Source organism: Nicotiana sylvestris, chromosome 8, assembly GCF_000393655.2.
Source record: "Nicotiana sylvestris chromosome 8, ASM39365v2, whole genome shotgun sequence".
NCBI classification, from domain to species: domain Eukaryota; kingdom Viridiplantae; phylum Streptophyta; class Magnoliopsida; order Solanales; family Solanaceae; genus Nicotiana; species Nicotiana sylvestris.
This window is the reverse complement of record NC_091064.1, coordinates 173201302-173273390: the sequence shown is the minus strand read 5'-3', so window position 1 is coordinate 173273390 and position 72089 is coordinate 173201302. Positions and strand designations below refer to the sequence as shown.

Here is a 72089-nt window from a genome sequence, read left to right as displayed (position 1 = left end):
AAGTTGCATCTTTTTTTTTTAATGTTGTTTCTCTTTTTTCTTCCTTTTTATGTTGTAATAATATAGTGATATATGTGTTTGTTAATTATTATTTTTCTTTCTTTCTTTTAGCATATGAGAGGATTGTTGAGATTAGTTGGATGTAAGGATCGTCTTACAAATTGGCATGCTAGAATGAAAATAAAATAAAGAAGGTTTAAGTATTCTAGGAATGCTGATATTTTTCATTTGAGACAGGTGTTTGAATTCGATATACCTTGATATGACGAAGTTCTGTTTTAAGTGGGTTCGTCAAATGGGTACACGTTTAAGTCAACTCAGTTATCTTGGAATTTGTCGTATAAGAACATATGGATCGCTTTAATTATAGTTTGGAGGTGCAATTGGATTGAGAGAAATTACCCTAATTACCATGAGAAGTTTAATTTTGAAGGACCATTTGGACAAAGTATTTTTACTTCAATTTTAAGTATTGAACACAAAACAAAGCTCTCTAAATTAGTAAGTAAATCATGTCTTCTTTTCGAAGTACAATATTTCAGTTTAATATTTTTTTTTAATTTGAAGGGGATTCTTAGAGCAACAGTAAAGTTGCCTTCGTGTGACCTATAGGTCATAGGTTCAAGTCGTGGAATTAGTCACTAATGCTTGCATCAGGGTAGGCTGCCTACATTACACTCCTCGGGCTGCGGTCCTTCTCCAAACCTTGCATAACGCATGATACCTTGTGCACCCGGTTGTCCTTAGATACCAAAAGATATATGTTACTCCTTTTGTTTGCCAAAAGATATATGTTACCCTCAGTTGAAAAGGAAATGACTGCTTATGGTAATAGGACCTATATATTCTGCTAAAGTTCTGATATTGTTCTGATGTTAACCATTAACTTTAGATGCCGAGAATTTGTATCATCATGTTTGATAAGAAGACATGACGTATTTCCTCTTTTTTAGAAAAAAAAACTAGGACGTGGTTTATTCTATTGGAAGAACCTCTATTTCTTCCTAAGTTGTGAGAATTTTCTAATTCCTTATATTTTGACTTAGCCTCAGTTGGAAATTAGAAAAAATTCAATATTATTTTTCATGTAAAATCTAATGCTAGGTTGATACATCTTGAGCTAGGCCTCATTGTGGTAATTTATTTCAGGCATTCCTTCGGTATGGAGATTTTATTAATCGATGATGTTTTCCAAACTATGTTAGATTTCTCATAAATCGCTCAAAATAGTGCAACACAAACAGGGATAAAAACTTTATCATATTTTCGTGAATTGTACATATTGTTCCAATAGCATGTAAATCACCTTCTACTTATGTAATGTTCTTTCCCTACGTCAACTACATTTTATCTCCTCTCAGAAATAGTGACTTTAAAATAAATTAGTTTCAAGAGCAGTCTATAAAATGACAAACACATTAACCGTTATGTTTGGTCATCATCTGTAAATGGTTGCTCAGAAGACAAGTGTAAGAAGATACAAAATCGAGTTGCTATTTTTTCTTCTTCTTTTGGAATATCAAGTGTTTTGGGAAGTGCAAGATATGTAGGGAGCACTGCTATTTCTAAGTGCTACATTATTCCTGGAGTGTTGACCTTTCTTTAATCTTTTCTCGTTCTTTAAATTGTATCTTTGAAATTATTGATAAACTTCGACTAATGACTATTTCTATTTATATTATATTTGTTTTATGTTTCACATATTCATTTCTTTGACAAAGTTATGACTCAGAATATTTTTTCCAACACAGTGTATGTTATTGATATACACTGTATGGGAGCATTCATACATCTCTAACTGTGGTGAGAAGCCCTTTTCCAATAGGATTAGTGCATTAAAAGAAAAATATTATCTCTTTCGGATGGCCAAATAATATCAGTATCAACTGTTTTAGTGGCTTAAATGTGTGGTCATTAATGCATTTAATATTGGTGTGCAGGTTAAATGGGATGGAGTAGGACGTGAGCTTTGTCTCTTATTAGCTCTACGAGTGTTGCACGTTTCCTCAAAGAAATCTCATATTTGTTGAAGTTTAACTCTTGAAAATAAATATTGTATCTCTCGTAAATCTTCTAGAAGTAAAGATAGATATTTGCTTGTTCGCGTTTGATGATCAACAATTTCAAGAATTTTGTGACTTGGTTTTTTGTTCACTTTAATCTGTTTTACGATGGAGAGTCCTTCTAACAATCCAATGTCACTTCTATGTGCTGTACTATATTATATCTGATGTTACATAGCTACATAATATCTTTATTAGTAATGTATCAAAATTTCAAGACTCGAATATGTTGGGCCCGTGCTTAAGCACTCATCTAGTATAAATAAGAAAAGGAGACTTTTCTGAAGATAGGCCCCTTTTCACGAATAGTCATAACTTTTTTATTAATTAAAATTTAAATTTAAATTCAAATTTTAAATAACAAAACGATGTTCCAAATAAAATACGAAAATAAAATCTTTATTTAAATATCCGACCCAATCCAGGGTCAAATCCAAGTCATTTATTTAAACACACATATCCTTTTAAATATGTCAATTGTTCATTCTAATGGACTTAATGAGCCAAACTTTATAAAGCCAACTAAATGGCATGTGGCCATCGACGTGGGACTTCCACGTACTTACAAACTACTCTAACGTACATATGAGAACAATGGTCACAAACTAGCGGCTTTCAAATTACCAGCAGAAACATGCCCATTGTATCAAAGATGCCGCGATTAGTTTGGCTTGTAAATAGTCTATTTAGATTGGGATGTCCTCACACTTTGTGGCAAACCTAGAGTTTTTATTAAGGAGGTATAAAATAAAAAATTGAAAAGACAAGAAAATATAACATACTATAAAAAAATTCAATTAACTTTACAATATAATTGTTTTTGCAAAGAGGTATCAACTAACACTCCTTAAACAAAGGTAGCTCCGCCACTCGCTCACACAAATGTTAAGTAGAAACTTGTTTGTGATATGTTCAGTTTTATTCACGAGACGAAATATGTGTTTACCTTTTGGTAACTTTCACTGTCGAGATTAGAATAAAATGGACACTGAAAAGGCAAATTAAATCTACTTATTTCGTAGCACTTCTTTGGGACATATATATGATGAAGTTTGGTGTACAATTCGATATGATTTGTGATGTAAGACAAGCACTTCTAATTCACTAGAGTCTTGTCTAGATTAGGAATCTTGCCGAATTCAGAATTTTAATTATCAGATTCTACCTATATATGGATAGTTACTTTAAGGCTTTCTTTAATTATTAATACCAGTTATTAATTGTTTCTTGACTAATATCTCTTCGTGTTTGAATTTTTCACTCTGCTCCGGCTACAGGGTAAGCTTGGAGCAGAAAGAACACATGTATAACCTCAACATGCTAAAAAGTGTGTCTGGATTAGAGTCAACGTAACTAGATTGGTTAAGTTGAGAGATGAAGCATAAATCTATAGAATATGTAGAAAGAAGATTGTTCTGGAAACGAGCTTATCAAATTTGGCAATGATGCCATAATTTCATAGAAGTGTATATACAGTCAAATCTCTATATAACAGTCTTTTTTGTTCCGAATATTTTTGGATGTTATAGTGAAGTACTTGTTGAAATTCGAATACAAACATAGAGCCAACGCAGCGGAATATTAATAGGAACATACCTTCAGTCATAGTTGTTCAAGTGGTGTAGGGAATTCCTTGGAAGAACCTTGAGAAAAAAACTAAGGAATATTCTAGCTTGTGCCTATCGTAGGATGTCAGACTGATGGAGTCACAGACATATTTATAAGTAGGTTAGGGACTCTTGGGCAAATACTTTAGCCCTAGGGACTTCTCCATAAATTATAATTACCCTAGGGACTACTAATATATGGTAATTTCTTTCCATCAAAGAAACTACCATACATGCATAACTACAAAATATTATCTAATATATTATTTCCTTTGGGAGACAAGGTAAATAATTAATTACCTTATATGTGGGCCACACTAAGAAATCTCTATAAAGAGATGGTGAATTTCTTACATTCTCCCACTTGGCCCACATATTTAAAATTAGATAATCCTTTATGAGAGATAAACATATAATATGACCATAAACTTTATCACTCAACTAAAAGTTATGCGACAATCACTTTAACTAGAATATATTATTACACGAATCATGACGGTCATGCTTTTAAACAAACACTTCCTTCCATGTATTAAAATGTACAATATATTCTAATAAAGTGTCTAACAACTTTATGAATGAACTTAATATAAGTCATTGAGAGTCCAACTTTATTGATCCAATGATCACAAATAATACATGAAAAAACAAAAGTGTGCACTGTCATGTATATCAAAATAAACATAATGTCTAGACAAACTGTTAGAAAGCAAAGCAAGACTAAATTGAGCTACTAAGCCCCATTACATGATCCTTGAAAATATTAGCTGGCAGACCTTTAGTCATAGGATCAGCAATCATTAAAGTAGTACTAATATGCTCAAAATTCACATCTTACTTCTTTACATAGTCTCTAACCATCAAGTACTTTATGTCGATGTGCTTGCTTCGGCTGTCACTTTTATTATTCTTAGAAAAGAAAATTACAGTTGAATTGTCACAAAAGATTCTCAATGGCCATGAAATGGAATTGACAATCCTAAGGCCGGAAATAAAGTTTTTCAACCACAACGCCTGTGATGTAGCTTCATAGCATGCTATAAATCCAGCTTTCATTGTGGATGTTGCAACAATGGTCTGCTTGACACTTCTTCAAGACACAACACCTCCAGCAAGAAGGAAAATGTATCCTGAAGTAGATTTACCAGTGTCTTTGCATCCACCCAGATCAGAGTTTGAATATTCAATCACCTCCAATGAGTTAGAATATTTGTATGTGAGCTTAAAATTCTTGGTTCCTTGCAAATATCTCAAGACCCTTTTACCAGCCTTCGAATGGTCAAGACCAGGGTTACTTTGATATCTGCCAAGCATTCCTACCGCAAAAGCAATATCAGGTCTAGTACAGACCTGTGCATACATAAGGCTCCGAACAAGCGAAGGATAGGGAATGTCTTTCATTTGCTCCTTTTCCAATGCATTTTGTGGACATTGATTCAATGAGAATTTGTCACCTTTAATTATAGGTGCTGCAATAAGTGAATAGTTCTTCATCCCGAATCTTTCCAGAATTCTTTCAATGTAGGCCTTTTGAGACAATCCAAGTAATCTTTGAAATCTATCTCTGTGAATCTCTATGCCAATGACATAAGAGGCTTCACCCATATCCTTCATCTCAAAATTCTGGATAAGGAACCGTTTAGTCTCGTGCAACAATCCCAAGTCACTACTTGCAAGCAAAATATCATCCACATATAGGACTAGAAAAATATATTTGCTTCCACTTATCTTAAGGTATATACACTGATCAATGATGTTCTCCGTAAATCCAAATGAAGAAACAACATTATGAAATTTAATATACCATTGGCGGGAAGCCTGTTTTAGCCCATAAATGGATTTATTCAACTTGCAAATAAGGTGACTTTTGTCTTTATCACAAAATCCTTCAGGCCGATGCATGTATACCTCCTCTTCAAGATCTCCATTCAAGAAAGTTGTTTTCACATCCATTTGATGTAACTCAAAAATCAAAATGAGCTACTAATGCCATGATTATTCTCAATGAATCCTTCTTTGATACTGGAGAGAAAGTTTCATGGTAATCAATGCCTTCCCTTTGAGTAAAACCCTTGGCTATAAGTCTGGCTTTATATCGTTCGATATTACCAGATGAGTCTCTTTTAGTTTTAAAGACCCACTTGGAACCTATGGGAGAGGATTCCTTTGGTAATTCGACGAGATCCTAGACCTTATATTTAGCCATAGATTCTAACTCTTCTTTCATGGCATCATACCAAAGTGTGAAGTTTTCTCCACTCATGGCTTGTGAAAACGAGCATGGATCATCTTTTAGTTCCAATATCATAATCAGACTCTTGGAGATATATAACATAGTCGCTAGAAATTGCTGATTTTCGAATTCTTGAGGATTTTCTCACTCCCACTGATTCAGACACTTCTTCAGTGGGTTCAGGTAAAGGTACCACAGGTGGTTCCCTTATTTCTTCCAATTCCACCCTTTGAGTCAAACACTCCCACTTTCTTCATGTTCCTCAAGAAATTTAGCGCTTCTTGCTTCAACAATTTTAGGAGACTGAGAAGGACAATAAAACTTAAATCCCTTAGAGTTAATTGCATAGCCTATAAAATAACCGCTTATTGTTCTCTCATCCAACTTCTTTAGTTGTGGGTTATAAACCCTCACTTCAGTTGGACATCCCTAAACGTGTAAATGATTTAAACTAGGTTTCCATCCTTTCCATAACTCAAAAGGTGTCTTGGGGACAACCTTGGTGGAACCCTATTTAAAATATACACAGCGGTTTTTAAGGCTTCACTCCATAAGGATAAAGGTAAACTTGATCTGCTAATCATGCTTCTTACCATGTCCATTAATGTCCGGTTCCTTCTTTCTGCTACACCATTTCTTGTGGTGTTACTGACATGGTATATTGAGCAATTATAACTTCACTTTCAAGGAACTCAGCAAATGGACCTTTAACTTGTCCCTTATATGTGTACCTGTGAGCACGTGATTTTTGCCCTATATGAGAATCACTCCCAAAAAAATTCAAAAAAAAAACAATTTTCCCTTGTATACAATTTTGTATTTATGTGGTATTTTTGTATAATTATTTTTATCTGTGCATGTTTATTTGTTAAATTAATAAAAAATAAAAAAAAATATGTCGCATTTGCATTTAGGATTTAATCCTACAATTATTAGTAATTAAGTTTGTTTTACAAAAATTAAAAAATTACAAAAATAGGCATCTTTTGCATTTTAAGCATTTAATGTCCAAATATATAATTTTATGCTTAATTACTACTTAATTATGCGTTAATTGTTATTGGGAATTAATTTGCGCTTTTATAACTTAACTTAGTTCTTAATAATAATTTAAGTATTTTTATAATTTAGTTCTAGAAAAATAAAAGAAGAAAAGAGCAAAAATACAAAGAAAAATCAGATTGGGCCATTTCTTCAAATTTCAACCCCAAACCCAAACAATTGTCCAATCTTCCCCACGACCCGGTCCATTTCAAACCGGGTCTACCCGGTCCATAACCCAACACCCCTATTATCTTGCCTTTCAAAAATAAAACAAAAACAAAAAAAAAATGAAAAACCCTAAAACTATACTAACTACCCCCCCTCATTTTCCTTCTTCTTCCTCAAGCTCCCCTCCTTAGCATCAATGGCTGCCCTTCACCCTCACCATGGACAACTAGCCACCCTCACTCACCTCTCAATACCCAGCAACCACCCTTCAACTCCTCCTCTCACCGGACCATCCTTGGACCAACCCAAGACCATCATCACCCAACCTATTGCTTCATCTTCTCGCAACCAAGCGACCACTGGATCAACCTCACGTCTACCCGACCACGTCGCAACGTCGTCTTCTTCAGCAGCCCAGCTCGACCATCATCCAGCCAAGACGTCGAACAACAGCTCCCAAACCAAAAACGTCGTCCAGTTCGAGCCCAGTTGCTGCGTCTTCATGTTGAACAGCAGCAGCAAAGAAACCCAGTTGCTACATCTTCACGTTCATCCGCGTCGTCGTCACGTCCAAACGACCAGACGCTCCTGCTTCTGCTTGCCGCGCACATGGATGTTGTTGCTGCTGCTTCAACCTTTGCCACAGCCAGCTGCTTCTGTTTCACGTGCTGCTTCTACTGTTGCTTCATCTTCTTCGTCAAAGTTCAAGGGTCTTAGGTTGAGTTGAGGTCCGGTACGTCTAGTTTTCTGTTCGAGTTTTGGTTGGGGGTCGTCAAAACAGTCCCTACATAGTCCGAGGTCGTCGTTGGTTAGTCGTTGTTCTTCGTTTCGATCCGGTTAGTAGATTTTGAGTTTTTTTTTCCGTATTTCGTTTTGATATTTCTCGAATCTAAAATCGGTAGATGTTTGACTTTTGTTTTGTTCATGTTCATTGTTTTGTTAATTTTTCAGTTGTTCATGTGTAATTGTTAGTTTAATATTTGTTAGATTCAAATTGAAATTTAATTAATTATTTCTTCAATTTGTTTCATGTATTTTATGTATTTTTCAGAAATTGTTAATATTGTTAGATTCAAGTTTAAGCTCATAATTGGTTCTTGTTCGATCTTGTTATTTGTCTAAAAAAGAATTTAGTTGTAGTCGGGGAGTATGTTGGTTTAATCATGGGAATCCGTCATGTTTTGTTGTTTAAAAATAGATTTAATTCACGTTCATCTTTGTTTGAAGTTCGTTTTTAATTCAATGATTTAATGTGAAGTTATGTTTTAATTTTTTTTGGAATCATGTATCTTTATTATAATTTTGTTGAATTTAATTTTAAAAGATCAATTGATTATTTGAAGTTTAGTGATTTGAATAAGTTTATTTGTTTTGTTTAAGCTTAATACAAGTTTAATTCGAATTTGAATAAAACTTGCTTGTTATTGTTGTTGAATCTTTTCATTTATGTTCATACTTTGTTTAATTGTTCTTGAATCCGAAATTAGTATAAGTTTGATTTTTCTTGTTTATTGTTCATCATTTATGATTATTTCTTGAGTTTGTCTCATAATCCTGTTTAAGTTTAATATAAGAATTGTTGGTTGTAATGTTGTTAGAGTTGATTTTAAGTTCAAATGATTATTGAATTTAGAAATCTGAATGTACTTGTTTGTTGTTGTTGTTGAATCTGAAAGTAGATTTGTTTGTTGCTAAAAATATTGTTCAATCAAAATTTTAGTTGTTCTTTGTTATTCGATTTGTGTTCATGTGATATTGTTGTTGAATTGGTTTAGAAATCATGTTCATGTGATTTGTTGTTTGAACATTGTTAGAAATTGGTCATATTCGCTATATTTTGGTTGAAATTGATTAAGTGAAGTGTTTATAGCTGATGGGGGTAGGTTGGTAATTTGTAGTACGTTCAGGGGTAGTTTGGTAATTTCAGTAAGGGCAGAGAGGTATTTTTGGAATTTAATTTCTGAATAATTATTTATTTTTGAATGTTCTTTCCATTAAAATTAAGATAATATTAAAGTAATTAAGCATGGGGGACAAAATGTAATGGGTTGGGGTTTGATATAATTGTTTAATTTAATGGGGGACAAGACATAATGTAGTGGAGGGGAATATGGTAATTGTTTATGGTAGGCATGGGGGACAAAATATAATGGGGTGGGGTTGATATATTTATTTAATGTAATGGGGATGAGTGGGAAGAATAATGGGTTTGGTAGGAAAAAGTATTGATTTATTAGTTAATTAAAGGGTTTGAGAATGTGATATATATAGGAGGTCTTGGACAGATATAAAAAACACAGACAGAGAATAGAGAGAGAACAGATTAGAGAGAAAAAAGAGCTGAACATTTATTCCGAAAAAAACATTGAAACTCTCAAGAAAAGAAAAAAACATACAAAGAAAAATAAAAAAAAGTTGAAAATTAGAAGAGAGAGTAGTACACACCTGATAAATATTCTGGTATACAGGTGTAGAAATTAAGGGTTGAAGATTAACTAGCCTTTCAAAAATCTGAAAATTTCCCTTGGTTTCTGTCCGTTATTTTCGGCATTCCTGGATTTTATTTTGAATTTTTCAAAGCTGTCACTGGGATTTTCGTTGACTGGTTATTGCTGGTTATTGTTGCTGTTGCTGTGTTACGTATTACGTTGCTGACTTTCTTCTTCTTATATTGACAATATCAGGTACACAACTGTAATTTTGGCATTTTGTAAGCTGAAATGAAGAATGGAGTGTTAAATTTTTAATTTAGTTTAATTTAATTTTTGTATTGTATTTAGGTTATTCATGTATTATTATTCTGTAAATCACTGTCATTTGGCATAACTAGGCATGTTATAGCGATATATTAAATAACGCCTTAATCGGATTATTAGGAAATATATTTAAGCCTGATTACTAATTAAAACTGTATAATAATCAAAATAGAAGAAATAACGTAAAAAATGGCGTTATTGAATCAGTTTGGCAAAAATTGACTAAGTTCCTTATTCATAAGTTTTTTTTTCAACGTTAAGTTAATCGGAATCATGTAGTTAATTTCAATTAAAACATGAATTAGTTTGCGAATCAAGTATTAGGACATGATGTGAATTAAAACAAGGTTAGTTAAGGTTAAATTGTTTAATTTTTAGAAATATGGTTTAGTAATCAAGTTTTTTTTTCAATTTTCAGTATTTGTAAATAATTAATTTCAATAAGCTTAAGTCATACTAACAATATGAATTTTAATCCAACTATGGGATAATTAGTTTTTATTTTTTATTTTTTTGACAATTCCATGTTGTTTGTAATTATAATTTTAGTAATATTACTTTCCATTAATATTTGTTTTAAATTAGTAATTAATATGTTATCTTTAATTATATAGAGATTGACTTCATAATTATAGACAAACTTAGTAATAATAAAGATGTAGTCATTAAGGGGTATTCATAAAATAAGGGAGGATCTCGCTAAAAAATAAATAAATATAAATAATACAAAAAAAATTGCAGTCCTCCAATCTTATTTATTTATTTTTTTAATATAAGAAAATACCTAGATTCCGAGATGGGCGATTTAGTAAAATTCACAGTCCTACCTAATAGTATCATAACGCGTAGTATTTTGGCGCATATTTAATAAGGTTATTTTCTTAAATACGGGTGTACATTTATGTAACCCAAATCACGATCTTGACGAAGTCAAAATGCGTCAACAAATCACGTGTGCACTGGTTGTGGCGTGGTTCGAGATGCGTTTTCACGACGTTGCAATTTTGTATAAAATAAATAATGATAAAAGCGGTTTTAAAAGTTAAATTTGCATATAAGTTCTTAATTGTTTAAAAATCAGATAAATGAGCCAAATATGACAATTGAGCGACCGTGCTAAAACCACGGAATTCGGGAATGCCTAATACCTTCTCCCGGGTTAACAGAATTCCTTATCCGGATTTCTGGTTCGCGGACTGTAATACAGAGTCATTCTTTTCCTCGATTCGGGATTAAAATTGGTGACTTGGGACACCCTAAATCTCCCAAGTGGCGACTCTGAAATAAATAAATAAATCCCGTTTCGATCGTCCTTTAATTGGAAAAAACTCCCTTCACCCCTCGCGGGGCGGTAAAAAGGAGGTGTGACAGTACCTACCATAATATTCTCCACCCCCTATCAGATTTTACAATTTTGATCTGAGCACTAGTTTGTTTTTCTACTTCTGTTTTGTAAACTTTAAAAGCATCAAGTGCTTCTGATTTATTACACAAAAATAAAGATACATATATCTTGAATAGTCATCAATAAACGAGATAAAATATCTCTCACCATTCAAGCAAGGGGTAGGAAAAGATCCACATATATCTGTATGTATGATCTCAAGTAATTGAGAACTCCTTTTGGCACCTTTAGTTGATTTGTTGATCTGCTTACCCTTAATGCAATCCACACAAGTCCCAAAGTCAGAAAAATCAAGAGCTTTTAAAACTCCATAATTAACCAACCTTTTGACTCTATTAATAGAGATGTGTCTCAGTCTCTTGTGCCAAAGACTAGATGAGTTATCATTGATAATACATCGCTTAGTGCCAATTTCTTTATCATGAAAAGTTAAAACATTGCATTCAAATGTGGGGTCTAGCTCAAGTTTATATAAATTTCCATTCAAATTTCCAAAACCAATAATTTTATTATCTTTCAAAAGTTTCACAGAAGGGTAATGAAAATTCAAATCATATCCACTAATCGATAGTCTTGAAAGAGAAATTAAATTTCTAGAATATTCTAGAACATAAAAAAATATTTTCTAAATCTAAGTGAAAACCATCCTTCAAAATGAGCCTATAAGTCCCCACGCCTTCCACACGTGAACGTGTCCTATTGCCAGAATAGACGTATTGTTCACTTCCTATCGGCTTCCTCTAAGTTAGAAAGCCATGCATGATTTTGGCAATGTGAATTGTAGGACCAGAATCAATCCATCATGTATTATCTGAAACTTCAGTAAAATTAGATTCATAACATACAAAGGTAAAATTACCTTTCTTCTCAAGCCATTTCTTGTATTTCAGGCAATCCTTCTTCCAGTGTCCCTTCTTATTACAGAACGACAAGCATCTATGTCAAAGGTGTTTTTCTTCTTCATGGGAACACTTTTTCCCTTCTTTGCATTTCTCTTACCATAAGTCACCATATTAACACTCTCAGGTATCTCTTACTTCAACCTCTCTTCTTCTTGAACACACATGGTCAAAAGTTCATTGATTGACCATTTATCCTTATGTGTGTTGTAAGAAATTTTGAACGGATCATATTCCGCAGGAAGGGAGTTGAGAATAAAATGCACAAGAAATGGTTCAGACATATCCACCTCAAGGGACTTGAGTTTAGCAGCAATGTCTCTCATCTCCATAATGTGCTCACGCATTATATGACTTCTGTCGAAAGTCATACTTGAGGGCCTCTTCAAAGGGTGCTGGCCAATGCCTTGTCAGAGCTTACGAATTATTCATCAATTGCCTTCATGTAAGCTTTGAACTTATCGCTATTAGGGATAGAACCCCTAGTGCTTTGGCTTATGTGAGCTTTTATGAGCATTAAACTTAAGCGATTAGATCGCTCCCGCCGCTCATAATTAGCCTTAGCAGCTGGCGTACTTGATTCCGTGGGAATAGGTGGTTCATCCACACGGAGTGCCAGGTTTAGATCCGAGCACCCTAAAGTGATAAGGACTTTCTCCTTCCATTCAGCGTAATTGTCACCAGAAAGCATTGGAATTCGAGCATTCTCATTAAAAATAGCGGTAGGAAAAGCTGTAAAGACTGCAAAACAAGGATAAACATACATAAGCTATGAAGTACAATACATCAAAGGTAAATCGCGTAAAATATCGATTCTTAGTAAATTCTAGACCTTCCTGTGGGCAGAGGTTGCAACCCATGCATAAAATTTACTAACTTTATGAGACTAGTAAATCAAAATACATAAAAATTAATCCGTACCCGTGGGCATAAGATTATATTTAACTTAAAGGTTTACTATCTCTTTCCAATTAATCATACCAAAATGGTTACCTCCTTGTAGGGCCGAGTTATCATTTTAATGAGATAATTGGACTAAGTAGATGTCATTATAATTTTAATCACTAAACTTTATGTGATTAAACAACTTAATTTCTTTTATATCAAGTACTCAAGATGCCGTGGCTACTCCTAAGTACATCACATAAAAGAAAACTTAAAAATGACATCTCAGAATAATTAACCTTAATTATCAATTATTGATTGGTTTCATAATGGACACACTTAATATAAGCATAATGCCTACAAAGTCCCTTTAACATAAAGTAATTCTTGTAATAATAAATCTTAATTTATGAGAATCACTTGAAATAATAAGAAAACTATTCATAACTGCCAAATAACATAGTGACAGACAAGTTTGTAGAACACATTTTGTGGATTTAAAACTTGAATGAACACAAGAAAAATCTTCATGTCAGATTACATAGAAATACTTTTCTCCTAATTAAAGCATTCACCCAAACTTTGAACGAGCAAGGATGCGAAATAAACAGTTTAATAATACTATATAACCAAGAAAACAATAATTGGCTCGTATCCATGGTGAGAAAATCTCACAATATATACTGTTTGGGTGTATGTTTTCACTTGAACTAAACGGATTAACATATATCCAAACAATAGACATATTAGCTTTCCAGGAAACTTAATATAGCCAATTAATTGCTAAATTACAAAGAAGAGAAAAGCTTTAAGCCACAATATATATATATATATATATATATATATATATATATATATATATATATATATATAGATCTATCATTAAAATAAACTGACAAAAGTTCTCACCTAACAAAGGCTCTTGGCCAATTTCAAATATAGACAAAATTAAGCTTCTAGCTACCAGTTAATACAAGACGATGTATTATGGATTCTTTTCACAGGTAAAACACAAAATTATTAAGTTTCCAATGCCTCTTTCTTAACAAAATCACAAACGACTCCAGTGACAACATATTGGAAAGCCAAAAACCTAAGGTTTTTCCTATAGACTAAGGAAATCCAAGTTACATAAACATGATGGTACTGGACGCTATATCATATTCGTAATCATCATCAGTAGACACTGAACAACATAGCTAAAAGGCAAGCTCTACAAACACAGAGCCAACGCAGCGGAATATTAATAGGAATGTACTTTCAGTCGTATTTGTTCAAGTGGTGTGGGGAATTCTTTGGAAGAACCTTGAGAGAAAACCTAAGGAGTCTTCTAGCCTGTGCCTATCGTAGGATGCCAGACTGATGGAGTTACATGCGTATTTATAGGTAGGATAGGGACTCTTAGGCAAATACTTTAGCCCTAGGGACTTCTCCATAAATTATAATTACCCTAGAGACTACTAATATATATGATAATTTCTTTCTATCAAAGAAACTACCATATATGCATAACTACAGAATATTATCTGATATATTATTTTTTTTAGGAGACAAGGTAAATAATTTATTACCTTACATGTGGGCCACACTAGAAATCTCTAGAAAGAGACGGTGAATTTCTTATAGTACTGTTATAGAGAACATATATTATAACATAACATGAAAATTAGTTCCAAAAAAACTTAAACTTTATAGTGAAGTGATATTATATAAGGATGTTATAGAGATGTATGCATGTACTAATATAAAAGATAAAAATAACCACGCTAGGAAAGTAGCAACTAGCAAACGATAAATCCTTAATTACCTGATACAGTAAGATTACATATATACTAATATTAATATCCAGCAACCCTTTACCCCTCAAAATCTTCAACCATTTTTACATTTTCCTTTGGATAGTTCACAAAGAATTTTTAGAAACTCGAAAAGAAAGAGAGGGTAAAAAGATTAGCTGATTAAGGACTAAAATTGCACACTTTATTTAATTGATGTTTAAACGTACAGTCCAATAATATAAGGGCCAAAATCACAATAAGGCAATAATCGAGGGACTAAAACTGTTAAATCCCCTCCCCCAACCCCCCACCAACCCCCACAAAAAAAAAAAAAAAACAACTAGTAATGCAAAATTTACCTTGAGTGAACCCACATAAAATTCAGAAAAAGAAGGGAAAATACATGGTTTGCGTTCTAAACTTGTTCCGAGAAGTTAATTCTTACGCCAACTCATCTTCCCTTATTTTCCCTCGTTAAGGTAGAATTTTTATTTTTCCAAAGATCAGTAAAAAGATGATTCAAATATTACTATAAATGAGTAGATTACTTCGACGATCGCTTAATAAAGGACAACTAATTAGGAAATTGCATCACAAAAATTACACACAAGGCACTATACTTTCCAACTTTTTTTTCTAACTCAAATATTTAAAAAATAACAAGGCACTCATTAGAATCATTTTTGACCCCTCTCCAAAATCCAATCCTTTATTCCCATTTGATTTTTGTAAGTCTCATTAAAACTTGTGGTCCCATGACTTTAACTCATTATTTGTACTCTTATTTATGAGCAGTATTATTTGTTAAGTGGTGTTACTCTGTTAGCAGTATTGACAGTGAGATGGTAAAAGTTATCTATTTTTTACTCTCTACTAATTTGAGAAAGATCAAACCTTTAGATAAAGGCGGATCCAGAATTTTAAGGTTATGAGTTTTTACACAAATCTTAAGTTAATATACAATAATAACTGAATTACCGGATTTGGTTCCAAGCTAAATATTCTTATATATTTAATGATTATTTCAATATATATATACCGAATCTACACAAAAGTTACTAAGTTCACGGGAATCCGTATCTAATTCTCTGGATCCGCCCCTGCCTTTAGAGAAAATTATTATCTGATATAAGTCAGAGTACCTTTGCTCATTTACTCTTTTTCTTATCAATGCTACAACATATTACAAGTTTCAATTTTCAGGGGCATTCATTTGTTGGTTTCAATTTCTTGCCTTAATTATTTTATATTGAACTTATAAGGTTAGCAGTACTATCTTATTTATCATATCAATGCTCTTTTCATTTAGCATATCACATGAATGTTTTTGCAATGTCCAATTGATGTCTTTTACTCACATTAAATAGTCATAACTTCACCAGATAATTAAAAAAAAGGGAGAATTACACCCCTTAACACTTGGCCAAACAATCCATCAGAAAATGGCCCACGAAGCTCTTACCCAGTATAGTTCAGGTTGTATATAACCTAAAAATTACTTTTCATCAGTTAGCCCACCTTTTTTTTTCTTCGTTCTTCTTCTTCTTCTTCTTCTTCCCGCGTCACGTCTTTGCACCCCAAAATTTTTCTATCATTATTATTCTCCTTCAATTCTTCTTCTAGATTCAAAACTGATAAGCTTTTACGGAGTGCATTATTCTATAATTTTGTCACTTATGGTTTAAAGATTCGATTTCAGAAAATTGAACTTTCTGATTTGTTAGTTGTTTGGAATGGTGTTGTCCCAATTGATTGGAATTATCAACAGAAATTCAAAACTTAAATTTCAAGTGATTTAAAGTAGATTTTACGCTGGATTTGAGTTAAAATTCAGAGGATGCCCAAGGAAGAAGAAGAAGAACCCGTGAAGCTCCATTGATAGGATTCATTTGTATAATAATGTATAATATTGTATAAATAGTATATAAAGTGTATAAAACACCTCTTATACACTATTGTATACAAGGTTGATACATTATTTACAGGTATTTGGTGAATTTCTCGCATTTTCTTCTTCTTCTCCTCCTCCTCCTCCTCCTCCTCCTCCTCCTCCTCCTCCTTCTTCTCATTCCTATACACCTATATACATAGTGTATCACGAATATTTTTACTAATGTGATTATATATATTTATACACTTTTATACAACTATATACATAATGTACTTCTTTGTATAAAAGTGTATAAGCATCTATGATGAACTTTTTGTACGATTTTCACTTGCAATTCTTGTATAGTCCAAATCTCTAGCAAATAACTTCAAACTTTGTATACAACTTACTTAGACTATTTCTAATAAGTTCAAACAATACCCACTCCAAATATCTCACAAAATCATAATCGAAATTTAAGAAGATTAGCATTAAACGAGATGAGATTTTAGGTTTCTCGCGTCTGATTTTGCATTTTGTAGTTGTGATAGGTATGTATAAACTTGAGAAAAAAGAGAATAAAAACTCACGGATATTTTACACCTAAAGATCACAAAATAAAAGAATGAAAAAATATAATTCGGAGAAATATTGGTTATGGGAAAAGACATGAATGAGTGTTGGCTGAGTGTCTCGATCAATGGTTACACTAAAAATATGGAACTGATTTTCATTTTCATTTTTTGTTTGTATATGATACTTTTTTATTAATTAAATTAAATATTTATGGGTAAAAATTGAGGAGAGAGCTACAATACGGGTAGGTAAGCGATGAAAAAAAAAGATGAGGTTGTTATAGTTAGAGGGAATAGTAAAAAAACGATCTTATTGATATTTGGCTACACATTTGCAAACTTGTAACTGGGCTAAAATAGTGCAAGATCAACTTATGAAGTGCATTATTGGGTGAAATTAAAAAATAGCCATATTTACAAGCGGTCATTCAAAAATAACCACAATTTAAAAAGTAATCGAAATTTAGCCACTTTTCATGTAAAGATAAATCTGAACGAAAACACTATTCAAAATCCGAAAAATACTCCAGCATAAGTATACTGAAACTCTAATATTTTATATTGGAGTTCTAGCATAAGTATACTGGAACTCTAGTATATTATACTGGAGTTCCAGTATAATATACTGGACTTCCAGCATAATATATTGGAGTTCCTGTATAATATACCGGTCCAGTATAATATGCTGGAAGTTTATACACATGTGCTCCAATCTCCAGTATATTATGCTGGAACTTTCTGCGCGTTGGAGTTCTAGCATAATATGCTGGAAGTTCATACATAGGTGCACCGATCTCCAATATATTATGCTGGAACTTTCTGTGTTGCAGCAAAATATTGACTATTTTTCAATGATTTTCTAAATGCTAGCTATTTTTGAATGACCAGTCTGAAAATTGGCTAGCCCGTGCTATTTTTACTGCATTATTGTGTAATTTTGTCTAAAAAAAATTAGCTGATTAAACGCACTTTTCCTCACATTAAATGACCCTTTTTAATGCCGTCTTTTGCTCACATAAATGCCCTTTTTAATGAGACTAAAAATATAAAATGGGTATAAAGGATATCAGATCGGATCTTAGAGCGGGTAAAAAAATGGTTTTAATTGGTGCCTTGTTATTTTTAAAACATTTGGCATAAAAAAATTTAAAAATATAATGAGTGACCTTCTGTGCATGATGACAAAAATAATTTTGTGATCCAAACAAAGAAAGTAACTTTCATAAATAATTACCCTCAATTGAGTGGCCTTCTAGTAATCAGCTTTACTAACGAAAAAATAGTGATTATTTTTACAATGAATCGGTGAATTTCCGTTATATCTTACCAACCCGGTAACGTTTTATTAATTTGCTAGTGTAATTTGTACTCTCGTGTTTTAATTTGTATGATATTATTTTCTTATTAATCCATTTAAAAAGGAATGACATATTTTTATATTTAATAACTATTTAACTTTAAATTTTTAATTTTATCCTCAATCAAAAGCTTATATAGTCACACAAAATCACAAATTGAAAAATCTTTATTTCTTTCCTAAATTCTATTCCAAGATAACCACATCACATAAATTGGAAAAGAGAATAGTAGTTATCTTTACCTGATCTTACTAAAAGGGCAGTCCGGTGTTGTGAAAAAGGACTGCACAGTAGATAGTCTACGCTAATGGAAACATTAGTAACCACTTTCATGATTGGAACCCTTGACCTATAGATCACGTGAAAATAATATTATCGTTACTCCAAAGCTCCCTTCCTACCCGATCTTTTACCCGAGCTTTTATAGTCACACAAATATTGTGATATGTTTAAAATTACAAATTCAGAAATCTTTATTTCTTTCGTAATTCCGTTCCAAGATAACTACATCACATAAATTGGAAGAGAAAATAATAGTTATCTTTACCTGATTTTACTAAAAGGTCAGCCCGGTGCACAAAGCATCTCGTATTCACGCAGGGTTCGAGAAAGGGCCGCACTGTATACAGTCTATGTTAATGAAAACATTAGTAACTACTTTCACAGTTCAAACCCGTGACCTAAAGATCACACAAAGATAATTTTATCGTTGCTCCAAAGCTCCGTTTCTACCTGATCTTTTACACTATCTAAAGAATACTTATGTAGATTGTTGCTGACATGAAGTGAAGTGTGAACAGCTGACAGTCCAAGTGTGCTGGCAGGAGTCAACGGTGACCAGTTAACACAAGTCATCACATATCTAATTACACTGCCACCGGAAACGTCAGCAACGTGTGCTTTCTTTCTGTCCTCAAAAGATTTCTCTCTTTTTTCGTTTCATGTTAGCTCAAATTTGACTTTTATTTTAATCTTTCCAATTGTTCTTGCACCCCAATTATCAAAGATTTCTCAGCATTTGGGTGTTACTCAGAGTTTAGTAGTAACAACTATGAATGATCAAAAGGATCATCAGGTCAATACAGCTGATAATGTAGGCTCTGATCTCCCTGCTGCCACTGCTGGTATGTATCTTTTTATCTTAATGAATATGATTCACATCTTGATTTTCTTATCTGTTATTGTTGTTGTTTTAGTTCTTTCTGCTGAGGATCGTGCAGATCTTGTGAATGCCATCAAGGTGCTCATTTTCCCTGCTATGTTACTTGCTAATTAATACTATATGTATTTAGTGATTTTGGCTAATTTTTTGTCAATGTATTTATTGGTTAAATGTGATGCAGAACAAGCTTCATGATCTGGAAAGGAATCATTCTGGTTTTCTTGAAAAACTCCCTCCAAACATTAGGAAACGTGTTGATGTCCTCAGGCTCAGAGAGATTCAGGTTTATCACAAAGAATTTTATCGATTTATTTCCCACTTGATAATGATTATTTCAAATTGTATATAGTGAGCTTGATCCTTATTGCACTCTTGATTCTTTGTAATTATGATCTTTCAGATGACATATTAAGAAGTTGATTCCTCATTGCATTTCTAGTTATCCAGTGCAAGAGTATTAATCTATCACAATAAAGCAGATCATTGTGTAACTACAATTTGCATCAGCTAATTGAGTTAAGTTTGATAATTGGTGTTGTAACATATTCTTTGGTGCATATGCAGCGATACGAGATTGTGAATGAAGCTGAAAATGAGGGTACAGTAGATAAAGAAATCAATGAATCAGCAGCAGCCATTCGTTTGCAAATCAATCATGTTTTCAGTCCTATGTTTGGGTCATTACTGGTTTGTTTCTGATGAATATGAATCTTGCTTGCAGATAAAGGTGTAGGCAATTAAAATTTTATTAAATTTAAATCCATTAGAAATTTGGATTTAATCTCAAATTAAATATATTTTGTCCCCAATAAATATTATGGGCTAATATATATTGACTTAATTATTTAAATCTTATTAAATTGATTTAGATAAATGTCCAATATTATTGGGCTAGCCTATTTAGTTGGGCTACAAATGATAAGCACACCTCATTAGGCCCAAGATATCATCTTCCTAGGGGCCTAGTTTGGTGCCACATGTCAAATGATGTGGCACGACAAGTCAAACAGAAAAGCTAATAGGATCATGCCGCGTGTCAAAATGACAAGGCATGCCAAGTTAAATTAAAAGGCCAATAAAATCGTGCCACATGTGCAAGTGACATGTTCTGGCCAATCAAATGCGGCCTTGTCACTCTTCAATCTGATTATTCGAAAAGAGTTTGTTTTTATCATAACTCTTCCCTCTCACAACTATAAATAAGGGTCTTCATAACTCAGATAAAAACACCAGAAATTATAACAAGAATCAAGAAAGAGCTTGTGGATCAAACGCTGCAAATTCCTCCACAAGTTTCAAACTTCAAGCAATCAAGTTCAAGCTCAAGAACGAAGAACAAATCAAGGTCAAGTTTAAGCACTCAAGCTCAAACTCAAGAACAAGATTATCGTTTGTGGCAACAACTACATATTCAAGATCAAGCTCAAAGGCCCTTGAATTTATTTACTATTAGAAAGAAGAATCAGAGGATTCATTGAGATTGTACACTCATATTATTTGAAATCAAATACTAAGATTGTTTCAGTATTTCGGTCTCAATTATTTTCTTGACTCAAATTTATTATCTACAAATTCTGGCACGCCTAGTGGGTCAATCTCTATCTCTCATTTCAACTTTTCAATTACCAAAGTTCAAGAACATTGAAATGGCTTAAAAATAATCAACTTCAGTTTAACTTCCATCAAGGCTGCTAATTCCAAGTTCTATGCTGATGTAGAAAGCATTCTCAATGTTGCTTTTGGGAGCTTTGGGCCAGTTACAAGGAGCAAAGCAAGCTCGTTAGGACAACAAGCACCCTAAGTGCCGTCCGCATCAACCCCCTATTTTTGAATCTTCATCCTCAAAAGGAGCAAGATGTTCCACAAATGTACCCGAAGGAGGAAGCGATGTTGTTGCAAAGATCAAGGAAACTCTTGCTCTGTTTAACCTCTCCGGATCCAAGCACTCTACTGTGAAGGAGGATGATGATGCTTCAAATGATGGATCTTCCCCACTTACACCACATAGCGTAAGCTAATCAAGGAATAATCAGTGCAAAAATCTATGCTACTCCCCATCGTCCACGACAATCATGCACGCCATGGTGACAAACACTTCATCTGTGGGGGAGTAGTTGGCAAACTTGACGGAAGCAATCGCTGGCTTGACCAAGTGCACGCAAAATCAAGATGATAGAATCGACAAGCTAACAGATAGGTTGGGAATCGTGATGGAAGAAGAATCTACCTACGCACCTGGCAAGCTCTGATCGGGTCCAAGCCTGCACTACTATTGAGTAGCAAGGGTGGTCGACGCAGTTTTACCCAACTAGGTGGGGATCGAATCCATATGGAGTTAATTTGTTTGGAATTAGGTTTATATCCAAGTCTAGATGCGGGTTTTGCTCTTAATTACACTTCCGCAAATGGGTTGTTTTGTTTTCTACTTCTATTCTATAACATGCAATATTTGAAACTAAGTACAATGTTTTTGTTGTTGATTTTCAAAGATTAAAAGGGACTAGGGTAGTGACTTCCACTTAGGTGGATATCTAACGGGTGGCACGAATCTAGGGCAATCATGTGATTAATTGGGATCGCAATATAGCTATCACACCAGGGTACTCACCCTATACCTTTCGGTAGTTTGGGGGATTTTACCCAATTTGGCTTTCTCAAGTTCAAATGGGTATTCATGCAATTCAAGTGATTTTAGCTTAAGTTGGGTATTACTATCTCTAGGTTTAACCCTTTAATTGGGGATATAAATTTTTTGAGTTCACCCCAATTCCTTGTTAGCCTGGTTTTCCTAAACTTAGTCCCTCTTTCTCAAGTAGAGACTAAGTCATGAAGGCATATATCAGGGTTTGCAACTACTAATTCAATAGTTCTAGCAAGAACTAGGCTAAATACTACTAATCCATACACATTCAAGTCCTAAAATTCAAGTCCCATCAAATACCCACACTAGGGCTGGGTCACAACCCTAGCTATGTGTTTAGCTACTCATGAAAATAACAAAAATCAAAGTGAAATAAAGATAAAATCCATAATACTAGATTAAAAGATGAAAAACTAATGTTAAAAGATGAATCTAATACAAAATTGCCCAAAACGGAATATCCAACCGTCTCACGTGCTCAGCAAAAACAAAACTTAACCTTAAAATGTCAAAAATATCTATTTATACTAAGCTAAAATTTTCAGACAAAAATACCCCCGCGGAGGTTTCGCGGTCGCGTAATTACCGCGACCGCACTCTTACTTTAGCGAACGCGTAAAATAGACTGCGGTCTGCGTTTTTGACTTCTGGATGTGGGCTAAGGTTTGTCTCTCGGGTCGCATAATTTCCATTGCGGCCGCGTAGTGAATTTCCGCGGCTGCGTAATTCTACTGCAAATCGCACTCCTTATTGTTGCTTGAATTGTGAACTCTCTGAATCTCATTCACCGTGGTCCGCATAATTTCTACCGCGACCACGGTGAGACTTTCGCGGCCTCACATTTCTGGCGCGGACCTCGCTCAACATTTAGCCTTAAAATGCACTCTCTGATTCCTCACTTCTCGGACCGCGTATTTGTGACCGCGGTCGGGTTGTGGCTTCCGCGGCCACACAATATTTGTGTGTTCCGCGGTTCAGGTCTCCTGGCCCAGTCTTGATTTTTCTTCTAGATTTGACTCCTTTATGAGTTGATTATGCCTCCTTTGGCTCATTTTGATCAATTCCTGCAAGCAAGCATATTATATTAGTTTTTGGGAATACCTTTATGCATTTTAAGCCCAAAACACAAGTAAAAGAGAGTAAATAATCGGTTAAAATCCCCACTTATCAACTCCCCCCAAACTTAAGAGTTTGCTTGTCCTCAAGCAAATAAGGTAATTCTCACCTCCACTAAAACAAAACAGAAGGATATTTCAACTGCCCTAATGTGAATCAATCCTGCCTCAATTGGGATTAACAATTACCTCAATACAAATGAATTATCAACAACACAAAACCTGTTGAGTACCATAGTTCTAATGCGACACAAGAGCATCAAGAGTTGAATTAACTCACCAAGGAAACTCGCTCTATTACGTAGGTCATTGTGGAACCCAAACTCTTCCTCCTATACTTTCCATAAGGAAATCTCACTTTAGATTGTAGCACTCAAAACAAGGATTGTGGAGGAGTATGCTCATTTCTCTCAAGGGAATGTCACAAGTCTGCCTCTTAGTATTATAAGCTTGCTCTTTATGTAAATCACCACTAATGTAAGCTCACTCAACTCAAAATCATATAGGGCTTTTGCAGGAATGTAATGAGGGATTTTGAATCAAGGTATGACTTATTGGCATATGATGGTTTCATCTTTCCTTAAAAGCACTCTATTTTCTCATTTCAGCTCATACTTTCTTGACTCTTTGAGTCATTTTCTTCTTCCTTAAGGGAACTACAGAGACACACTGTCACCCTTTCTTGCTCATGACAATCATTTTTCTCCCTTTCTAATCATTTCATGCCTTTCATCATTGCTTTCTTTGAATCCCTTCACTTTTCTATCTTATTCACTTTATTTTTGATATATTTTCTTTAATTTCTTTTTTGCCTTCCCTTTTCTTCATTTCTTTTTGTTCTTTGTACCTTTTATGCATTTCGCATTCCTTATCTCTCCCCCAAACTTATGCTTTTGCTACTTGTCTAACAAGAATGCCAAGGAAAGATCGGGTGCCAAGAGAGGGTCATTACAGAACGGATAAAGGCTTGTAACGTAGTTATTGAAATAAAAAGGGATTCGGTTCAAAGGGGTTGACTAGGAATATCATATTGGTAGGCTACAGAAGCTTTCAAGATTCAAATTGGATCAAGGAGATCCTACAATCATTTCTCAAATCGAGCTACACTTAGAATTTCGCCTAGACAAACATTCAGAGCAACTTCTAAACTTATTGGCACGAACTTTGACTTGCAATTCAATACCTCACCTCACAAGCTGTTGGATTGTTGAAGAGAACAGAGTCGAGAGCCCACAACAACCCTAGCTAAGATTAAGCATCATAAATGGCTCCAAGAAGCCACTCGATGATTATTTAGTCAACACAAGAGTCTAAAGGTCACAACTAGAACTATTCTTTGCCAATCAACTTGTTTGCAAACATAAAGTCGAAGGTAAATGCGGTAGGCCCAAATGAAGCATGTTCGAGACACTTTTATTCATTACTACTATTTACACCAAAACATAAAAAAACGACATCAATCCCTTAAGAAGGTTGTCACGCCATCCATCGTCGGGAAGAGCCACCCGATTCACACAACATCTACCTTTGGAAAGAACCGTGGTATTAAGAAAATCAAAGGCTTATTGTTCACATAAAACATAAAAAAGCTAACAACTAAAAAAAACTACTAAAGGGAATAAGAAGCTATGAAGTAAAATGCGGAAATCAACTGAATATATACAAACTTGAAGTAAAACGTATATATACATAAATGAAAATGAATATATACATCAAAAGAAAAAAATATATACATACCAAATGTGAAAGTAACGAATATATACATACCAAAAGTAAAAATAAACAGAAGTAAAGATAAAGAAAAATAGTATCATAGTTATTACATACCAATGTCATCAAATCATCACCAATCAAAATAGACCACCCCCACCAAATAAAAGATAGCATTGTCCTCAATGCTAATATCAAAATAAGATCAGGAAAAAGGTTAGAGAGTAAAGAAATCCCTATATGGTCTGCATCGGGTCAGGCACATAAGTTGGGGTCCTTGGAAAGCATAGGATCAGTAGCTCCCTCCGGGTCCTCTAACTGGATCTCCAAATTCTGTGACTGGGGGACCACGGGGTTGCGGAGCATCTGGATCATCTCCTTAGCACTATGTGTAGTGGCAACCGGCTCCTAAAACTGGCCAGCAGCTGGTGCCTCATGCTTTGCTGCCTGTGCTGCTGGGACTTGCTCCTCCATGAGCAGGTCCAGTGGGATGTCTCCAGCAGAAGTAAACCTCTCTACTTCCTTCCTTAGCAGCTCCACTAACTCCTTTGAGTCCCGAGTCTTCTTCATCTTCTTCATTTGCTTGCCCAGATCCTTGATAGCCTTTCCCTATGTATCTAAAGTCTTCAGGATCATTTTTTAGTTGTCCAGGAGCTTCTTCTGGTTGTCTAGAAGTTCCTTCAATGAATCCTCCACTGAAGGAGGTACTTGAAGCTATGCTGGGTCTGACTGTGCTGCTACTGCACTAGATAAGACAGATAGCTTTGATGTAGCTGCCTGCATCCAGTTGTTGATGCTGGATAATGTTTGAGAAACCGGCAGTGTAGTTTGAGGGTAAGTGGAAGATGAGGGCACAAATAATGACACTATGACAGATGGCCCAGATGAAGGAAGATGCATGGTAGCTGAAGATCCCCCTGCTGTGAAAGGCTCTGACCCACTGGTCACTACCCTTGGCTCTTTAGACTGGCCAGTGGAGATAGCAGCTTTGCCCTTTGCTTTAGGGTTGTTCGGTCCTTGGAGGCTATACCAGGAAAAAGGCTTTTTAGGCTTTGCCTCTGTGTCATAATGCTTCTTCTCAACTCCTTGGTCCTCAAAATACATAGTGAGGAAGTTGGGGTAGGGGTAGGGGTAGGATCTTTCTTCTTTTCGAACTGCCTTGGTGATGTGGTAGTAAATGAGGTTCCTTATATTGATAGGATACCCCACCATGATGGAAGCTATCAAGATTGCTTGGGTGAGTGGGAGGACATTATCATGCTGACACGGGTCCAGCCGGCTGCATACAAATGTAGACCACCCTTTACCTTCAAAGCTAAGGATGTTCCTGGCTATTGAAACTCCAGATGTGAGCCATGCCGGTGTCGTCCCTAGAGCTAATATCTCTACTAGCCATGGACGGGCTACTTCATCTAAGGCCAACTTCTCCAAGTATTGCACGTCTTTCACATCCTCAAAACCGGCATATTCATTCAAAGTGTGGCCATCAAACCGGTTCTTCATATTCCGGACCTTTGTCACAGCGGTGCCTTTTTAATATGGGCAACGTTTGCATAGAACTCTTTGACAAGGTATTCATTTACATCCAGAACTTTGCTGGTGAAGAACTTCCACCCTATTATCTCCTCAAACTGCCTCTTGACATTTGGATTAGGGGGAAGGAGGTCTCTCTCTATGAAATGTCGCTCAAGGGTGAGCGACCTTTGGGGCCACCATTCCTGAAACTTCATATATGCTATCTCGCTCATGAATCTATCAGCCCACACCTCGGGCTTTCTAGACCTGGCCAACCCTCCCACATTGGTATCACCCCCTCTCCCGTCATCCGGGACCTTGTCATCATCATCAACAGTAATAGGGGCAGCTAGTGAGGTCGAAGTTGTAGTAGGTGGGGAAGATGATGACGAAGCCTCACTACCTTCCTCTAAGCCATCGGACGACTCAGAAGAGGAGGTAGGTTCATCAACTAGATGGAATCTCCCCTGGAATTATGCGGGGACATGTGTTGGCACAAAGTCTCCTTTTGAAACTTCTCGGGAAGGGACATATTCACTTGTGTCAGAATGGTCTGCGACTCTATCCGCATCTTTGATGGAGGCTCTTAACTTGCCAATAGATTTTTGCACTACTAGGGGTAACTTAGTCTTGCCTTTACACCTGCCCCAGGAGGGTTCTGGCCTCCCTTTAGATGTATCACCTCTACCTCTAGAACGGACTATTGTTAGCGATATACAATCAGTGAAATATAATCAGAAAAAGAGCTTCAAGCATGTGTTAAAATAGTATAGATAAAATGTAACACTATTTCTCAGAACAGGGTACCACAGACAGCGTAAAAGTGAGTGCGTCCGCGAAATGCCAACCGCAGACAACGTAAAAGTGAACGCGGCTGTGAAGAGGTCAGGCTCATACTACTGGCTCTCTGTACTTGATCAAATGCGGACCACAAAAAATGGAACGCGGTCGTGAATGACCCATCGTGGCTCGCGTAAAAGTAAACACGACTGTGGAGGCAAATTATAAGCTCTCTGAAGTTTAAAAGTGCGGACCGCGAAAACTTGGATGCAGCCGTGAAGGTCCAACCACGGACCGCAAAAAAGTGATAGCGGCTGCAAACGCTGAACAATCCTCAGTGCTTTGAAGTTAGGGTATCGTGGACCGCAAAGTTTTGGACGCAGCCGCATACCCTACCACGGATCGCAGAAAAGTGACCGCAGCCACGAAAAATCAATTGAAATCGGCACTGAAGAATACCAATAACTAGGGTTTTCACTAATCACAAATTACAGCAATTAAACTTTCAAAGTGACTAACCCCAGCCCCTACTAGGCATACAAACTCTACCTATATGTACTTAAACAACAATGAATCCTTAATTTGTCATTAGGACACGTATTCAATCCTAACTAAAAAGGAAAATTAAAATAAAGAGAAAAGAAAAGAAAAAAAAAATATAAAATGAAACTATTGAATGGAACATACCAGTTGCATAATGTGGGAAATCTATACTTGAAGTGGGTGAGATGAGAATGAGAGCAAGAAGGATGCACAGTTGATTTTAGGTGAGTCTGAATAGTTATAGTTCGTAAAGTGTAAAATGAGGTAAGAACTCCTATTTATACTTAGGCCCAGGGGACCCACTGACTCACTTGAGTGCGGCCGCGAAATTTTATCGCGGTCCGCACTCGTTACCTTTTTGTAGAGCTGCTTCAAACACAATGCCGCGGTCCGCAAAATATTGACCGCAGCCGCAGAAAATGAAGGGACTTTTGACAAGCCAATTTCAGCGAGTTGGCATTTTCCATCAATCTGCTGCGTGGTCCACGTCAAAGTTGTGCGGCCGCAAAGTGCTAGTGCGGTCTGCGTATTTTGAGCACAATCCGCGAAATTTCACCACTTAGCCAAATTTTTCCTTGCCAATTTCTTGCACTGCACAACCAGTTTCTACATATACTTCACAACCAGTTAGTCCAAAATAATGCCTAATCTAAGAAGAAAATCAAAAGAAAGAAAAATACATGGGTTGCCTCCCAAAAAGTACCTGATTTAACGTCGCTGCACGATGCATGTTACCATCATTCACTTGAAATGAACCAATGCCACAACATGGCCATCATCAACCTTATCAAGGTAGTGCTTCACTCGGTGCCCATTGACTCTAAAGATCTCACCATTCTTGTTTTTCAATTCTAGAGCACCAAAAGGAGTTACATGCACCACTTCAAAGGGACTGCTCCATTTTGAATTTAGCTTTCTCGGAAACATCCGCAACCGAGAGTTGAATAAGAGAACAAGGTCACCTTATTTGAAATCTTTGTTCTGGATATACTTATCATGTAGGTAATTCATCTTGTCCTTATACAATGACGAATTGGAGTAAGCATGGAACCGGGACTCATCAAGTTCATTCAATTGCTCCACCCGAAGATTGGCAGCTACATCCCACTCTACGTTCAACTTCTTCAACGCCCACATGGCCTTATGCTCTAATTCCACCAGGAGGTGACATGCTTTCCCAAATACCGACCGATACGGAGATATACCAATTGGAGTCTTGTAAGCTGTTTTATAGGCCCATAAAGCATCGTCATGTTTCCTTGACCAATTAGTCCGGTTTGCATTGACAGTCTTAGATAGAATACTCTTGATCTCCCTGTTGGAGACCTCAACCTGTCCACTTGCTTAGGGGTGATAGGGAGTTGACACCTTGTGAGTGACACCATACTTGGAGAGTAACGTGCCAAAGACTTTGTTAGAAAAATGAGAACCCCCATCACTAATGATGGCCCTTGGGGTGCCGAACCTTCTGAATATGTTTTTCTTCAAGAAAGCCACCACACTCCGTGCTTCATTGTTAGGCAAAGCCACAGCTTCAACCCATTTGAAAACCTAATCCACAGCAACAAGAATATAGGTGTTCCCACACGAACTCACAAATGGACCCATAAAGTCGATGCCCCATACATCAAAAATATCAGTCTCAAGGATGGTGGTGAGAGGCATCTCATTCTTCTTGGAAATCCCAACGGCTCTTTGGCAATCATCATACCGCTTAACAAGCTCGCTAGCATCTTTGTACAAGGTAGGCCAATAGAATCCACAACTTAGGACCTTTGTAGCAGTTCTCGTCCCACCATGGTGACCACCATAGGGCGAAGAATGACAAGCTTCAAGAATACCCAGCAGCTCTTCTTCTAGAAGACATCTTCGGATAACACCATCGATGTAAATTTTGAAAAGATATGGCTCGTCCCAATAATAATCCAAGTAGTCCTATTTGAGCTTCTTCCTTTGGTTTGAAGAGAACTCATTCGAGACAGTTCCACTCACAAGATAGTTAGCCATATCGGCAAACCAAGGCAACCCGATCAAAGACATGAAAAGGAGTTGTTCATCCGGAAACGAATCATTGATCTTAAGGCCATCATGGGGCCTCCCCTCCTCTTCCAAAAGGGACAAGTGGTCCGTTACTTGATTCTTGCTTCCTTTGCGGTCTATGATTTCAAGATCATACTCTTGTAGAAGAAGTACCCACCTCATCAATCTAGCCTTTGAGTCTTTCTTACTCATCAAATACCGAAGCGCCGTGGATCGGTGTGAACAATCACTTTGGTACCCATGAGGTATGGGCAGAACTTTTCTATAGCAAAGACAATGGCTAAGAGTTCTTTCTCGGTCACCGTATAGTTGACTTGGGCGTCATTCATGGTCTTAATAGCATCGAAGACCAGATGGAATATCTTGTTTATTCTTTTCCCCAATACTACTCCTACCGCCACATCACTAACATCACACATGAGCTCCAATGGTAAGCTCCAATTTGGTGTGGTAATGATGGGAGTGGTAGTCAAGCTATACTTGAGTAGCTCAAGATCCTTCATACAATCATCATTGAACACAAATTTTGCATCTTTATCCAACAACTTGCACAAGGGGTTCACCACCTTTGAGAAATCCTTGATGAACCGACGGTAAAACCTCGCATGCCCTAGAAAGCTCCTCACTCCTTTGATGGAAGTAGGAGGAGGGAGTTCTGATATCACTTCAATTTTTTCTTTATCCACTTCAATCCCATTCTTGGAGATCTTATGGCCGAGGACAATGCCTTCCTCAACCATAAAGTGACACTTCTCCCAATTAAGCACCAAGTTGGTCTCTTTACAACGTGCCAAGACTTTATCAAGATTACCCAAACACTCATCAAAAGAATCCCCTACAATAGAGAAATAATCCATGAAAGCCTCAAGGATGTCCTCCACCATATCCGTGAATATTTCCATCATACACCGCTAAAAAGTAGCTAGTATATTACATAGACCAAACGACATCCTCGAGAATGCAAATGTGCCATACAGACAAGTGAATGTGGTCTTCCCTCTGGTTATACCTAGAGTACCCATCCATGAAGCAATAATAAGCATGTCCATCTAACCTATCCAACATTTAATCAAGGAATGGAAGCAGAAAGTGGTCTTTCCGAGTCACTTTGTTGAGCTTCCTATAATCCATGCATACCCTCCATTCGGTGATAGTTATTATGGGGATTAACTCATTGTTCATTTGTAATCATATTCATGCCCCCCTTTTTTGGGACACATTATACCGGTGAAGTCCATGAACTATCAAAAATGTGGTAGACAACCCCAACATCCAACCACTTGATAACCTCTTTCTTGACAACCTCTTGCATGGCCTCATTCAACCTTTTTTTGATGTTCCACTGAGGGTTTGGCATCTTCCTCCAATATGATTTTGTGCATGCAAAAGGCGGGGCTTATACCCCGAATATCTGCTATGTCAACCATATTGCTCTCTTCCACCTTTGGAGCACCGCAAGGGCGGTATCTATCTGCACGTTAGTTAAGTACGAGGAAAGAATAACAGGTAAAGTGGAACAAGGGCCTAAGAACTCATACCTGAGGTGTGAAGGCAAGGGCTTCAACTCCAATATGGGAGGCTCATCGATTGAGGGCTCATATGTATATGAACCCATTCCTTGCAAAGAATTGACATATTCGACCAAGCCTTCCTTCTTATCCACATCATGATTCAACAACACAACTTCTAATGGGTCTTCCTCATTAATCACATCACTTGTGTCTTCAACAATCACTTCGGTTACAAGATCCACAAATGAACATACTTCGTTGCTATTAGGCTGCCTCATTGACTTGCAAACATGGAACACAACTTTTTCATCGCCCACCTTGAAGGTGAGCTCCCCTGCTTCCACATCAACTAAGGCCTTCCCTGTAGCTACAAAAGTTCTCCCCAATATGATTGGCACCTCGTAGTCAACCTCACAGTCAAGTATCACAAAATCTGCAGGAAGTATGAACTTGTTGATCCGAACTAGCACATCATCAATTATCCCCAATGGCCTCTTCATTGTCCTATCCGCCATTTGCAACCTTATGGATGTGGTCCTTGGCTGCCCAATCCCCAATGTCTTGAATACAGAATATGGCATCAAGTTAATGCTTGCCCCCAAATCACACATAGCTTTGGCGAAATTGGCACTACCAATGGTGCATGGAATTGTAAAGGCACCGGTGTCTTCTAACTTTGGAGCCATGGAGTTCACAATAGCACTCACTTGATGTTTCATTTTGATTGTTTCACAGTTCATTGATCTCTTCTTTGTTACCAAGTCCTTCATGAACTTGGCATATGGCATTTGTTCTAGAGCTTCAACTAAAGAGACATTTATGGACAAACGTTTTATCATATCAATAAATTTCTTGAACTGGTTCTTATTGTTTTGTTTTGCGAGTCTTTGAGGATATAGTGGAGGAGGCCTTGTCAAAGGATCCTTGGCTTTGGGCACTACTATTTTTGGTATGTTTATCACATGTTCCCTAGACAGGTTCACATCATTTTGTGTCTCCTCCACATTGTCATCAATGTCTATCCTCACTTCATCATTCACGTTCTCATCATTCACTTGCACATCATTGTTTTCCTCATCATCATCTTGCACTAACACATCATACTCACAATCTTTCTTGGATTAGAGGTACTAGCAACTCTACCTCTACCACTTCTTATAGTCACCGTCATAGCATGGCCCGTATTGTTCCCGCCCTTTGGGTTTACTACCATATCACTTGGTAGTGCCCCTTAGGGAGAGTATTCAAAGCTTGAGAAATTTGGCCAAGTTGGACTACCAAGTTGCGGATAGAAGTATTGTGGGAGGCCAATTTGATGTGATTCTTCGAGTTAACAAAGAACCAACCAATCAGGATCAAGATCTTGAAACGAAAACGTGGTTTGTGGTCGATTTCAAGAAATAATGTATCTCAAGTTTTAGGACTCAGAATCTGATGATTCAAAAAGAGGTGAAAGATGACGATCTGAACTACAAGAAAGACTATTTACTCGTTCAAAACAAGTAAATATTGATAATTTACCGATTCAAGCAAATTTATGATCCTATGATAACAAAAAAGATCAAGACACGTGTTCTTGAATAATTAAGAATTATAAGATTCCTAATGTCACCACTTGGAATCAATTAACATGATAAAGAAACACCACACACAATTAAAAACAAGATAAAGACTATCACCACCTTGTTTGGAACCAAAAACAAGGATAAAGAATATAAAATAGAGAAAAACACTCTATTGCAAATTAGGGTAAAACTAAAAAACGTGAATTCCCCCGCTACAACGCAAGAGAACCCTTTATATAGGCCTAAAGTATCTTATTTGATGACTAAAATTCCTATTACAATAAGGAAATAAAATAAGTAAAGACAAGAAAAGTAAAATCCCTATTCTACAAGGAAAAGAAACTAGAATCCTACTAAAAGGAAAACCCTAATTCTAACAGGAATAAAATAAATTCTATTTTAAGAAAGAAAGAATCTTGGCTTCTTGAAATCAATCGTGAGCTTCTTGGACTTCTTGCGCTTGATGAAAATAAGTCTATATATTTAGACTTGAGCTCTAAAACATTATCTTGGCCAAAATTAATAAAATTTAACATAGATTCGTAGTTTACATCTTATTTTCAAGAAGGAAAGAATCTTGGCTTCTTGAAATCAATCTTGAGCTTCTTGCACTTCTTGCACTTCTTTAAAATAAATCTATATGTTTAGACTTGAGCTCTAAAATATGATCTTGGCCAAAATTAATATTTAGCATAGATTCATCTTTTACATCACAATTGGGCATCAGAGTTAACATTTTTCTTCATCATTTGCTCAAACATTGTCTTAATCCGTCCCATCTCATTGTTTGAAGAGCTAGGACCTTGTGATGGATATGAAGGAGGGTTGTTTGGATGTTGATACATTGGAGGCCTTTGAAAGCCCGGCCCCCAATTCCATTGATTATTATTGTTCCAACCCCCTTGATTGGTATTGCCTCCCCAATTACTATTATTGTTGCCACCCCAATTGCCTTGGTTTCCTTGGTTGCCCAATATTGATTGTTTTTGTTCCCCCTAATTTCTTTGGTTGTTGTTGTTGCCACTATTCTAATTTCCTTGTTGATCTTGATTTCCCCAATTTCTTTGTCACCTCCACTGTTGTTGATTTGGAGCATTGCCCCATTGACCGTGATAGTTGTTCACATATTGAACCTCTTCACTTTGATCATCATATGAATTATCTTGATTGTACCCGCTACCACTTTGCCCAAACTGGTCCAGATTGTTTTGAACTTGTTGACCTCATTGCCTTCTCTTATTGATCATCATATTCAATCCTTCCATGGAATTCACTTGTTTTGGCCCTTGAACTTGTTGCAACTGAGCTTTGGCCAATTGGTTCATGGTAGTAGTCAACTCGGCTATTGCTTGGCCGTGGTCATGGAGCTTCTTGTGTAGGGTAATAACATTAGGATCACCTTGTGGCACATTAGATCGACTTTGCCACGCCGAAGAGGTATCCTCCATCTCATCAAGTATTTCACACGCTTCGGCATATGGCGTGTTCATGAAGTTTCCCCCAGCGAGTTGTTTAACCACATATTGGTTTGTTGTATTGATGCCACGGTAGAATGTTTGTTGGATCATGGCTTCGGTCATATCATTATTCGGACATTCTTTAACCATCGTCCGATACCTTTCCCAAATCTCATGAAGCGGTTCATTTGGCTCTTGTTTAAAAGCAAGGATCTTATCTCTTAGCGTTGTCATATGTCCCGGAGAAAAGAAATTTGCGATGAACTTCTCGGCCAACTCATCCCAAGTGGTGATGGAATGGTTGGGTAACCTTTCTAGCCAATCTAGAGCCTTCCCCCTTAGAGAAAATGGGAAAAGCCTTAACCGCAATGCGTCCTCAGAAACGTTAGTTTGCTTGCTCCCCAAGCACGTATCAACAAAAACTTTGATATGCTTGTAGGCATTTTGGTGTGGAGCTCTAGTAAAGAAACCCTATGTTCCAAGAGTGTAAGCATGACATTGGTTATTTGAAAGCAATTCACACACACATTAGAAAAAAGGAAGGAAAGAAAAAGAAAACACACAAATACTCAGATATATATGTAAAACCGTCTAACTCCCCGACAACGGCGCCAAAAATTGATCGGGTCCAAGCCTGCACTACTATTGAGTAGTGAGGATGGTCGATGCAGTTTTACCCAACTAGGTCGGGATCGAATCCGCAGGGAGTTAATTTGTTTGGAATTAGGTTTATATCCAAGTCTAGATGCGGGTTTTGCTCTTAATTACACTTCCACAAATGGTTGGTTTTGTTTTCTACTTCTACTTGTATTCTATAGCATGCACTATTTAAAACTAAGTACAATGTTTTTGTTGTTGATTTTCAAGGATTAAAAGGGACTAGGGTAGTGACTTCTACCTAGTTGGATATCTAACGGGTGGCAAGAATATAGGGCAATCATGTGATTAATTGGGATCGTAATATATCTATCACACCAGGGTACTCACTCTATACCTCTCGGTAGTTTGAATAATTTTGCCCAATTTTGCTTTCTCAAGTTCAAATGGGTATTCATGCAATTCAAGTGATTTTAGCTCAAGTCTGGTATTACTATCTCTAGGTTTAATCCTTTAATTGAGGCTATCAATTTCTTGAGTTCACCCCAATTCCTTGTTAGCTTGGTTTTCCTAGACGTAGTCTCTCTTTCTTATGTAGAGACTAAGTCATGAAGGCATAAATCAGTTTTTGCAACCATTAATTCAATAGTTCTAGCAAGAACTAGACGAAATACTACTAACCCAAATGAAAATAACAGAAATCAAAGATGAAATAAAAATAAAATCCATAATTTTAGATTAAAAGATGAAAAGCTAATGTTAAAAGATGAATCTAATACAAAATTGCCAAAAATGGAATATCCAGTCGTCTCACGTGCTCAGCTAAAACAAAACTTTGCCTAAATATGTCAAAAAGATCTATTGATACTAAGTTGAAATTTTTGGATAAAAATACCCCTGCGGAGGTTTTGCGGCCGCGTAATTCTTATCGCGGGCGCATTCTTGCTTTCATAGACGCATAAACTGACCTCGATCTGCGTTTTGACTTCTGGATTTGAGCTGAGGTTTGTCTCGCGGGATGTACAATTTCCATCACGGCTGCATAATTCTACCACAGACCGCACTCGTTATTGTTGGTTGAATTGTGAACTCTCTGAATCTCATCCACCGCGGTCCGCATAATTTCAACCATGGCCGCGGTGAGACTTTTGCGGCTGTACAATCCTGGTGCAGACACCGCTCAACATTTAGCCTTAAAATGCACTCTCTGATTCTTCACTTCGCGGACCGCGTATTTGTGATCGCGACCGCATTGTGACTTCGCGACTGCACAATATTTGTACGGTATGCGGTTAACTCCTGGCCCAGTCTTGGTTTTTGTTCCAGATTTGACTCCTTTATGAGTTGATTATGCCTCCTTTTGATCATTTTGATCAATTCCTTCAAGCGAGCATATTACATTAGTTTTCGGGAATACCTTTATGCATTTTAAGCCCAAAACGCAAGTCAAAGAGAGCAAATAATAGGTTAAAATCCCCACTTTTCTAACTCCCAGAAATTCCAGAGAGTGATTCTTCCCCAAGACAAGTAGCATCCGCCAAGGCTATACCTGTCTCATCTGAAGGGATGATTTCAATCGATCCACTGAAGGGATTCATTGAAGGAACCATTAAGAACAAGTATGAAGTTGCGTCCAAGTTCTCCCTTACATATGAAAAGCCATACACTGCAAGGGTCGATATGTAACGACCCGACCAGTCATTTTAAGAATTAACACCCCGATCCTTTATTAGCTGCTTTCTCCGTGTTTGTTTCTGCTATTTGATTTGCCAGAATGTTTGGTTTTGAGTTTCAGAGTGTTTTGGACCGTAGTCAGAGCAGTATGAAGGCATCCTTGGAATGGAATTCCATCGACTCCTGTAGCTTTTTTGGGTGATTTCGGGCTTAGGGGCATGTTCAGATTGTATTTTGGAGGTCCGTAGCTTATTTAGGTTTGAAATGCTGAAAGTTGAATTTTTGAAGTTTCCGGTTCAATAGTGAGATTTTGATATCGGGGTCGGAATGGAATTACGAAAGTTTGAGTAGCTCCGTAGTGTTGAATGTGACGTGCTTGCAAAATTTCAGGTCATTCGGATGAGGTTTGATAGACTTTTTGATCAAAAGCATAATTTGAGGGTTTTTGGAGTTCTTAGACTTGAATTCGATGTTAAATTGGTGTTTTGATGTTGTTTTGAGCGTTCCGAAGTTTGGAAAAAGTTTGAATGATGTTTTAGGATTGGTTGGCATATTTTGTTGTGGTCTCGGGGGCCTCAAGTGTGTTTCGGATGCTCAATAGGTCATTTTTGGACTTAGAGAATTACAGAAAATTGCAGCAGGTCTCCAGTTCTAGTTTCCTTCTTCGCGTTTGCGAGTGGGGTCTCTCGTTCGCGAAGAGGAGCTGGGGCTGGTGGATGTTTAACGCTTCACGTTCGCGAAGGTGGTCCCGCGTTCGCAAAGTTGTGAGGTCTTATACCTACGTGTTCGCGAAGATGGTCCCGCATTCACGTAGGAGGGGGAAGATGATCATCGCGTTCGCGATAGGGACATCGCATTCGCAATGAAGGAAAACTGGACCAAGCGAAGTTGTGCTTCGCGAACGCACGAGTCCTTCCGCGTTTGCGAAGAAGGATTTATCTGGGCAGAATATAAAATTTCAAAGTCGAGGGTTTAGCCATTTTTATCAAAACTAGAGCTTGGGAGCTCAAATTTGAGCGAGATTTTGAGGGATTTTCAGAGATATCGATTGGTTAATGGTTCCTAACTCCTTTTTACTTATAACCCATTAATCTAATCATGAATTCATCATCAAATTTCGGATTTGGGGTGAGAAATTGGGGAAGAATTTAGAAAAGTTCTTAGACCTAATTTTCGAGTTTTGATTGGGGATTTGACATCGGATTTGGATAATTTTGGTATGGTTAGACTCGTGAGTGAATGAGGGTTCATAATCCATAACTTTTACCCGATTCCGAGACATGGGCCTTGAGGCATTTTGGTCATTTTTCCTAATTTAGCATATTAGCTTAGAATTAATTTGTGGAATCAGTTACTTGAAGTTATATTTACATTATGCAATTGATTTGAATAAATTTGGGCTATTTAGAGTCGAGTACTCGTGGCAAGAGCATGGTTTTGAGTTGATTTTTGAGCAGGTTCGAGGTAAGTGGCTTGCCTAACCTTGTGCGGGGGAACTCCCCTTAGGATTTGGTATTGTTGATATTTGAAATGTCTTGTACGTGTGGTGAAGAGTGCGTACTTGTGCTAATTGTTGAAAATCTTGTTTTCATTAAGTAACTTTAACTGTGTTTCCTTTCTTTTTATACTACTTGCAATTTAAGCCTGCTGTTAGCTTAGGGAAGCATGTCTTATTGACTTAATTGTTTTACTTGTTCAAACTGCCTTATTTGGATTATGTGTAGCATGCTAGGTTAGAAATACCCATTTACCTCGTAAGAAATTTGGATTTAATTGGAATTCTTCGTGTTGCTGCTGCGTTTTTACTTTGGGACTATGGGACTATATCCCGGGAGATCCCCCTGCATGTTTACTTTGGGACTACGGATTTGTATTCTGGTAGATCCCCTGCACATATATTGATTTAGACTGCAGTACGGGATACCAAGAGATCCCTAGCACATATATTGAGTATACTAAGAGATCCTCGGGATACCGAGAGATCCCCAACACATATATTGAGGATACTAAGAGATCCTCAGGATACCGAGAGATCCCCAGCACATATACTGAGGATACTAAGAGATTCTTGGGATACCGAGAGATCCCCAGCACACATATTGAGGATACTAAGAGATCCTTGGGATACTGAGAGATCCCCGAGTATTTACGTTTGGGGACTACAGGACGGTATCCTGGGAGATCCCTAGTTGTTATCTCTGTGTCGAGCTGTATTCCTTCTATGATTATTTTGTCTCTGTTACAGTTGTTGTTATTCTTATTATCATGTGTTACTTTATACTGTTAGCATTTAATTATATTGTCGTATTCTATACTGCTTTACCTCATTTTCAGTTATAATAAGTAGGGCCCTGACTTTCCTCGTCACTACTCGACCGAGGTTAGGCTTGGCACTTACTGAGTACCGCTGTGGTGTACTCATGCCCTTTATGTGCATGTTTTTCATGTGCAGATCCAGGTTCTTCAGCTTAGCCCTACTATCCTTGAGGCGAGGCAATCTTTCAGATATTTCGAGGTATATCTGCCGCGTCCGCAGGCCGATGAGTCCCTTTTTATTCTCTTTGTAGTTACATCCCTTATGTATTTATCTTGATTTAGACATTCTGGAGTTAGAGCACAATGTAGTATCCATAGCTTGTGATTTCATGAGATTCCGAGTTTTGGGAAGTTGTTCAATTTGAGAGATTTTATTGTATATGCCGAGCGGCATCTTTAAACCTTTACTATGTTAATTCTGCAGTTTTTACTTGTTTTATCTGTTGTTTTTCCTTTTTTCCGCAATTGTTAGGCTTACCTAGTCGTAAAGACTTGGTGCCATCATGACAGTTCACGGAGGGCCAACTTGGGTCGTGACACGATATGTTAAAGATGCTTGCTGGTTATCAACCTCCAAAGTTTCAATATTTTGATGGTAAAAGTAATCCAAAGCAACATGTGGCGCACTTCATTGAGACGTGCAACAATGTTGGAACTTATGGAGATTACCTCGTTAAGCAGTTTGTCCGCTGGCTAAAAAGAAATGCTTTTGACTGGTACACAGACCTCGAGGCTGGATCTATTAATAGATAGGATCAACCAGAGCAAGAGTTCCTCAATCTCTTTTATAGCAAGAGACATACTGTAAGTATGATAGAACTTACAAATACTCATCAACAAAAGGGTGAACCAGTTATCGACTTTATCAATCGTTGGAGGAATGCAAGCCTCTACTACAAAGAGAGGCTTAGTGAAGCTTCTGGCGTATAGATGTGCATCCAAGGCATGCATTCAGGACTCCGATACATATTGCAAGGTATCAATCCTAGCACATTTGAAGAACTTGCGACCCGTGCCCACGACATGGAGTTAAGCATGGCCTCCTCTGGAAACGAAAGGCTACCTATCTATGAGCTTTGCAAAGGGAAGGACAAGAAAGAAGTCAGGAAATGGAGCAGGTTTGTACCAAGGTCTGAAAACAAAGAAGCTATGAGTGCCAACACATCACTTGTGAAGTTCACAACGAAGGCGAGCAAGAAGTAGAGTACGAAATCCACTTCTTTTCAAGATAAGCCAAGTGGAAAGTTTATTCTAAAAGAAATGCAAGAGAAGGAGTACCCATTTTTGGATTCTGATGTGCCTGCAATTTTTGAAGAGCTTCTAGAGTTAAAGCTTATTGACCTTCCCGAGATGAAGCGGCCAGATGAAGCTGGTAAAACAAATGACCCAAATTACTGCAAATACCATTGACTTGTGAGCCACCCTCTAGAGAAGTGCTTTGTGTTCAAGGACAAAGTTGTGGACTTGGATCATGAAAAGAAGATCGTGCTAGAAAATGAGAAAGCAAGAGCAAACCAAGTCTCTATCACCTTGGCTCATTCAATCCAAATGAAATATGTAGTTTTGAAAATGTAAAGATGAAGAATTACTGGAGAACAACAAAATTAAAGTTGATCAACCTGATGATGATGAAGGTTGGACGTTGGTGACTCCTCGTAGACGCCATAAAAAGAGACCACTTAATGAATCCATAGAACAAACAACAAGAAAAATGATGGTAAAAGGAACTCGGAAACGGAATCCCGTTAAGGATTTGGAGAAAGCAAAGGTGAAGGTAGACCACCCTTAAAAGCCACGACATCTAGTGACCTTGGAAGATTTTTTACCAAGTTGGTTCCGCACGAAGATTTCCCATGGGGGTATTGTTGCCTCTTGTTGCCATGCTGACAAAAGGGAAAAAAGAGTGATGACCTACCATTGGCACCATCTTCGGAAAAAGCTCATCGAATCCACTCCTCAAGAAGTTAATGCTTGTGAGGAAAAACTTAGGTTTACGAATGACGATCTTCCACTGGGTGACACTATTTAGAACCTCCCATTATACATGGTTGGCTATATGCACGATGAAAGAGTAAATCGAGTTTTGGTTGACGGAGGATACTCAGTGAACATCTTGCCAGTTCGCACTATGAAAGAACCGACATTCCCATGAACGAACTCTTAGAAAGTCGTGTGATGATTCAAGGATTCAACCAAGGGGGAAAAGAGCCATATGCGCGATCAAGTTGGGTATCACCATTGAAGATATGCAATAAAGTGCATGGTTGCATGTGATCAATGCAAAGACTTCATACAACGTCTCGCTTGGAAGGCCTTGGATACATGAGAATAAAGTAGTTCCATCTACCGACCATTAATGTTTAAAATACTACGAGGGTGATGTCGAGAAGAAGATAGTTGCTGATGATGAGACATTCACCAAGGTTGAGTCACATGTCGCCGATGCAAAGTTCTACTTGAAGAACCACATTGTGAAGGAGCTAAAAGCTGACGATGTCATGAAAATCAAGAATGAAGAGCCCACAACTAAAAGAGCTGAGGTGACTACTGGTAGAGCCAAAGTTGTTACTAAGGAGGTACAACCTAACTCGAGTAAATTTTATAGTGGAGATATTGCGTCTTATGGCAAGAAAGTAACTCTTGCGCTCCAATATGTCTCTAAAAGGATGAAAGATGAAGGTAAACCATCTAATCTCCAAACTAACATGCTAAAGGAGTTAAATCTTCAGGTAAAACGAATTGAAGTAATAAAGTTCTCTTCAAAGCCACTTGTAGGGTTTGTGTCCCAAAATCGTTTGCAGAATGTGGCACTCCCTACAATGCGAATAGATAAAGGTTTTGATCATAACGCTTACAGGTTATTTGCAAAAGCTGGATACAATTCCAATGAGCAATCAAAGTTAGGGAAGCTCCTATCAGAAGCTGCGACGAGGCAACCACATGAAGGTTTGGGATACAAATAACCGTCACCAGTGCGCATCTCCATAAAAAGGGCGAGCAACAATTATATCATTGTAGAAGATGAATCTGCCACTTCTAATAAGCCTTATGTCTTTGATCGACTTAGAAAATCAACTATGAGGACTTTTGTGTTTGAGAGACTGGGTCCATTAAAGAAAGGAAAATACAAGAATACCCGCTTTGCCCAAAATTCAAAAGATCTCTAAGGATTTCCAAAGTCTGGTTCTTTCTAGAATGAGACGACAAACAAGAGTCATAGTTTCATGTGATGAGGTATTAAAGTTGAAGCCATACACTATGGTCTACACTAAAGAACGTGATGAAGACGAAGAAAGTGTTGGTTCTTCGTATCATATTACTGCACAAGGCAAGCACATTGTTTCATCTTTAATGGAGGATGACGAGAAATTGGAGGATGTTTCACCGTGTTATCACATATCCTTCAACGATGGGGACCCTCAAGAAGATGAAGATGCAAAATATGCTCCCTCAGAACTTGAATAAGGGGTGAAGGCAACAATCAATGCCTTAAAAAATTAATCTTGGCACAGATGGAGAACCAAGGCCCTTATACCTGAGTGCTTTACCAACAATGGATGAAGAAAGAACTTATATAGAGTTACTCAAGGAGTTCAAGGATGTCTTTTCTTGGAGTTACAAAGATTTACCTATCTTGGACCCTAAAGTAGCAAATCATCACCTTGCAGTCAAGAATGGCACTCATCCTGTTAAGCAAGCCTAAAGGGGCCTTAGGCCGGACTTGGTTCTATTGATTGAAAGTGAAGTTAAATAAATTCATTGAAGCTGGCTTTATTTGTGAAGTTAAATACCCAACATGGGTCTCAAGTATTGTCCATGTAAGGAAGAAGAATGGCCAAATTCGGGTGTGCGTTGACTTCAGGGATCTCAACAATGCGTGTCCCAAAAATGAATTCTCGCCTCCTATTCCAGAGATGATGATCGATGCTACTACTAGTTATAAGGCAATGTCTTTCATTGACGGTTCGTCGGGCTATAACCAAATTCGCATGGCACCAAAAGATGAAGAGCTTACTGCATTTCGTACCCCAAAGGGTATTTATTGCTACAAGGTAATGCCTTTTGGCTTGAAGAACGCTGGTGCTACTTACTAAAGAGCTATGCATAATATCTTTGATGACCTTCTCCACAAGAAGGTCGAATGCTATGTTGACGACTTGGTGGTAAAATCAAGAAAGAAGAGCGACCACTTGAAAGACTTGAGAATGGTGTTTGAGTTGCTAGAAAGGTACCAACTTAGGATATCTATTGAAATGTGCCTTTGGAGTTACTTCTGGAAAGTTACTTGGTTTCATTGTCCGGCATCGAGGGATAAAAATTGATCAAGCCAAAGTAGATGTAATTTTGAAAATGCATGAGCCTCGGGATATTCATGAATTAAAAAGTCTACAAGGAAAGCTAGCATACATTAGGAGATTCATCTCAAACCTAGCTAGGAGGTGCCAACCATTCAGTCGCCTAATGAAGAAAGGCGTTCCTTTCAAGTAGGACCAAGCTGTAGCAATGCCTTTAAAAGTAATAAAAATTACTTGATGAAGCCTCTAATTTTGGCAGCCCCTATACCTAGAAAGCCATTAATATTATACATTTTGGCACAAGAAAGTTCTATTGGAGCACTGTTGGCCCAAGAAATAGTGAGGGGAAATAAAACTCCTTTTACTACCTGAGCAGGATGATGACACCAAATGAGCTAAATTATTCGCTAATCGAAAAGTTATGTTTGGCCCTAGTCTTCTCAATTCAAAGGTTGAAGCACTACTTTCAAGCTAATGTCATTCACCTTGTTTCTAGGGCAAATCCCATCAAGTTTGTAATGTCAAAACTTGTCCCTAGTGATCGAATAGCAAGGTGGTACCTCCAGTTTAAACAATTTGAAATTGTGTACATCCCTTAAAAGGCTATAAAATGACAAGCGTTAGCGGACTTCTTGGAAAATCACCCTATACATGATGATTGGGAGCTAATTGACGAACTACCCAATGAGGACGCAATGGTTGTTGAATTTCAACCTCTATGGAAGATGTACTTTGATGGTGCTGCACATCACGGAGGAACCGGTGTTGGCATAGTATTTTTCACTTCTCAAGGAGAAGTTCTGCCCTACTCCTTCACTTTGACACAACTCTGTTCCAACAATGATGCTGAGTATCAAGCATTAATACTTGGTCTTGAAATGGCTATCGATATGAAGTAGCTGCACATCGCGGGGGAACCGGTGCTGGCATACTTGTCTCTCTAACCCCTTGAAAAGAAGTGAAATACTCAAAGAGTCAAAGAGAATTGTGCCAAAATGAATCAAAAGAAGTGCTTAAGGGAAGATGGAACCCATATAGACCAACAACTTTTCCTACCCTGAACCAAAAGCCTTCACATTGACTCCACAAAAGCCCTATATGATCTTGAGTTGGATGACGCTCGCATTAGTGGATACTTACATGAGGGTCAAGCATATGGTACTTAGAGCCGGACTTGTGACCTTTCCTTGAGAGAGACGAGTGAATTCTTATTAACCTTGGTTTGTGTGCTTATACTCTAAAAGGTGAGGTTTTCTTAGGGAGAGTTGAGGATGTGTGAGTTTGGGTTCCACAACGACCAAAGTAATTGAGAGAGTTCTTTGATGTAATGAGTCAATTCTTGATGCTCTTGTGTCACACTTGATCCATAATTTTTCAAAGTTTAAATTTTGTTAATGATCCATTCTTATTGAGGGAAATTGTTAGCCCCAATTGATGCTTGTTGAGGTTACTTTAGGATAGCTGGAATTACTTGGATTTTTCTTTAAGGGGTGGGTCTTATTTTGTTTGCTTGGGGACAAGCAAAGGTTTAAGTTTGGGGGAGTTGATAAGTTAGGATTTTAAAATGTTTTATGCCCCTGCTTGCCTATGTTATGATCATATATTGTTACAAAATAGTCCTAAAAGTCTCACAAGTTGTGCTTGATTGCAGGTTTGATTGATAAAGTAACGAAATATCAAAGATCGGCTCAAAAAGGAGTGAAACTTGCTCAAGTATAAAAGACCAAGAAATCTAAGGAAAGAAGGCCTAGTGCGGACCGCGCAAAGTTGAATGCGGCCGCACTAGGTGGTTCAGAGAGTTGGTAAACCAGGATAGAGGCAACGCAGCTGCGGTACACATCTCGCAGTCCGCGGTGAAGGCTCCGCGGCCGCACTACTCTTTTGTGTGGTCTAGGGTCATGAGATTCAAAGAGATGAAAGTTTGCAAAGCCAATGCCATGCGGTCCGCGGTCGTGATAATGTGGACCACGCCAGCTCCCTCCCCGGCCGCGGTCCATTCAACACGGTCCGCGGAGTCCAAGTTCAGAGAAGCAAAAGTCAAAGTCAAAGAGTCCAGTGCGGCCGCGGTCTATTTAGTGCGGCCCGCACTGATCCCGCAAGGGTATTTTTGTCCAGTTTTCCCAGCCTAGTATAAATAGAATATTTTACCATTTTTTGGTCATCTTTTGTATTCAGATGTGAGATGTGCTCCTGAGAACGATATTTGTAGCCATTTTGGCACTTTTGCTTTACATTGACGATAAATTCTTGTAGTTTAATTTTAGCAATTAATTAATATGTTTAGTTCTTCATCTATTTCTTCAATTTCTTTATCTAGCATGAGTAGCTAAACCCATTAGCTAGAGTTGTAGCTCAACCCTAGTGTGGGTAATTGATGGGTGTTGCTATCTAGTGCTAGATTGACTATGGGTGTTTGCTATTTGGGTTGATTTTATGTTTTAATCTAGAATTGGTGGTTGCAAACACTGATTCAAGCTTTGTGGGTTTAAATCTTCTTGAGAAAGAGAGTCTATGACCCCAAAATTGACCCAACAAGGAATTGGGATGGACTCATGAGAAATGATAGTCCCAATTAACGGGTTAAACCTCGAGAGAGTAATTACCCTACTTGAACCCTAGTTGCTTGGTCTAATATGTCTACCCATTTGGTCTTGAGAGAGTCAATTGGAAAAAATCACTCTCTCTACCGAGAGGTGTGAGAGTGGGTAAAATTGTGCAACGGCTATAGCATAAGCCCCAATTATGTCAATCGAACCTTAGTAACATCTACCCGTCAATTAGCCACCTAGGTAGTGTCACGACCCTAGTGCCCTTCTTCCCATTAGATACAACTTAGCAATATTCTCGTAGCATAATTTAGTGTTAATCAATAGTTTTATAAAAATAGTTATAATTCGAAAACCCAAAAATGTTTGAAGTGACATTAGGAGTACAAACACATCTCTAGGCTAGACAGACAATCCAACTCCACTACTAGCTCCCTGAGGAAATTGATCCCAACCCTCATATCGGGTAAAAGTTATTGCGACCCGCTATTTCTACCTTAGTGTAGCTTCGAGTTGGCAGTGATCAGTCTGTGACGTGACTATTCAACATGTGCCAAGGAAAGAAAATAAGAAGGCTGATGCTTTAGCTGCCCTAACTTCATTGTTAACCCTGCCTGATCAAGTGCAAGTTACTGTCTGCCAAAAACGGGTAGTATCGCCGCCAAATGAGACTGAAGGTGAAGAAAATGAACTCAAGCATCTTGTCGCTATTTCTGAACCTGAGAAAGAAGAACGGCGACAATCCATTATCGACTACTTAAGCTATGGGATACTTCAAAAAAATCCGAGGAGAACGACTAATATCCGTTGTTGTGCACCTCGCTTTCTTTGCTACAAAGATACTCTATTTAGAAGGTCATTAAAGGGAGTACTTTTGTGATGCTTAGGGGAAGAAGAAACACTCAAGCTTTGCAAGAGGCACATTCTGGGTATGTGGGTCACACCATTCTGGACAAAAGCTCCACTTCAATATAAAAAAGATGGGATATTATTGGCCAACGATGGTAAAAGATTACTTGGACTACGCTCGAAGATGCAAGGCTTGTCAATTCTATGCGAATTTTATTCATCAAACTCCTGAAGTGTTGCACCCTCCTATTATCTCCTATCTGTTTGACACTTAGGGATTGGATGTTGTTGGACAACTGCCAAAGTCCTCTAGTGGGAACCTATACATCTTAGCTACAATTGACTACTTCTCAAAATGGGCTGAAGCTGTTACTCTTAAGGAAGTAAAGAAGGAAAATGTTGCAAGTTTCATTCGAGTAAACATTATCTATCACTTTGGCATTCCTCGTTACATAATAATAGATAATGGAAAGCCGTTCGACAATAGGTTGATGAACAAGATTTTTGAACTCTTTGGCTTCAAGCAGTGTAACTCTTCTATGTACAATGCTGCCGCCAAAGGTCTAGCCAAGACATTCAACAAGACTCTATGCAACTTATTAAATAAAGTTGTCTTGAAATACAAACGAGAATGGAATGACCGCATGGAAGAAGCTCTGTGGGCATATAGGACAACTCACTATACTCCAGCACAAGCGACCCCTTATGCACTCGTTTATGGAGTCGAAGCCATCTTACCACCTTCATTATGATTAGCTATTCAAGAAGGGATCACTAATGAAGAAAATGTTCGACTTCGATTAGCAGAGTTGGAGGCTCTTGATGAGAAGAGGTTGGAAGCTCAACAAAGTCTTGAATGTTATCAAGCTCTATTGCTCGCGCCTTCAATAAGAGAGTTCGCCTGAGATACTTTCAAGCAGGAGATCTAGTCCTTGCCATAGGAAGACCCATTATTACTTCTCATAAACCTGTAGGGAAGTTAACTTCAAAATGGGATGGACCATATGTCGTTCAAGAAGCTTACTCATGTGGGGCTTACAAGCTGGTTGATGTAGATGACATAAGAATTGTCCCTCTCAATGGCAATTTTTTGAAGAAGTATTATCCTTGAAGTTGCAACGCTCCTTGACGCATGAGCCTAAACTGCATGTTCCTACACTCCTGGCCCGCATGAGTCTAAGCTATGTACGACCCACAAAAAAAGAGTCTGCTAGGTTTAAAACCTCGAAAGATCAAATTTCACTCCGACAACAATTGGGGAATTAAATTTTAAATTTTGGATATATTTTAGTTTTTTAAGTTTAGTTTTCAAGAAATCAAACAGTTTGTGATTTTGACATTCCTACAGCAAGATACAAAAGCTTTGGTGAAGTCGTGCAAGTCTGAAATCGTCAGCATATCAAAATTTATGTGGATTTTAAAATATTATATGAAACTATCCTTAATGTATTAAATTTTGAATTTTGGATATGGTTTATATTTTGAAGTTTGGTTTCCGAAAAATCAAACGGTTCATGATTTCGACGTTCCTACTCTAAGATATGATTTTTTAGCGAAACTATGTTATATGAAACTATTAACGTGCAGGAGTCTAAAGTTGATTTCAAAATATTATCTGGGGCGATTCTAAAGTTGTTTGAGTGAGAATTTTTTATATGTTCTTGATTTTGGGGTCTAGTTTTCAAAAAATAAAATGCTTCGTAATTTCAACGTTTCTACACAAAGATATGAATTTTTTGGTGAGACTGTGCAAATCTGGAATTGAAAGTGTGTTGCAATATTAAGTCGATTTCAAAATATTATCTGGGACGATCCGGAAGTTGTTTGATTAAGATTTTTGGATATGTTCTAGATTTAACGTCTAGTTTTTAGGAAATTAAACGGTTTGTAATTTCGACACCAAGATATTTTTTGGTCAGAATACGCAAATCAAGAATTAACAATGTGGTACAATATAAAGTTGGTTTTAAAATATTGTCTGGGACGATTATGATGGTGCTTAATTGAAAATATTGGATATGTATTAGATTTTAAAGTTTAATTCCCATGAAATCAAATGGCTTATATTTTTGACGTTCTCACATTGAGATATGTACTTCCTACCGCAAAGCTACAAATGTGATGAACAATATTATATTCAAAGAAAAAGGATGATGTATTTTCAAATTTAGAGAACCTCGAGACATGAACGACAACGATGTTTAAAAGAAAGCCAAGTTCTAATATGTAACAACCCGCCTGGTTGTTTTGCTTTTAGAACCCCGTTCCCCTATATAAAACTTTCCGTGCTTGCTTTAACTAATTTACGACTTGCGGGGATGGTTGGTTCGGGAATTGGAAGAGTTTTGAGTGAAATATGCCCATTTGATTCCTTAGGATTCTCTTAAAAGACTAAGTTTGACTTTGGTCAATATTTTGAGCAAACGACCGGGATTCATGATTTGACGGTCCATAGGGTCCATGGAAAAATATGGGACCTGGGCATATGTCCGGAATCGAATTCCGAGGTCCCTAGCCCGAGTAATGAATTTTTATTAGAAATTGTTAATTTGAAGTTTTAAGGATTTGAAGAAACTAAATAATGATTGATTTCATGGGTATCGGGATTGTATGTTGGTTACGAAGCTTGGTACAAGTCCAAAATATCATATAAGACTTGCCTGTAATATTTGGTGTCAATCCGAGTAGTTTAAGGGCGTTTTGGCCCGTTAGAGGAAAATTAAGAACTTGAAATTCATAAGTTTGATTCATTTAGTTTTAGGGGGTGATTCCTAGATTTAGCGTTTTTTCGGGTGTTCTGAAGTTTCGAGTAGGTCCGTCTCGTGATTTCAGACTTGTCGATATGTTCGGGCGGGGCCTGGGAGCCCTGAGCGTCAATCAGACGAGGCTCGAGTGAAGTGGAAATTTTTAGAAAGAGCTGAAGCTTGCTGCTTCTGTTATAACCGCACCTGCGGTTGGTGGACCGCAGGTGGGAGACCGCAGATGCGGTTGTGCCATCGTAGAAGCGGCCTAGGACAAGCCTGTCCAGGAACCGCAAATGCGGCTCCCTAGACGCAGAAGCAGCTTCGCAGATGAGGCCTGGAGACCGCAGATGCGGTCCCAGCTCTTTGGCCCATTTTCACAGGTGCGTCCCATCTCTGCGGTCCCCTGACCGCAGATGTTAAAATCGCTGGGAAGTGAGGTTCATTTAATGCGGGTTGTAAGTCATTTCTATCACATTTTCACTCCTCCATTGGACGATTTGGGAGCTTTTGAGAGAAAGACTTCACTAAGCATCTTGAGGTAAGTGTGTGCTACCTATTTCTAGTTTAATATCATTGTCTTAGGTCGATTAAACACTAGCATTAAGGTGAAATCATGGGGTTAGAGCAAAAACCTAGGGTTTTAATGAAACTTAGATTTAACCACGAAATTGGAATAAATTAGAAATCATATATTGTTAATCCTTAGGTTGTAGAGAACAACTTCCTTTGAAAAATCTCGGAATCCGGGCACGTGGGCCGGGGGTCGGAATTTAGGGAAACTTGTGTTAATGGTTGGAAAATTGCTTAAATTGCTAGAATTCGATCTTGTGAGTCTATATTAACTAGTTCTTACTTCATTTAACTAGTTTGGGATTGTTCGTCTCTGAATTGAGGGCTTGGACTTGTTCTTGGTATTTGGAAGTGCACTTTGGAGCAAGGTGAGTCTCCTTTCTAACCTTGTAAGAGGGAATTGTCCCCATAGGTGTAATAATTGAATTAATTGCCATTATATGCAAGGGCTACGTACGCACTAGGTGATGAGAGTCTGTGAGTAGCGACTATTATGTTAAGTCCGGTTAGTTTAGGACCCAAAAGCATGCTCTACGTGATATTCTTGTAACTTGATGTTAAATTCGGATTCCTATAATTTATTTGATTAAGGTAAATGCAACTAGTGAGGGAACCTTATCCTATTTGGTCCTTAAAAGAGAATTTGGATATTTCTTGTGAATAACTACTCCTCAGATGTATATTATCGTCTTCTTGTGATGATTTTATTTATGTTTGACCGCGTCACACGTGTGATTCGCGAGTGGGGTAATTGATTCATCTATGGTTCGAGCCGTTCGACCCTCGGCAGTGTATAATTTACTTTTATGTTTGATCGGGTCATACGTCCCTCGGTGTTACTTGCGCATGTTTTGCGTAGCATTTTCTCTATGGACTGGACTTCATATCCGCTTAATATATAGACAAATGCCCATGATAATATTTGGAAAAAGTATTGTTATTCCATGCTTATTAATACTAATAACTTGTGCCATTCCTTCTTATTATAACATCTTCTCGTATTATTTGACCCTAGTAAGTATCGAGTCGACCTCTCGTCTCTGCTTCTTTGAGATTAGACGGGATACTTACTGGGTACATATTGTTTATGTACTCATACTACACTTTTGTACTTAATTGTACAGGATCTGAGGCAGGTGTATCTGGCTATCAGTTTGGTGCACATCCTTGATCGGACCCGAGACTTCTACGGTGAGCTGCTTCCCTTCCATGCCGTTCAGCAGCCTGAAAAAGTTTTTCTTATGTATTTTCTTTGTTGTCTATTCCGTTTCGGACAGTAGGATAGTATGAATCATTTGTATATTCTACTAGTTGCCCACAACTTGTGAAACCAGGTCTTGGCACATACGTTAGTAGACATTTATTTATTTTTGGGTTGTATGATCATTTTGGATACATTATGGATCGCTTCTGGTCTTAACTTTAAATCTGAGAATATGTTACACTTATTTTTGGTAAAAGTAAAATGAGAACTTGATTATAATTCCGCGTTGGCTTGCCTGAAAATGGTGTCGGGCGCCATCATGACCTATTATGGAAATGGGTCGTGACAACATGGTATCAGAGCACTAGGTTCGCGTAGGTCTCATAATCATGGGAAAACCTAATAGAGTCTTGTAGATCAGTACAGAGAGGTCTATATTTATCTTTGAGAGGCTATAAGGTATTAGGAAAGACTACTGTTTATTCATTTCCTATCGTGTAGTGATTGGTATACTAAATTTCCCCCTTCTATTCTCTCACAGATGGTGAGGACATGCACGACAGATGTTCCAAACCCGGGCGGAGCTGCTCCCCTCATTGCTAGAGGTCGAGGCAGAGGCCGGGGGAGGGCACCGACCCATGGTAGGGACGAGGGCGTCCCAGATTATCCCAGTAGTACCACCAGCAAATCCCGCGGGAGATCCTATCATTAAGGAGTAGGGCGAGGTGCCCGCAGCTGAGCCTACCCCGACAGACTTTATGACAACATCGGGATTTTAGGAGGTCATGGGTCGTATGCTGCGGTTCATGGATTCTATGACTCAGGCTGGTTTGTTTCCAATAGACCCAACTACCTCACAAGCGGGAGGGGGAGTACAGACCCCTACTGCTCAGGCCCCTGGTCATGCAGTCGCAATGTATCAAATTTTGGGTGCACTACCCGTAGATGGGGTCCAGCCAGTTGTTGCAGTGGTGCCCCAGCTCAGACTAGCTGCGGATGGCGATCCGCAGAAGTTATTAGATAGATGGACTAAACTTCACCCTCATATCTTCGGGGGTGAGCGACATGAGGATGCCTAGGACTTCATCGACAAATGCAGGGACAAACTGCACAACATGAGAATATTGGAGTCATATGGAGTTGACTTCACTATTTTTCAGCTGGAGGCCAGGGCCCGTAGATGGTGGCAGTCCTATGTTCTTGGCAGGCCAGCAGGTTCTCCTCCCCTCATTTGGGGGCAATTCACACAGTTATTCTTTGATCGATACTTTCCACCCTCTGAGAGGGAAGAGCTGCGGTATCAGTTTGAGTATTTGAGTAGGGTCAGATGTCAGTGACTGATTATAAGGCGAGGTTCTCTGACTTGTCTCGCCATTCACTGATGATACTTCCTACAGATGCAGAGAGAGTGCAGAGATTCGTTGCAGGGTTACACCCCACTATTCGAGCGGGCATGTCCCAAGAGGTGGAGATGGGTATTGAGTATCAGCTAGTGATTGAGATTGCTCGTAGGATTGAGGAGTGTCACACCTCCTTTTTACACTACACTCCCGGAAAGGGTAGTAAAGGAGTTTTTCCAATTAAAGGACAATCGAAACATGATTTATTGTTAAAAGATTCAGATTCGCCACCTGGGAGATTTATGGTGTCCGAAGTCACCGGTTGAATCCCGAATCGAGGAAAAGCTTGACTCTGTTTAACAGTCCGCGAACCAAAAATCCGGGTAAGGAATTCTATTAACCCGGGAGAAAGTGTTAGGCATTCCCGAGTTTCGTGGTTCTAGCATGGTCGCTCAACTATTATAATTGGCCTATTATCTGATTTTTATACATGTTTTAGCCTAAACCGCTTTTATTCATTTTAAGGAAGATTGCAATGTCATTTAAAATACGTCTTGAACCACGTCACATAAATGCACCCGCAGTCCGCAACACATTTTATCTAACGTTGTTGAGATTTGGATTTGGGTCACATAAATGCGCACCCGAGTTTAGGAAGGTAAATTTTTAAAATAGCGTGCCCAAAACAACTACGCACTTTCAAGTTTGCGAGGGCCATGGAAAATTTGACTAAATGGCACACCCCGATTTCTAAAGGATTAAAATCAATTAAGTGACGGCCATAAATCATCATTTTTTTTTCGGCACGGCACACCTCGACTAATTGAAAGAAATTAATCGGTTAAACATTAAAGGTAACTGAATTCTACCTTATGCTAATGTCCGAACTAATTAATAGAAGAAAATTTTAGGCCATCAACACCCTTCAGAAGGTGAGTAAAAATAAGCCCAAATTACAAGAGTGTAAGGCTCCACCTACCCGTGGTTCCTTTGTCGGACTCGAAAAATGTCCAATCATGACGAGAACAGACGACCCAAAACAATTCAGGGCTATGCATTCATGCCTGGGGTTGATCCCACTACTTAGGCCTTTCCAATCACAGTTCATGCACAACAAACACCAAACCCAAACCTAAATTAAACGTGGCTAACCTACGATTTGATTTATATTACAAACCAAGTTCACAACCAATCAGTGAATAAGTTTGAATATAACATGGCAATCAAATTAACTACATGAATAGGTGATTAGAAAGAAACAACATTCAGTAAATGAGATGCTCTGTATTTTAACTTCAATCAATCATATTGTATTCCTCCATTTCACATATCAAGGGTGTGAGGGATACCTAGAAATGAGAAAAGAAACATAACAAGAAGGGATTAGTGGATAGCAACAACAAAAGAAAATGAAATTCAGCAGCTTAATCACAGCAGACCCAGCTTTCTCAGACCATTTCAAACCCAGCAAAATAAGAATTACTTCAAGCTTTCAATAAAGCCCAAAAAAAACGCACAACTTCAAAGAAATAGTACTTTCTGGTGCTTTTTCTTCTGATTCTTCAGACTTTTCTGTTTTCTCTTTTTTAGCCTAATGTCATTTTCCAGATTTTTTTCTATCTTTTCCCTTTTTCTAGTCTGCCTTGCCTATCAAGTTTAAGGGCCTTTATAGGCAAGGCATTAGGGAAGCCTAAAAGTATTAAAATTTGCATTAACCTTTTCTAATTTTGGTTTTAGCTCCCATACCCTTTCTGCAAATTTCAGAATTTCAAAACCAGTCCCAAAACCCCTTTCCTAGAAACTTCCTAAGGTTGTTACATAAGATTCCCCTACCTATACTACCCAAATTACCCTTGAACCCCTGCTAATTAACCATATAGACCAAACGGATATGGGTCAAGTTGACCCTGGGTTGAATTAACTCAAAACCCAACCCAATTCATGAGCCTGAACCTAAAGGCATGAACCCCAGGCCCATATGCAATCAGAACCAACTAGATTCTGAGCTTACCAAGAGCAGAAAGTAAACACTTGTTTGAAAATTAAGGCTAACTACACGACTAATTAATTACATAAACAGGCAAAGGGTGAATTTGGTTATTAAATTGAGACGACCCAATTAAATTAACTTATGAGACTAAAGCAAAATCAAACAAAATCAGAGAATAGACTTTTAGACCTCGACCGGAAAACTAAACGACAAAACGAACAAAAAAATTAATCTAGGGGGAAAACCTAAGCTCAGAAACCTGCTCGAATTTCAGTGCACTTCAAGAAAGATGAGAAGAAAAGAAGAGGGGTAGGACGTGAATCAAAAGTGGATAGAAGAAAAGGACAAGGGAAGCTTACCGACTAGACTTGACCACAACGCTTGATTCCCCGATTTAACACAATCAGTGTTAGTCGCTTGTTCTTTGTTAAGAACAAACGACCAACACTAATTATGCCAAATTACACTCGAAAATCTTGAAGACTCGGACGCTTGGAGTCATGCAAGCCATAGATTCAAATGCAGAGTGATTTGGCTTTTAGGGCTTCGAGCTCAGATTCAATATTCGAAGAGTTTTAGTTATATTCGAGGGGAATGGATTAAGGATTTGGGGAGAGGGGGTCTTGGGGGTTTCAGGGTGTTATTTTGGGGTGATTTGGGAGAAGTTAAGTTTTTAGTTTGACTTTCGATTGCAGATTCGATGAGTTCCAGTAGGATTCGAGGGAGGGAGTTTGGAGATTTGGGAAGAGGAGAAAGAGAGGAATCTATGGTGTTAATTTGGTAGTGATTGGACCACCGGAACCACCGTGAGGGAATTTCTGGTGGGCGGAGTAAGGCGGAGCAAGGTGGAGGCGATAGGGATTTGAGGGCGGCGGTCCTTAGGGTTTGGGAGAGAGACGAGATGGGGGGGAGGGGTTCTGGGGGGGTGGGATTGCTCAGACAGATTTATATTAAATCCACCCCTGCTTTCCAGCCGTTGGATCAGACCAACCTTGGCGGCTCAGATCTGTTAGCCATCTAAACGGGGTCGTTTAATTAAGTGGGGGGAAGGGGTCTGGACCGGGTCTTTTACTTGGGTTTTGGGCCGGGTTTCGGGGCGGTTCGTGAGCTGGCCTGAATGGGTATGAGGTTTTTAATTAAAACAGGCCCAAAACTCTGTCTCTTCAATTCCCTTTTTTTTAAAAAAAATTAATTCTTTTTATTTCAAACTCTCTCTTTTTTTTAATTAATTTTCTAAAATAAAATCTCAAGTAAAACCCAAACAAAATCCTAAATTAAATCAATCCTAACACATTTAGTTAATTAATTCTAATTAAAACCACATTAAGCGGAAAACCATCAAAATTCAAAGATAAAAAATAAAAGTGCAAAAATACCCTATTTTGTGATTTTTACCATTCTTATAAAATAGCTAATTTACTACTTAATTCCAAAATACAAAATTAGATCCTAAATGCAAATGCAACATATTTTTGTATTTTTCATTAATAAAATAAACATGCACAGACAAATGCAAACAATTGACAGAAAATGCCACAAAAATCCACAAAAATCGCAAATGAAAAAAGAATTATTTTGTTTTGAATTTGTGGGAGTAATTCATATAGGGCAAAAATAACGTGCTCATAGATGCCCCTCTTTGCCCAGAAATACGAAGAGTTTTCATGCAAAGATAAAGTGAGCGGATATGAGCGATTTTTGCCCGTTTGAATACTCTGTGGGAAGCATTTTTGAAAGATTTGACCGCACCCTGCTTCCGAGGTTGCCTACATATCCTTGGCTAAAAAGGAATCAGGTCAGTGTAGTTCAGGAATGTTTGGTAGCTGGGACTACCATGAGACTGTGATTTTGCTGTTGCTGCTACTGCTGCTACTGCTTACTGAACCCCTTATTACATCATGATAAAATAAAAAGAAGCTAGATTAGACTATGATCTATGCATTACAAATCCTATCTATATCTTCAACTTTCTCTTGTGGTTCATGTTGCCTTGTTGGCTTGTATTCTCCCGGTGGAATCCCCTTGTCGCCGCCTTGAATTGTAATCTGAGATGTTTTCCTTTTCTCCAGGTGGACGCCTGATTGCTGAAACTTGAATGCATTCCCTTGTTCTCCAGGTGGGCTTCTGATTGCTGAAGCTTGAATGTATTCCCTTGTTCTCCGGTGGGCTCCTGATTGCTGAACTTGAAATGTATTCCCTTGTTCTCCAGGTGGGCTCCTAATTACTGAAGCTTGAATGTATTCCCTTGTTCTCCGGTGGGCTCCTGATTGCTGAAGCTTGAATGTATTCCCTTATTCACCAGGTGGGCTCCTGATTGCTAAACTTGAAATGTATTCCCTTGTTATCCAGGTGGGCGCCCGATTTCCACAAAATAAACAAAAACAAAGAAAACTTCTGCCCCAGTTTGGCATGTTACCAAATATCAGTAAGAACTTGAAAACTTAAAATTTGAATTGTACTCCCTTGTTCTCCGGTGGGTTCCTTATTACTACATCTAAAATGTATTCCCTTGTTTATCTAGGTGGGCGCCTGGTTACCAAAACTTAAAAAAAATGTATTCCATTGTTATTCAGGTGGGCGCCTGATTACCAAAACTTGAAATGTATTCCCTTGTTATCCAGGTGGGCGCCTGATTACCGAAACTTGAAAATGTACTCCCTTGTTCTTCAGGTAGGCGCCTGATTACCGGAACTTGAAAAAGTATTCCCTTGTTTTTCAGGTGGGCGCATGATTACCGAAACTTGAAAAAATGTATTCCCTTGCTCTCCAGGTGGGCGCCTGATTGCTGAAACTTGAAACATATTCCCTTGTTCTCCAGGTGGGCGCCTGATTGCTGAATTTTGAAAATGCATTCCCTTATTCTCCAGGTGGGCACCTGATTATCAAAACTTGAAAATGTATTCCCTTGTTCTTCTGGTGGGTGCCTGATTACCGGAACTTGAAAATGTATCCCCTTGATCTTCAGGTGGGAGTCTGATTTCAACAAAAATAGACAAAACAAAGAAAATTTTCTGCCCCAGTTTGATGCTGGGCGCATTGAATCATGTCACCAAATATCTCTACGAATTTGCAAGCTAAATCCCATTATCTAGGAGGGTCCTGAAAACTCCTAGTCAAATGATGGCTTTAAAAATTTAAATTATATCTTCTAAAGGTGTGACTCCTGCTACATCTTGTTTTCTAAGAAAGTCTTAAACTACATCAGTCCTGAAAATCAAAAACCAAGTCTTATCTTAAGAGTGACTATTCTCTTCGGCCGAATTACGCTGCCCTACAACAGAACTTACGGTACATCTTGTTATCTAATTGAAATCTTAAAGCTTAGTCCCATTATTTAGGAGGGTCCTGAAAACTCCTAATTGAATCATATCTCGAACATGCAAACTTCTAAGCCAACTTATATTCCTTTAGGATACATTTATGCTAGATTATGCTTTTTCTGAACTTTCAACTAGCTCCCATTTTCTAGGGGGGTCCTGAAAATTTAAAAACTAAATCCCATTATCCAGGAGGGTCCTGAAAAATTGAAATTAAATCCCATTATCCAGGAGGGTCCTGAGAACTTAAAACTAAATCCCATTATTCAGGAGGGTCCTGGGAGATTAAAACTAAATCCCATTATTCAGGAGGGTCCTGGGAATTTTTTAGGATTAGATCCCATTATCTAGGAGGGCCTTGAAAATTTAAAAACTAAATCCCATTATCCAGGAGGGTCCTGAAAACTTAAAATTAAATCCCATTAACCAGGAGAGTCCTGAGAACTTAAAATTAAATCCCATTATCCAGGAGGGTCCTGAGAACTTAAAATTAAATCCCATTATTCAGGAGGGTCATGAGAATCAGAAATTAAACCTGTCATGATGCTTGCCTTTCCTCTACGGAGGATTTCCCTGGAACAACCGAAAGTTTCTGCCCCTATTTTAATCAAAGAAAAATTTTGTCAGTTTAAAAATGTGGTGACTAGTTGATGGCATTCTTGTTGAAAGTCTCTCCGCTGTCATGTTTTATTTTGATTGGCTTCCTCTGAACTGGCCAAGAACCGCTTGCCTTCCCGACTAACATTTAAACCGCCATGACTTTGGATGACCCGAATGTTCTATACCCGAACCGCTGTTTCACACGTCTGACCCCTTTAACTGAACCTCTGCATCTCCCACAAAATTACTAAATCATTCTGCCGATGGAACTTTTGCTGACACTTTATCCCACTTTACATCATGATATCTTTGGTATATTCTGGCCGCACTGTGCTTTGCAATTTTGAAGCTGGTAGTAAGCTTTGAAATTCCTTCTTATTTGCTTAAACAGAACTATCATAAGAGAAATAAACCCAAAAGAATTGAAATGCGATGACTTTCAGAGTTAAGGACAAGAAAATCCAAAACTGGAAGATTATCTGAAGAGGAAAAAGAAAAGAGACTTATCTGAGTGGAGCAGCTGGCACCAAGGATCATGACATGTATTTCGGATTAATCGTCCCAATCTGTCCAACCAAACAACTTTCAGTTGCCATACTTTGCTGCCTCAGAGTTTCCATAATTTGATTTCTTCACCAAAACCTTGACCTTATTTGGCCTGCGGTGCCCTAAAGGGTTTTCACTAACAAGCCTCTCTCATTTGTTCATCTCTCAACTCACTTTCGCCTTACGGTGCCCGTGAGGGTTTTCACCAATAAGACTCTCTCATTTTTGATTTCTCTCAGCTCCCGTCGCCTTATGGTGCCCGTAAGGGTTTTCACCAATAAGACTCTCTCATTTTCATTATATTTCTGCCTGGACCAGAGTGTTACCCTTGATATGAATCACCTCCACTTGCTTTACTTGGCATCTCTCAAAGACTGATCGGAAGGTCTTTCTTTGGACCGTAACTTGGGCTTTTGGATAAGGTTAGAAAGAAAAGATATCAAAGGCTCAAAACAATTCGAATGGGTTAAAGAATTACAACTTTCGGAATCAGATTTCTTACAAAAACCACAACTTTTGCCCCGATTTCTTGTTTGGGGACTTTTGGATTTTTGTTTAAATGAGACCGAACCGTGAGGCTGCCTACGTATCCTTAAAAGGAACCAAGTCAAACGTAGTTCATGACATAGGAATTACTTTGTTGTTGTGATTTTATCTTTTCTCTTTCTTTTCTTTCTCTTTTTGCTTTCTTTTTCTCTTTTTGTTGTTTTTCTTCTTTTCTTTCTTTTTTATTCTTTTTTTTTCTCTTTTTCTCTTCTTCTTTTACTTATCTTTCACGCCGGTGTTTCTGATATTTGCTACTGATCCCGAAAGAGGGGTATGAAAGAAAATAAATAAGGCTGAAAGGAGGTAACAAAGGATAAAGTATTTAGATAACAGAACAAAATGCTTTCGTCATTCCCAATCTTCGGAAACAAGCCAAGTACAAACAAATATAAATTAACCAAAGAAAATCATACATAGTATCTCTTGACCGCATCGGAATTGATGGCCATTTCTACACACTTACCTTCTATATCTGTTAAATACAAAATGCCATTTGACAACACTCTAGTTACGATGAACGGCCCCTGACAGTTTGGAGCAAACTTGCCTTTGGACTCCGCCTGATGTGGAAGGATACATCTTAACACTTGCTGACCTACTTCAAATTTTCGTGGATGCACCTTCTTATTATATGCTCTTGCCATTCTTTGTTTATACAATTGGCCATGACACACTGCTGCCATCTTTTCTCGTCGATCAAACTCAATTGTTCCAGGCGGGTTTTTTCCCATTCATCATCATCGTTCTCAACCTCCGCGACAATTCGAAGGGATGGAATTTCCACTTCTGCGGGTAACACCGCTTCTGTGCCATACACCAACAAATAAGGAGTCACCCCTACTGAAGTACGGACAGTAGTGCGATAACCCAGCAATGCAAACGGCAGCTTTTCATGCCACTGCCTAGAACCCTCCACCATTTTTCGAAGTATCTTCTTTATATTCTTGTTGGCTGCCTCGACTGCTCCATTCGCTTTGGGGCGATATGGGGTGGAATTGCGATGTGTAATATTAAAATGTTGACATACCTCTTTCATCAGATGACTATTGAGATTAGCCCTATTGTCTGTAATGATCACCTTTGGTATCCCAAACCGGCAAATGATATTTGAGTTCACAAAATCAACCACCGCCTTCTTGTTTACAGACTTGAATGTTTTAGTCTCTACCCACTTGTGAAGTAGTCTATGGCCACCAGAATGAACCTGTGCCCGTTTGATGTTGATGGCTCAATTGGCCCAATGACATCCATGCCACATGCAACAAAAGGCCATGGTGCAGACATCGTATGTAATTCTGATAGTGGAAAATGAATCAAATATCCGTGCACTTAGCACTGATGACATTTACGCACGAAATTGATACAATCTCGCTCCATAGTGAGCCAATAATAACCTGCTCGGAGAATCTTCTTTGCCAACACGTACCCACTCATGTGCGGTCCACAAACTCCAGAATGTACTACGATCATAATAGTTGTAGCCTGCCTAGCATCTATGCATCTCAGCAGCCCAAGATCTGGAGTCCTTTTGTACAAAACCCCTCCGCTGAAGAAAAAACCGCTTGCCAAATGCCTAATTGTTCTTTTTTGATCACCTGTGGCTTGTACTGGATACACCCCCATCCTGATGTATTCCTTGATATAGTGAAACCAAGGCTCCCCATCGAGCTCTTCTTCCACCACATTACAATAAGCATGCTGATCGTGGATCTGAATTTGCAAAGGATCCATATAAGCCTTGTCGGGATGGTGCAACATTGACACCAGAGTAGCCAAAGCATCAGTGACCTCATTGTGAATCCTTGGAATATGCCTAAACTCTATTGATTGGAACTGGTGACAAAGATCCGGCAAGCATTGTCGGTACGGTATGAGTTTTAAATCTCGTGTTTCCCATTCTCCCTGAATCTGGTACACTAGAAGGTCCGAGTCACCCAAGACCATGACTTCCTGGACACCCATATCCATAGCCATCCTCAAACCCAGAATGCCTGCCTCATACTCAGCCATGTTGTTAGTACAGTAGAACCGAAGTTGAGTCGTAACAGGGTAGTGATGCCCTTTTTCAAAAACAAGTACCGCCCCTATCCCAATGTCTTTCATATTAGCCACCCCATCAAAGAAAAGTTTCCATCCTGGCTTTGCAATCTGTTCCAATTCATCAATGTGCATTACCTCTTCATCAGGGAAATAGGACTTTAAAGGTTCGTATTCTTCATCCACAGGATTCTCAGCCAAATGGTCAGCCAATGCTTGTGTTTTCATCGCAGTCAGGGTCACGTAGACAATGTCAAATTTTGTGAGGAAAATCTGACACTTTGCGAGCCTCCCTGTAGGCATAGGCTTCTGAAAGATATACTTTAACGAATCCAAACGAGATATGAGATAAGTAGTGTAAGATGACAAATAGTGTTTTAACTTTTGTGCCACCCAAGTGAGGGCGCAACACGTCCTCTCAATATGAGTGTACTTAACCTCGTAAGATGTGAACTTCTTGCTGAGATAATAGATGGCCTACTCCTTCCTGCGGGTAATGTCATGCTGACCCAACACACAACCAAATGAATTGTCCAAGACCGTGAAATACAGAATCAAATATCTCCCTGGTTCTGGCGGGACCAACACAGGTGGGTTTGAAAAGTACCCCTTTATCTTATCAAATGCTTCCTGACATTCAACTGTCCACTTGACCGCAACATCTTTCTTTAACAATTTGAAGATAGGCTCACAAGTTGTCGTGAGCTGAGCGATAAACCTGCTGATGTAATTCAATCTCCCCAACAGACTCATCACCTCAGTCTTGTTCATTGGGGGTGGCAATTCCTGGATAGCTTTGATCTTTGATGGGTCTAATTCAATACCTCGACGGCTGACTATGAATCCCAACAACTTTCTAGACGGAACACCGAACGCGCATTTTGCAGGATTGAGCTTGAGATTGTACCTGTGAAGCCTTTGAAAGAACTTTCTCATATCTCTGACATGGTCAGACTTCTTTCTAGACTTTACAATCACATCATCCACATAAACCTCGATCTCCCTGTGTATCATGTCGTGGAATATGGTCGTCATTGCCCTCATGTAGGTTGCCCCAACATTTTTCAAACCAAATGGCATGACCCGATAGCAGTACGTTCCCCAGGGCATGATGAATGCCCTCTTTTCTGCGTCCTCCTCATCCATTAAGATTTGGTGGTAGCCTGCATAACAATCCACAAAAGAACCAATCTCATGTTTGGCACAATTATCAATCAATATATGGATGTTTGTCAATGGGAAGTTATCCTTGGGACTTGCCTTGTTGAGATCTCGATAATAAACACACACCCTGGTCTTACCATCCTTCTTTGGCACAGGCATAATATTGGCTAACCAGGTGGGATACCGGGTGACTCGAATGACCTTGGCCTCAAACTGTTTGGTGACCTCTTCCTTAATCTTCACACTCATATCAATTTTAAATTTCCTCAGCTTTTACTTGACAGGGGGAAATGCCGGGTCAGTGGGCAATTTGTGAACCACCAAATCAGTGCTTAAACCTGGCATGTCGTCGTATGACCATGCAAAAATATCTTTGTACTCAAGTAATGATTTAATTATCTCTTCCATGAGTTGAGATTCCAGATGGACACTTATCTTAGTTTCTCTAATATTATCTGGATCCCTTAAATTGATTGCTTCTCTGTCACTTAGGTTAGGCCTGGGTTTTTCTTCAAAATGGCTTAGTTCTTTACTAATCTCTTCAAAGGCCTTATCCTCATCATATTCCGATTCATCATCACACTCTATTTCATGAATTACTATTTCAGAATTAGATTGGCTTTAAAGACTGGGCCGGAGATTCCTCATGCATGTCACATCATCGAAGCCAACATAAAAAGAACTGTACAAGGAAGAAAAGAAAAAACAAAATAAAACTAGCAGGAAGGGGAAAAAGGGAAATTGCATTTCATTGAAATTAAAGATAACAAGGTTTATACATCCAAATGGACGGAACATAGAATCTGAATTACAACCCTGGAATAATCCAGACAAACTGAAAGAAAATCAAAGCAAACTACCAAAACTCCTTCCTGGTGGGGAGAGGAGTAGCTTCTCAATTGTTAATCTTTTCACTGGGCCCCACAAACTGCACATCCGCTTTACTCGAACCTTCTCCAGCTTCCAACATGTTCACATCGGTGAATAACCTCTCAAATTTTTCAATCAAATCTCCATCCACATTAACCACTAAACTGGGAACCGTTGTCACTGGGCGCTTTCTGGTACCAGGCCTGACAAATGATCTAGAAAGACGCGGGACCGGCTTTGGAAGGGCCCATGCCTTCTGTTTCATTTTTCTGGCTCTTCTTACGTCCGCGACTGTGGGCTTGAATCCCAAACCGAATGTATCCAAGTTTTTAGGAAGAGAAACCGGCTGTACAATACCTTGTAGAGATGCACTCAAACCCTTGCCCGGTACAAAACCATTTTTCAATATTTCAACAGCTACCATGACTGATGCAGCAGCTACCCTTGGAGTTGGCACGCACTTCCCTTCGGGAATTTTCTCTACCGATACCATGTCTAAAACCTGATAAACCCATGACCCCTTGTCATCTTCAAACTCTATGAATGGAACAATGGCGTCACTGGGAACACACAAATTATCTTCGCCGTGCACAACAATTTCCTGTCTATCCCATTCAAACTTGACCATTTGATGCAGCGTAGACGGGACCGCTTTATCAGCATGAATCCAGGGTGGACCTAACAACGGATTGTAAGAAATAGCCACATCAAGCACCTGGAATTCCATAGTAAATTCAACTGGCCCTATTGTAAGCTCAAGCACTATGTCCCCGACTGAATCTTTCCCTCCACCATCAAATCCCCGAACGCAGATACTGTTTTTGTGAATTTTTTCATCATCCACCTTCAACTTGTTCAAAGTGTAGAGGGGGTAAATGTTTTCGCGCTGGAACCATTATCAACCAGTACCCAAGTAACCACAGAATGTTCGCATTTCACCGTCAGATGGAGGGCTCTATTGTTCCCAGTAGCCTCTATGGGCAACTCATCATCAGAAAAAGTGACTCTGTTTACCTCAAATATCTTGTTAACTATCTTTTCCAAGTGGTTTACTGAGATTTTGTCAGGAACGTGGGCCTCATTCAAGATCTTCATCAAAGCTCGACGGTGCTCGTCCGAATGGATCAATAATGACAATGTTTTCCTCAGCTGCTCCACAATGGAATAATCTTGCACTTTCATCTTTCTCAAGAACTCCTCTGCTTCTTCCTCGGTCACAACTTTCTTTGCCAGTACTGGGTTATCTTTGGTGGTCTTAGCTTTTCTCAACTCTTCGGGGGCAAAGCATATCCCCGATCGAGTAAAACCATGGGTATCACAAACTTCTTCTTTAATCTCTTTCCCCTTGTAAGTCACTGTCACTCGTTCATAATTCCACGGGAACGTCTTGTTGTTGACTATTGGTAATTGAGTTACCGGCTTGATAATGACAGGATCTATGCGGGCACCCTCCACAACTACAACAGGCTTGTTCGCTACTCCTGGCACAACCACTTTTCTATTTCAGGTTTCCCTGCAATGTCGCTTGAGGACCCTTCTTGACCACCACAGATGGTTTACTATTTGTCACGTTCGACTCGATCATAGACTTCTCACTTGTTGACTTTTCAAACGGCCTGGCTTCACTGGACCGAATCATCATGACAATTTGCGAAGGCTTCTTAGGTTCCCCTGCCTTATGCACTATCTCAATCATATTTGTCTCATGATGGGCTGGCAATGGGTTCTGGTTTATATTAGGTGCCTCCGGATCCTGGACCTCAATCCGATTAGTATCAATGAGCTCTTGAATAACTGTTTTCAATTGCCAGCACTTCTCTGTGTCGTGCCCCGGAGCACCAGAACAAAATTCGCAACTCACAGAGCGATCAAGATTCCTCGGGGGAGGATTTGACAATTTTGGCTCGATCGGACTCAGCATACCCAATTGTCTTAACCTGTGGAACAAACTGGTATAGGATTCTCCTAATGGAGTGAAAGTCTTCTTCTTCTGCAACCTCTCATTCTTGGTGGCCTGATTGGGCCAGAAACCTATTCCAGGGGGATTTTGGTAGGCTCTCGGGGGTGGATAAGTATTTTTCAAGGCTGGGTAGGGATTATGTGGAGTTGGCGCATGCCATTGCGTGTGGGCAGGAGGTTGAGTGTATGTTTGTGCATGATGGACGGACAAATGGTGATCTGGTGGTGGGTAATAGTGTTGTGGTGGGTTATATGGAGTAACGTGAAGGGCCCCTGGATCCGACCCAAGCTCCTGACTCAACTGCCGCAACGTCCTCTTTCTTCTTTTTCCCAAGTACACCTCCAGTACCGTTTTGAATGGCCTGGGTGGTCGTTTTGATTACTGAATAACTCATGATCTTGTTGGACTTGAGTCCCTCCTCAACCATGCCTCCCATTTTTACAACCTCATTAAAGGACTTGCCCACTGCTGACACCAAATGACCAAAATAAGTTGACTCCAAAGCCTGCAAGAAATAATCAACCATCTCACTTTCTTTCATCGGAGGGTCAATCCTCGTTGCTTGCTCCCTCCAACAGAATCCATATTCCCTGAAACTCTCATCGGGCTTTTTCTCAATCTTCGTCAATGACAGACGGTCTGGGATAATTTCAAGATTGTACTGAAAATGACAGGCGAAGGCTTGGGCCAAATCGTCCTATATGTACCACCTGTTGTGATCTTGTCTGGTATACCATTCCAACTCCGATCCGTTCAGACTTTGGCTGAAATATGCCATCAATAATTCATCTCTTCCGCCTGCCCCTCTCATCTTCCTACAAAATCCTCTTAAGTGTGCTACTGGGTCACCATGCCCGTCGTACAAATCAAACTTGGGCATCTTGAACCCTGCCAGTAACTGAACATCTGGGAAAAAACATAAATCCTTATAGGCCACACTTACTTGACCTCCCAACCCCCTCATATCTCTAAACGATTATTCCAAGCTTTTGACTTTTCTGATCATCTCCTCATGTTCGGGATTTTGGGTGGCTTCTCGGTCTCTGCCAGGAGATCAAGATGAGGGGTTTAAGAATATGGTTCCGGAACTTTGAAAGTGGGTTCAGGGGGATAATACTGGTTGTCGTGAGTCTGGAATAGAGGTTCACTGGAAGATCAGTGTAATGCAGCAGGTGGAGGTGCCACAAAAACAGGAGTGACTGGTGGAGGAGGGTATGGGACTTGTTTGGGTGGTAGAGCTTGAGAAGTATGAGAGGTGGTGTCATAGCATTGTTGGTAGAGGGGAAAGGCTGGAGATGAGTTCACAGTGGGAGGCTCCTGCGGTTGGGCCGATGGTGGCATATAAGCAGGGTTGGCGGGATAAACAGATGGTGGATGACCCTTTGCCTAGGCCTGGTACATTTCAGCCATTTGCTTCTTTAACTTATACATTTCTTCCTTCATCGCATTAACATCCAATTCTTCCACCTCTTTTGACGGATCAACAATACTGGTCTTCGTTTCTTGGTTGGCTATGTTCAGCTTGTCTTTTGATCGGGTGTTGTAGGAGTGAGTTGCCAGAATTCCAATCAACTAACCACCTGCCTGGACTCAATACGTCAACAACAACCTCGTTAGCGATTTACGATTTTAACAGATTGGCAGCCGCACATTTTGGGTAATGAATGCACCTAAGCAGTTAACCGTTTCTATTATGCATTTGATCGGCTGCTTGTATCATCCCGGTTTTTCCTTATTTCCATTTGCAATTTCTCTTTTCCCCCCTTTTCTCTCTTTTCATTCTGGCCTCTGCTTTTTCTTTGTTTTCATCCTCTCATTTCCCTCTTGTTTTGCCATTGTTTCTTTCTCTTGGTTTTCTTATTTTTCTCTCTTTTCTTTTCTTCTTCTCTCTTGTTTTTCCTCCCTCCTTTTCTTTTTCTTCTCTCTCTTTCTTTTGGTTACGGTCGAATCCTATGGAGATTGCCTATGTATCATCACCCCGCATAAATCAGACCGAGCGTAGTTCTGGGAGATAAGTGTGAAGGTAAATAATAAAAATAGTTTGGGATTTTCAATTTTCATACAAAGCAAATGCTTTGATTACAAAGACTCAAAACTAACAGACTCCAAAAGAAACTAACATACTCTGATGCAAAGACGAAATACAGACTCTAAAAATACAGGCTCAAAAACAACTGACAGACACAGACTCAAAACAACTGACAGACTTTAACGAAAAAGAAAATACAGACTCAAATGAAAATCATGAATACATTAATGCTCCTGGTGCCCGCGGGACATTGTTTGGTCTCGCCGCGGGCCTATATGCAAGATCCTCTGAAGTCGATCCAAGTCACTCATTATCTATTTAACAAACATCATCACTGCCGCGAAGAAGGTGGTGCGAGTCATATCCTCACAGGCTTGACACTTCACAATAATGTAGTCGGCGATGTTTCTAATTCTCTCTCTTATGACACCTTTTTCTTGTAACAAACGCTCGATTCTGCTCCTTAAGCTGTTGCAAATCTATTTCTATTTGTGCCAATGTTGTATAACAATGCTCTCTTTCAGCCTTGAAATCTTTCGCCTGTTTGATCATTTTGTTTTTTCGCGGTAATGACCTTCTTTTTTAATCTCGCAACCTCATTGTCATACTTTTTTTTCAATTGCTTAATCAGGCGCGCCCGTTCCTCTGCGTTCTTACCCAATTGCTTTCGAGCCCTGGTTAGTTCATTTTCTGCTTTATTCAGATCAAAACTATAGTCACTCACTTTCTGCCTCAGGTTTTCTATGAGTTTTTCATCTTTGGCACTTCGGGCGGGGTTTTCTACAGCTATTTTCATTTTCTGAATTTGGGCTCGAAGGGCCTCATTTTCTTTGGCTAGCTTTTTCTTTTCTCCTTCGCCCGCCGCGGCTTTCAAGCTATTCTCGAATTGAAGTTCTCTGACTTGTTTTTCCAATTTTCCTATTGTGCCCCTGTACTCATTCTCCTTGGCCAACCAAGCCCACTGTTCTTGAGACGCCTCAACGAATTCCTGAATGTGAGGCTTTTTGGCTAATCTTTCTGGTTCGGCCCTTGCAGTGTTCTTCTTTCTATACCAGGAAAGATAGGCGGGTGAGATTTTGCCTCTAGATAGGTCACACACTCGAGTGTTCACCGTCAAATACTGGCATTCATTCCAAATAGAACGAACTGTTTCTTCATGAAATTGACCATCTGAACTAACCTCGACCGCATAAACGCTAAGATCTTCATCTGGGTGCATCACCTGACATCTTCCCAACTGTCTCATCAACCGGTAAGGAGCATAGGGTTGGATACCTCGCAGACCTATTAGGAGGAAGTAAGGACCAGTGGCGGGCATATACACAATTTCTTCAATAGGAAGCCAACCCAATGTCCATTCTATTTGTCTTGTAGTAATGGAACGAAGGCAGGATACCCAATCTCCAAACCCCTCTGGCAGCTTGAACCCTGAAATCCTTGTGTCAAACTCTTCAATACAACTTTTCTTTGTGGATCGGTAACTCATATACTAAGGGCGATGACACAGGTGCTCGATCATCCACATCTGTAATAGCAAATTGCATCCCTCGAAGAAATCTTCCCCAGCTTTACAAGTTGTGAGAGCTCGGTATATCTCAAACACTATCATAGGGGCAAGAGTGCTTTTGGCGTTGGTAATCAGGACATTGACAACTCCAGCCACCCACAAATCGATATTCCCGTCTCTTCGGGAAAACCCCACAAAGCCTAAGAAAGCTACCATGAAGGAGAAACGCCTATGCTCATCCCATTTTGTTCGGTTCACTTTGCTACAAACCACGCTTTCCGGATCGTTGAACCCCCCTACATGCCCGTACCTTTGGTATATAAAACGTAGAGTAGAAAAACCACCCTCCAACTCGGAGTACGGGACTCCCTTGCTTATCTTTAGCAAATCCATGAATTTCTGAGAGTTAATGGCTCTTGGAGCAATAAGATACTTATGCCTCAGCCTTTCAGTACTTTCCATATAACCTGCTATCTCTTACAAAGTTGGGATGAGTTCAAAATCCGAGAAGTGAAATACGTTATGGGCCGGGTCCCAAAACGTAACCAAAACCTTTATGATATCTCCTTTAGGTCTGATCTTTAACAACCCGGTGAGACCCCCCAAATGTAGATTGACCTTATCTTGCTCCGATTTTCCCAGATCCTCCCACCACATATGCAACTCCAAAGGGGTCTTGTTCCTGACTGTTATCGGCAAACTTGGACTCGTGCTCATTATGCACATTTATTAGGGTGATTAAGCAAAAATCAAGACTCATAGACAAATTTGACATTTTTTTTCAAATTAAAAATAAAATCCGTTTTTGCAAATACGACCTTTCAGCACCTCGAAGATGAAAATTTTAAGGCTGTGTTGGCTAACCAGCGAAAACCTTGAAAAATGACCACAGGCGGATGTTCTTGCAAAAGAAGCCTTCCCGCGCTCTTTTAGGGACATTCGGCTATTTTTGATAAGAATGGCATCACCCTAATTATTTTCAAGTAAAAGTAAAATTTTTGTTCTTTTGGGCTATTTTTGCAAAAGGGAAGTTGGACCCAATGAGGGTTGCCTACATATCCCACACCCTGTGAGAATCAAACTGGCGTAGTTCGGGCAATTTTGACAAAAACCAACTTTTTCTTTTTCCTTGAAAATAATAAAAAACATTCTCTTTTGTTGTTGTTTTTTTTACAAAATCTCGGCAGAGTTTCGGTATATTTTGAGACACTGGTTTTCAAAATAGGTAATTACCTCCTTTAGCCCTTGCACCGCTATTTTCTTTTCCAGGCTCTCCTTTTATTCAAAAGCCGGTCAGCATGCAAATCTGAAGCAAATAAATGCACAAGTAGCAAGTAAGATGCATCAGGATGGTCTTTTTCAATTTTGGTACACTTGTCCTAGACAGACCCAACCCCTGTGTTGAGTCTCCAAAGTCAAAAATGCACATGATGCAAACAAACGTTCCTGCTAGGGATCTGGCATGAGGTATTGTTATACTAGGTTTAAAAACCTAGGTTTATTTGGTCTAGACCTGGCTTACCCGAGCGGACAACTCGAGCTGAGGGGGGGGGCTGCGTACCAGTAACCAAAAGATCATCCGGCTTTGCAACTTGTCCGAACCTCGTCCTATTTGGGATATGACACTAACAGAAAGAAGTCACGACCAGCATGCACTCCTCAGGAGAGAGAAGAGAGGGGTTTCGTAGCAGTTTATATATACAATTCGGATAATATCAAAGCGGTAAAAAAGCAACATTTAACACATTAGGTCCAAACATGTAACAAAATCAGATAAAGCCAAATATAGCAATTTATCTAAGCTCGAATTCTGAACCCTGAACCAGAGATTCTGGGTTCGATCCCCAGCAGAGTCGCCAGAGCTGTCACACCTCCATTTTACACTACACCCCCGAAAAGGGTAGTAAAGGAGTTTTTCCAATTAAAGGACAATCGAAACGGGATTTATTGTTAAAAGATTCAGAGTCGCCACGTCGGAGATTTATGGTGTCCCAAGTCACCAGTTGAATCTCGAATCGAGGAAAAGCTTGACTCTATTTAACAGTCCGCGAACAAGAAATCCGTGTAAGGAATTCTATTAACCCGGGAAAAGGTGTTAGGAATTCCCGAGTTCCGTGGTTCTAGCACGGTCGTTCAACTGTTATAATTGTCCTATTATCTGATTTTTATACATGTTTTAGCCTATGGTTCAATTTTAACTTTATAACTGCTTTTATTCATTTTAAGGAAGATTGCAACGTCATTTAAAATATGTCTTGAACCACGTCACATAAATGCACCCGCAGTCCGCAACACATTTTATCTAACGTTGTTGAGATTTGGATTTGGGTCACATAAATGCGCACCCGAGTTTAGGAAGGTAAATTTTTAAAATAGCGTGCCTAAAACAACTACGCACTTTCAAGTTTGCGAGGGCCATGAAAAATTTGACTAAATGGCACACCCCGATTTCTAAAGGATTATAATCAATTATGTGACGGCCATAAATCATCATTTTTTTTTGGCACGGCACACCTCGACTAATTGAAAGAAATTAATCGGTTAAACATTAAAGGTAACTGAATTCTACCTTATGCTAATGTCCGAACTAATTAATAGAAGAAAATTTTAGGCCATCAACACCCTTCAGAAGGTGAGTAAAAATGAGCCCAAATTACAAGAGTGTAAGGCTCCACCTGCCCGTGTTTCCTTTGCCGGACTCGAAAAAT

General features: G+C 38.6%; 1 protein-coding gene and 1 long non-coding RNA gene across 3 annotated transcripts in view; both read left to right on the top strand.

The window, feature by feature from the left end:
• The window catches only part of LOC104214885 (uncharacterized), a 4468-nt gene extending 2299 nt beyond the window's left edge, over positions 1-2169 (top strand). For both annotated transcript variants that reach the window (XR_011401650.1, XR_708034.2), the window contains one exon: positions 1941-2169. This is a non-coding gene — a long non-coding RNA (uncharacterized lncRNA). The remainder of the gene's footprint in view (positions 1-1940) is intronic.
• Positions 2170-19532: 17363 nt separating this feature from the next.
• On the top strand, positions 19533-39654 carry LOC104242519 (nucleosome assembly protein 1;4-like). The gene is made up of 5 exons (XM_009797590.2): positions 19533-19765; positions 19838-19881; positions 19985-20086; positions 20368-20490; positions 39404-39654. The coding sequence occupies exons 1-5, from the start codon at positions 19693-19695 to the stop codon at positions 39542-39544; spliced, it is 483 nt and encodes a 160-aa protein (XP_009795892.1). The 5' UTR covers positions 19533-19692; the 3' UTR covers positions 39545-39654.
• The last annotated feature ends 32435 nt before the right edge of the window (positions 39655-72089 follow it).

Excerpts from the sequence above, each read along its gene's own strand:
- LOC104242519 (XM_009797590.2), top strand. The coding sequence starts at position 19,693 with ATGAATGATCAAAAGGATCATCAGGTCAATACAGCTGATAATGTAGGC. Across the intron at positions 19,766-19,837 it reads TCTCCCTGCTGCCACTGCTG|TTCTTTCTGCTGAGGATCGT; the intron begins GTATGTATCTTT and ends TTGTTGTTTTAG. Across the intron at positions 20,087-20,367 it reads TCAGGCTCAGAGAGATTCAG|CGATACGAGATTGTGAATGA; the intron begins GTTTATCACAAA and ends GTGCATATGCAG.